We start from the raw sequence: 72,089 nt of genomic DNA on the forward strand, positions 1-72,089 counted from the left end.
AAATTCTCTCATTGTAACTAAGAGAAATACATTATATATTTATTTCAATAAAATTGTTGGTTTTGTTTCTTTCTGTTTCATAGTTTAAGGCCTAGACGTAACACTATACATTAAATTTAATTATTGGTTTCTGAATACTGTTAACTATATCATTTAATTTCTTTCCGGTTTTCTGCATCGCTGATACGTAATGTTAGGTTACGCCTTATTTTATTAATTTATCTAAATGTCATAATATTTGAAAGTCAAATTCTTTTATTAAAGTAAACTTTATTCTTCCCATCCGAAAACCCTAAATATAAGTGTAATAGATGGAGAGAGAAGGAAAGAGATGGGGTGGATGTGCGATTATGGCTGAATGCTATAGCACGTTTCTAATAAACAAACTAGTAGACAGAATCAAACACCCATATTGTCAATATCATTACAATGTTGCTGATATTCTCAAGCACGATGTTGGAACCACAAGTCAGTCGGTTAACATTCCAAATTTTGCAACTTCATTATCTAAAATAATTGCAGTTACGCGTTGCCAAATGATAATTAAAGATTACTATATCACGTTTCAAGCACAACTTCAAAAGTGCGGAAGACTTTCACAGTATTTAGATGAAAGCAACCCTTATAATTTTCATGTGATTTTTACCTATTCTGAATCTTCAAATAATATCACGTGTAAGAGCAGAACCAATTCAAACCGATGTGTATAATCCATGCAATACCTGCTTTACAATCTCCAAGCGGTGCATGGCCTGTAGAGTTTATCTCCAAGAAGAAGCGCAAGCTTTGAATTTCTAATTATTATATTTCACTAGATGTATCTTACAAAATGATAAATATGTGTTGTAGTTAAATTAGTGTTTTGGTTGCAGTTTTTATATAGCACATCAGCTCATTAACTTTTTTTCAGTGCTGAAGGCAATGGAGTAAAGCCACTTGTTCAGGGAAATATTTCAATAGGTGATCAGAATTGATTCAGTCTTAGAATTAAAACCCAAGCACCTCTGGACCTGCATTCTAAGAACCTCGCTACAACGGCTTCAAAAGCAACTGAAAATCAGCCAACAGAAACCAATCAAATTATCGTAAATCCGTTAAATTTGCAAATGACTTCACCAAAGATATGTGATTAAGTTTTTTATAAGTATGTGCTACTTTGCACGTTGCTGTTACACCGTATTGTCTGAACTTTTCCATATGATTATTACAGCAACATAATCCACGTCAAGTTGGCTCTATCATATTCTTCCGATAGGTGAGCAATGGTGATCAGGTCTGAAACAGGAATTTATACCTGAAATGCATCAGTCATTAATGCACGTGTCCCTAACTGCATTAACACAGGGTTTTTCACCTAAATAGAACACCGCAATAATTGTAATTTAAATAATTGGTCCCTTTTTTCTTACTGAGCCTTGAGTGTAAACTTTCAATTGACTAAGACTTTACAATTCCAAAATGTTTTGTCTTTATATCATTGAAATACACGGTCTAGCATGAATGCTTTCATATTTTAATAAGCAAACGGACCGTGAATTACACGTTGCTTCTTTTGTTAATGTGTATTCAATCAAAACAAGATTTGCATAGTTTTTTGTGATGTTGTTATTCCGGCCACGATGGACGTAACACGATCGTGTAACACCATCAACAAGAAAGAAACATACAAGTATGTCTCAACCTCACTTGAATACCATCAGGCTTTCAGATGACCTTGAATGGACGTCATCTAGCCTTCAGGTGACCTCAAATTCGCGGCATTTGACGTTCAGGTTACCTCAAATGGACGCCGTCGGACTTTCAAGGGACCTCAGATGGACGGCATTTGGCATTCAGGTGAGATTTACTCCTTTAGCACTACAGATAGACCACTTCGATATCCTATTGGTTAGAGAGTTTGCCTTGGATGCGGGAGGTCACGGTTACGAAGCCCAGCCCAATCATACCAAAGACTTGTAAAGATGGTACTTTTGCAGCTGCCTCGCTTGGTGCTCAGCATTAAGAGTTTAGTATTATGACTGGTCGGCTTGGTGTCAGAATAATGTGACTTGGTTGGACATGATGCTACATATCAATGCAGACATCGTAGCGATAGGACTGAAAAATTGTCAAAGTTACGTTAAAAATCCCCAAAACACGCACACAGACACCTCTACAAGTGGGATCTGATAAGGTGTAATCAATGTCATAGAATGGTAAATGTCATTTTGTAGACATATATGTCTTTCGCATCAAGCCATTGTTATATGCCTGTGATTTTCGTTCCTTCTATCTTTCTTATTACATTACATCACTATACCTATTTCGACAAATCACTTAACTATGGAGAATTTAAAAAAAAAATTCTGACTGTAAATTCAAATCCGTCCTTCTGTCCAACCACACACACAGATACACACAAACACGTACACACATAGAAACACACACACACACACGCACACACACACACACACACACACACATATATATATATATATATATATATATATATATATATATATATATATATATATATATATATATATATATATATATATATATATATATATATAGTATATTGTATATTAGTGGTTCTGTTCACCATATGGACTATTAATTTTTAATGACTAATCTGTTACCCTTTTAAATAATAATAATAATATAGTTGTTGTCGTTATGGTAACATTATTATTATTTATTTATTTATTTATTTATTTATTTATTTATTTATTTATTTATTTATTTATTATTATTATTATTATTATTATTACAATCTGATTAAAATCAGATCTCCGCTGTCGTTAGTGAAGATATGACGACGACCGCTTAGGGGTCATGTTCTGGTGACCTTTAAAGAAGATATGACGACGACCGCTTAGGGGTCATGTTCTGGTGACCTTTGAAGAGGCCAATAAAAATGCAGCTTTAAAAAATCTGAAAGTGGATCAAATCGTTCGGTACACATTCATGCTCTTCATCCACATTGCTCAGTCTCCAAACGCCAAGATATAAGACTTCATCTGATTGGCTGATAAAATTAGCGATTATGATAATATCATAAGTTACCAGAACATGACCCCTATGCAGTCGCTGTCAGATCTTCATGTATACCAGCGGCAATCTAATTTTAATCAGACTGATTATTATTATTATTATTATTATTATTATTATTATTATTTTTATTATTATTATTATTATTATGAATGCTCTCCTTATAAGATTACTGATAATTTTCCCAATAACTTAATCTTGATGACAGAGGAGGTGATACGATGTATAAACAATGCCTACCTTGAGTATCTATCTATCCGTCTGTCTACCGGCACTTCAGCCACCTTTTTACAGGATAATGTGCAGGTACGCATCTGTGCTTATTAGTAGGGGTGAACAGTGTAAAGGCAAGCTATTAAAGGTCAAAGTACGAATGTGTCAAATGTTAAACTAAGAGAAGAATAAGAAAATGCTTAAATAAACAACAAAAACAAAACAAACAAACAATAGCAATATAACAAGAATAAACCGCCGAAAGTTTATGTTAAATTTATTTTAGGTGTATTCAATAATAGACTGCGCATACCGCTGCTTTTAAAGGAAGGTATTTGATTCAATAAATGGACTATTTTTGGATATTTTTACTAGTGAACGATCCCCTGATGAAAATTTAATATTTGCAAAAACTTTCCATTACTTGATTCTTAATTAACAAAAGACTGCAGGTGTTTGCCCATTCTGGTTGAGTATCTAACATTTGATGGCAAGAGAATATTCGACAGTTTGTGTTCGTTTTGCGCAGCATGATCGGTCCAGCATTTGATGGCAAGAGAATATTCGACAGTTCGTTTTTGTACAACATGTTCGGTCATGCATTTGATGGCAAGAGAATATTCGACAGTTTATGTACGTTTTTGTACAATATGATCGGTCCAGCCTTTGATCATCTGTCTTAAATGGATCGACAAACTAGGTTTATTTTGCATATACTTTACACTAGTCTTTGATTTTAACCAATTGAGCCTCTCTACTTTGATGTTTTCTTCCCCAGTTGTTGATGTTCAACTTTGTGTTACGCACGGCAGACTAGGCTTGACATTTCTTCCTTATCGATAATTTTTGGACAATTAATTTGCAACTCCGCATGCCATTCCATAACTTTGTCTTGGTGTTAGTGTTAGTTAGTTTTACAGCAAACTACGAAAGCCAGCCTGCTATTGTAGAGGAAAACGACTTTGCTGAAGGCTGCTGTCTCTCTCTCTTCCTCTCATTCTGTTATCAAACAGTATGAGAGTCTATTGACATTCACGCGGCTGCAATTGACTCGTAACAGCGTGCTATCTGCATAAGTATTCCGTTCAGAATGTTGATAGCCTATAGGAAACCAGTTAGGAGTAAGAATTAGAACTGAGTTATATATTGGATTTCTCTTATAAAATTCAGGTACAATACTGTCATCAGCTCCAAAGGATATACCTACCGTTGAACAGCGTGATTAGTTTAATTCCTCTGCCACGGAAAATTTAATGCACTGTTGTATCGGATTGGATTCAATAGTCGTTTCACATCGTTCGTGGAGTCTTATAATTGTAAGTAACGAATGTTAGAGAATTTCATGGTCTACATAATTCAATTAACGAAAACTAAGTCTATCGTGCTTTCACTTTTTTTTTACTTTAATTTTCCTAATTGAAAGAAAGAAACTATGTTTATCATGAATACTTATGGCAGCTGGTGACAAATTAATTTTGTATATATAAAACGTTACAAATATGTTTTGGTTTATACAGTATTCAGTTTTTCTTCAAGATTAAATTTGCTTGTTGACGCAAAGTGTACTAAATAGATTGACAAATAAGTCGTCAGAAAATAAGTAATCCCCAATTTAAACAAAGAAAATCGTTAATATAACAGTAGCAACCAATACGATGGAAAAATGAGACTGAGAGAATGTAAAGATATATTATTATTATTATTATTATTATCATCATCATCATTATTATTAGTAGTAGTAGTAATATTGATATTTTATTAATATTATCAATATTATTATTATTATTATTATTATTAGTAGTAGTAGTAGTAGTAGTAGTAGTAGTAGTAATATTGATATTTTATTAATATTATCAATATTATTATTATTATTATTATTATTATCATCATTATTATTAGTAGTAGTAGTAATATTGATATTTTATTAATATTATCAATATTATTATTATTATTATTATTATTATTATTATTATTATTATTTTCTAGGTTGTAATATTGCCTGGAGGCATTGTCATTCAAATTTAGAACATTACATCTTTACTCACGAGATAAATGGGACAATGAAATTTTCAGTAGTTTAGTTTTCTTTCATCTGGAAAGAAATGTGGATTTATCTACATTTACTGTCACTATCTTGCTATCTTGAATTAATTTGTCTTCATTCTCGTAGAATTACTTAATTAGTTTAAATCTTGACGATGTAAAATTGTTCATATTGTGGTAACTGGGAAGCCTGAAACTAGGGTGTCCGCCAGATTCGATTTCAAATGAAATATCAACAATTATTCAGTTCTTCATGATTACAGAGTAAATTGTTCGGCTATGTTAGTATGACTTTTAGTCTTGTGATTTGTATGAAAAAAGAAAATAAAGTTACTTTGTTTAAGACGGCTGTATGCCAATTACATTGCTTGAGACGTTTGTATGCCTCCTGGCATGTATGTCTCGTTGGAAAATATGCTGTTGATAACTTAATAAGAACTTGTTGATTGTCACGATTTAATTTTACAGGTCAAGCGCTAAAGCAAGGCACGCGCGTGCGATTTGTGGAAAACCTGCAAAAATCCACGTTGTGTGGAGCCAGCAACTGATCATCAGAGAAGTTATGAGATTTGTTGGCAAAATATTTGATTCAGATGACTATTTGCAATACATGTTTATCTTTTTTCTCAAGAAATTTTCAGTGTACTATGGCCTGATAAAATGTATATAATAAGTATATCCTCCATGAAACATGCAATTGAGTCAGATGAAGAGGTAAAACAGAATTTGGCAACATTCCGATCATTATCTGAACGAGAAAAAAGAGACTGTGTTGATTCGTCTTTACCGCTGCAAATCTGGCAGCAGATAATTCTTACGTGAGGTCGTGATCACCATTCCTTGCCAACTGATTGGCGCCACCAGTTGGACCGTATGGTTCATCTGCAAGTTATGACGGTCGTAGTTATTGACGTTACCGAATTAGCACACACTGGGCATTGTAATAACAATATCAACAACATTTGTTTCTTTCAGATTCTAGATGCTCCACTCTTCGTTCGAAATGATTGGAACCGAAGCAAAAGCGTCATAGATATTACCGTTGGATGGGAGGTTCGGAAATAATAATTATGTAAGACTACAGATCCCCAACAAGTGAAACAGAAGAATGCAAAGTTCTTAAGACTGCTTGTCGTACGCCAGGATGAAATGTAATGGACGAACTTTTTGAGTAAGATTTTGCATTTATCTACTTTTAGTGTTTTTCACAGAAAAGGAAAGAGACTGTTTCTAGTGTAGAACAAATAGTATACTGGATACATATTTTGTAGTAAGGATACATTGATAAGGCCATCTCAAAGTGAATGGATAACCGAACCTTTTCAGCCTTCTCCTCAGCATTGATCAGCACAGCAGGCGAACCGGAAGCCGTAACTTATATGCCTGGAATTAGGAACGGAAGTAACAATCTTTCAGACTTTAAGAATTATTCCGCTTTCTACCCCAGGGAGTTTCAGTATCCACCGCTGGATACAAGCGGTATTGTTAGAATACCGCTCTACGTTCTAATTTTCATTCTAGCCGTGCTGGGTAATACTTTAGTAATTGTAACACTGATTCAAAACAAGCGAATGAGGACTGTAACCAATGTTTTCCTTCTGAACTTGTCCATCAGCGATCTTCTGTTGGCCGTATTCTGCATGCCTTTCACCATTATTCCCATGCTTTTGCACAATTTCATCTTCGGACCGGCCATCTGCGTCATGATCAGATATCTACAAGGTAATATGTTTTGTTTTAAACATCAATTATGTTAGCTTGACCTAGGACAAGATTATGCAAGCTTGTCCTAGGACAACATTTTAAAGTTCAACTCAGATTATTTCCTTGACTGACAAAAGTTTCAACTGAAACAATAGGACAGGCTAAGTCGACATTTGAAATCCTGCAGAGAATTTCTTTTTTATTATTCTGTACAGCTTATAGTCCATTTTTTAATCTAGAAACACACTCATGCCGCATAGTAGAAGAGATGGCCCGGGCCGGCCCATCAATTGTAAGATTATGTACCTTAGAACAGATGTGTTCCTTAAAGTATATTTTTATTATGTGAGCGAAAAATCACACACGCAGAACGATTCCATAATGTACATTAAGCAATAAAACAAACATGCGTTAATCGCTTCTAGCAACGGTCATGTATTGCTTAGGTATTGTTTCAAATTGTTGTTTAGCTAGTTGACGTTGTCAGTTAACCCGTCTGTTAGATAGGTGGTTGACTGATTTCGTAATGATATGGGTAACAGTCGTATGAACACAGATTGCTTTCCTTTCCTGAGCTTTCGCGATTATTTTTCAAGAATCAAAGATAAAGCATATGTTTGCATCGAATAAACTAAAAACTAAATTGTATCGTCCGGACTGTATATCGCGTATTTTTGTTTAATATAAAATAATCGGTTTAAAATAACTCTAAGTAAAATTCATTGATATCGTTATTCAAACATGTACCGTTTTCTTGTTGTTTATTTGAACTCTTTAGCGTCGGAACCATTGTGATACTCTATGTCCTTCCGTCCATCATTCCATCATTCTCAATACGGCAATAAATTCAAGTTCGTGTAATGATCAATGTAACAATGTATCTGGCTAAGTTCTTTGTTTTTTCTTAACACCTGTTTTAAAACAAGTCATCCCATGACATTTGAACGTATGAAGTCTTGTCCAGAAAAGGATCATTTGTTACAGTATTTAAGTGGCATCTTTTATGTCAATTTGCATTATTGCAGAAACTCGTTTTGCACCTTCGATTAGACATATCAAGGCAGATGTACTCCCTTCTCCCACCCTACAATTCGAGAATGATGAAGCTTGAAACAGAAATCAGCGATTTGATTCATTTTAGTACCCACCGATGTAAGCCATAACAACTGTAATATATGTTCAGTCTCGTTCTTGGTGAAAGGGCTAGGTTTACTTTACCTTCTAAAGGGCACTAAAATATGGTTTAATTTATTTTTTTGATGTAAAGACTGATCATCAGTGTAAAATACTAAAATACCGAGAAATATTCAGCTTGGTACGCGCTGTGTCTTCACAGGCATGTGTTGGCTTCATGACTTCACGGGCCAAAATCGTAATGGAACACTATAAAATCCATGTTTTGTCAGAAATGTACTCTTTCGGACGATATATAACACCGCGGCGTCTTGTCAAGTGGTAGTGAAGGTTAATCATCTCATGAAGTGGAAAAACTAAGATAGGCCGTAAATTCATATTAAAATTAGAGAATATTTTTTCTTAATTTTTCTTTAGATTGTCCTCTAGAATCACAATACCAACACAAATGTATGCAGCTCTATAACAAAACTGGCAAAGGACGAAATAGAACCGTTTGATTATGAAACAATAATGAAAACCGCTTTTAATCCATACGGTCTCTCGGCGGCGATTTTGAGAGATACATGAAAGTAAAGCCTTTGAATATAACAAACTGAGAAAGTCGTCTTCATTTTCTTATTTCAGAAATTGGTCTTGGAAATATATAAAATACTATATCTGTGACGTTCACGATTATTTTTTTTCAAAACCTATCTACCATACAATTACCGACTTGATGCCGTTTAATCAAACCGCTTTGAAACATAACCTTTTCACCGATCTTCCCGTTCGGCTTACAGCTGACATCTATCAATATGGAAGTAAGTGACTGATCGCTATACATTGAAAAATGAATCAATCCTATTTTCCACGTTCAAAACTAACTCGTCATATACGTACTTCTGAAACAGTCATCTGGCATAAATTAGTATGCAAATTCCACAACAAAATAGATTCATAACATTTTGACGTATGTTTGGATGAAAGAAAACGAGGACATAGTCTGCGAAATTATTGATCAGACTGTATCTACTATAACACCACCATTAATAATTTGTATTTGTACTGAATTTATTAGGCATGTTGTTCTACCCGAGTTGGCAATCAAGTTCAGTGTAGTTATATTTTGTTGTAATTGCTCTATTTTGTGCCTGTATATTTAATGAGTAACTGATTTATGGTTTGTGAATGGTACAATATTATTTAGAATTCAATGTTTAATATGCGTGAGAAAGAGAGGAAGGGAGCAAGAGAAAAATCATAATCCAGTCTACATGAGCTCTACTTGTGTACTTATTCTTCCGCATTCTATTTTGATTTTGATAGTATGATTAATTGGACTGAATAATTAATAACGAGCGTGTGTGTTACGACAAATATATTGTACTTATGTTTATCTCGTTTGCAAAACATACGACAGAGAGGTGCCGATATTACAGAACTAATTCAGTTTAAAAGAGAAACGCCCGGGGAATACGGGGAGAGGAGAATAGAGAAAGGAGAGCAAAGTGGAGAAAGAATGGTCATTTGAATAAAACAGACGACCACAACTTGGCAAAGGTAGAAATATTGCACCGATAGAGCCTTGGGGAAAAAAATTCTTATGTAACATGTTCATAAACCGACTTCCAAGAATGAGTTAGTTTGCCATACCTATTCGAGTGTTTGTTGTTTGATGGCCGTTGTAAATAGTGTCGTACGTGTCTGAACGAATACCATACAATTATTGAAAATTCCACCAATGCTTCCATCCTATTATTAACTTGACAACCTCATTATCAGTCCAAAACTCCGTACACTGGTCTATGCGTTTTTCTGTCCGTTTTCCCTCTTAATATGACCATATGTTCGTCCGTGCATGGGCTCATCCGTTTGTTTCTTCACTCGTCTGTCTTTCCATCCTTTTATTCGTCTTTAAGTTTATCTGTCCATTATATCCTTCAGTTAGTTCAGCCATCCGTTCACAAACTGCCCTTCTGTCTGACCACTCCTTGCTGACCCATCTCTTTGTCTTTTAATCTCTTCTTCCATCCGCCCGTTCTTCCTGCTTTTGATCTATTGTCGTTTTTATTACTTCCAGGCAAAACAAGCGTTGATTGTTTTTGTCGTCTTCAAAAATAATTTTTGTTCAGACAGAAAATATGCTGGAGTACTTTGTTATCGTGGATCTTCAAGTTAGCGATCATCGAATAAGTAAATAAAGACACTGACCTTCAAATTATTATATAAGTTTATTTTGGTGTTTTCTATTGTATATTACAATACATTTAATTTCCAGTTTAAATAAGATGACTGTGGGAAATGATCGATAAACAGACGCCATGTGGATTTCAGGTTATGCAAGAGGTGTTACTCTAATATTGTGGTCATACCCTAAACTTATTATTTTTTTACGATGGTATACACCTGTCCAAACGTTGGGAGCTTGATGCAAATGCTGCATAAATTGTAAAACAGCAGGAAAATTGGATGGCACTCCTTCCGACTCCTGTAATTTTCAACAACAGAAACTTATCTGAGTGAATTCAAGCAATGCAGGTGTATCTACTTATAACGGAGGTGGGAAAGGGTGGGTGTGGTGGGTTGGGTGGCGCAAGGAATTTCAGTAGGAATGAGCACACCAACATGAGCATGAATGTACATGTTGACCACAGATTATTTAGAAAAACCAGGTATTACAAAGAAAAGTAATAAATCGTATTCAACAAAGTTTGAAGTCAATACCTGTCAATTGACCTATCATCACTTGCCAATCATGCTTACCAATTAACCAATCAGCGAACGTAAATTCGACAGACCTACATGCATTGCTTTCGTCCGCCATTTTCCTCCCACAAGCTGCTTATGGCAATAATGAATAGATTATGATAAGTATTTTCAAATTTTGCAATGATCTGTTGATTTCTCCATCGATAAAGGTGAAAAGAAGATAGTGGGAGCCTTGTAATTCTGACAGTCGATACACAGATGGACTAAATAGAGGAATTAGATTTATCTATTTATTTCCCGAAACATAGAGGAAACTTCGATGGATAAATACCTTTTTTGTGGTCGCGTGTACGATCAGCTGAATATAGAAACAATGGATGGCAATTACAACATGTTTGTTTGCATAAACGTATGTGGAAAGCATGTCCCGTTGTTGGCTTGAAGGAAAAAAATTGAAATTGAAAAAGTTGTTGTTGTTGTGGTGGTGTTTAACCCCATATTTCAGCACACGATAGGCTATGCATGGCGGCCAGTATTAATGGTGGAGGAAGAACCCGGGAAAACCCCGGAAAGAACCACCGACCCACGAGAAGCTACTGGCGAGCTTTCTCACATACCCATGTTAGCTGAATCCTAGACTCGAACCCACGCAGACAGAGGTGAGATGGCAGTGATCCGTAACGGAGAGCGTTTTAGACCACTCGGCCACTCGGGGCCCCAAATTGAAAAAGAAAATATGTAAAAATAATCGTTTCTACAATATGGGTTGAGAACCTTCTAACTTTCAGGGTCTGATGTATATTATTTTTCACTATAAACTGTCACACTGCAGACATCGTAGCGATATGACTGAATTGTTTTTTAAAGCTACATTTAAAATTCAGATCACACACACACACACACATTTCTTGCTTCTTTGTAGATACGGTAATAATGTGATCTGAATCTTGTATCAAATCATTGAACATTGGCAGACAACCAACTGGTTAACCGATTTATTACAGTCATAGCGATTTTAAGAAGATATAGATTTTATTTGAGAACATGACATACGGTCATGTTTTGAAAAAGAGAAATTCATGGGCGCAATTTCAAAATAGTTTACTTGCCAGCAGTTCGACTATTTTCAGAAATTAAACTTGTGATGCAGAACTAGTAATTTATGATTTGTTGTTCTGGGATTTAGCGCCATTTTTCAGCACAAGACAGGCTATACATGGCGGCCAGTATAACTGGTGGAGGAAGAACCCTGGAAAACCCAGGGAAGAACCACCGACCCACGAATAGCTACTGGCAGGCTTTCCCACGTACCTACGCTAGCCGAGCCTTGGACTCGAACCCACGCAGACAGAGGTGAGATGGCAGTGATCCGGAATGGTGAGCGCTGTAGACCACTCGGTCACTCGGAGCCCCCAGTAATTTATGATATCCAATGTATATAAGATTAACACACGATAGGTGGCGCTATGCAGCAAATTATCGAAAACTTCGAATAGTGCGATACGAAAGAACCCGCGATATCCTAGGAAGCTATACTATATTAAAAGCCTAATACACCAAGAAATTCATTTTTTTCTTTTTTTTATTTGTTTTTGTTTTTTTTTTCTCTATAGTTGTAGTGTTCAGTTCAGCACGTTAAATGAGAATTGGCCAACGTTTATTCAAGTGAAGGAATTTTGAAGTTGGAACCATTTGTGAAAAGGAGAGATGTCATTCTTCATCTTGAGCATAACTGCTTACGTACATACACTGTATATATAAAGCAAATGCATGTTTGGAAATAACTGCAAATGCATGTCATTCGAAAAATAACACTTAAAACGCATTTGCTTAATGCTGTCTTGATTGTTTCTTATTTTGTCGAACATCGAAATGCAGCGTAAATAGGAAATAGCAAATTTGACTAACAGCAAAAGAATATTATTTAATTATTATTATCTTCGTGAAGCATACAAATTTGCAAGTATGTGATATGTGAATATTGTATCGCTCCATCGAAAACAAATGGTACTGTATTTATGTATAACGACATCATGTTTCCTTCATATAATTTACTTCAATGAAACCTATTTTAACACCCTAACCTCATTTGGACTATTTGGGCTATTTCTGCGAGAGAAAAAATATGCATAGGGAGTATGTCGGCGTTGTAATTTTCAGAAGAAAAAGGCCTATTTTTTCACCCTAAATTTTTCTCTCGAAACTTGAAAGTGCGATTCATTCGGATCACGTGGGTTTATTTGCCACACTACCGACCGTAGGAATCGCAGAATAACTATAAATGAAAAATAGTTTGGTACATTTGCAACTATTCTTTCAATCCTTGTTTAGTAAATAATAGAGGTGATCATATTGGCAGCTAATAAAAATTATATCCATACACTACGGGTTGATTGAGAAGTTGTGAATATCCTATCAGTAGCGCTGCTGTAATGTGCAGTAACTACCAACGCGACCAAGGAGTCTCTTTCTCTCCGTCTCTCTATGTCTCTGTCTCTATCTATGTCGCACACACACACACACGCACACACATCTAACTACATATACATATTAGCATTCATGTATGATTTCCATCAATACAGACACTTTACAATGACAATAGTTATGACGATTGACTTTTTGAATTGACCAGTTTTCTATGAAGGTAAAGAAATAAATATCTTACATGTCTGTTAACTCGTTAACCCCTGGCGCCGCGTTTATGTGGTTGGAGGGAGTAGCCTACTGTCGAGATCTGTAGTGTCAAGATAATATATTATACACTAAAGTGAGTGGTATTATAGCAAGGTAGACAGATGTAGCTGTACCATGATACCAAATAATCTGGAGGTTTAAGTTGTTCTACAAAATACCGAGGGAAAACGTAATTTTTTAAACCCGTTTCTTTTCAACCAAAATTAACCCGTGGTCGGAATCCGATTTTGTGTCCGGATTTTAAACCTTTTTGGCCTCAGATCTAAGGCAGTCCTGTCAGAACTGCACACAGACAGGTGAACCTTTGCAAAAAGTTGGTAAAGGTGGGCATTTGGAATAAAGAGTGGTCTCGATACGAAAAGGATGGGTCCGTTAAGCAAAATAATTACCAACTTTTACCCTTCTGCTCATGCGTGAGCAAAATAACCAATGGAAAACGATATTTCTAACACAACTAGGCATTAAGCTAATTGAAAATCGCTTGGAAGTCGATGTATTAGGATGTATTCAGAAACAGCCCCCAAAATGTGCTTCCTATTCGCATTTCAGGCAAAAACGACAAAACCCTCCAGAGGTTAATGAGTTAAAGACAATTTTGATCCCCTCGGCTAAGTTGGTTACAACATATGCACTACATTACTTAAATATATCGTCGGTATAAATTGATTAATTTTACCAGAAAACAATTCCCAACGATACACATGAGAACCGTCGACGCCATGTGCAAAAGGCTTTATAATAAGAAAGAAACTATTTGTGATATTGAATACACTTTTGGAATAATAAAACCAGTTACAGTCAGTTTAATTCTGAGAAATATAAATAGAAACGAGAGCGTTAATTTCTTCCCATTTCTCACTAATGCATACTCTTTAGTAGAAATACAGAACACGTCATTTGTGTTTGGATCGTTGACGCATGTCGTTTGATATTTTCCACTGCACGTGAAGCTATCATCATTTGCATGACAATATAGTGAAGACTAATACTCGTGTTGAAAAGAAAAACGTTATATGAAGTACACGTGGGTATATATATATATATATATATATATATATATATATATATATATATATATATATATATATATATATATATATATATGGAAAACTAATACTAAAAGCTGTGATAGGGCCTATTATAGTCAAAAATGAACCTGGTGCTTTTCGACGTCGATGTTTTTGTGGTATTTAAGAAAAAGCCTTCATAAAATAATGCCTTTTCTGATCTCCTGCATTAATAAGATTTTTTTTCTTGCTTGGTATACCTCATATAATATGCGTTCAACGAGAAAGTGGTTCTCTGTACAAGGAAATACAACTGCATCTCTGTTGAAATTAAGTCAGTTACTGACGGCAATGTGTACCATCCTTCGTGAGAATCTACTTTAGACCTAAAATAAGAAAATTTATCTTACAAAACCTGATTAAAATTTAATAGACTAATCAGCAATAGTCCCTTTGGGAAAAACATTATCATGATTGAACATAACGATTGTATTCTTTGAATTATACTAATTGTAAACGGTAACATGTGCCCTTGTAAGAAAATGTTTCTATCTAAATATGAGATAATCGGATCGTTTGAAATAGTAAAGAAATGAAATGTAATTACGATAACGTCTCGTGCTTAGGGCAGCTAAATGGAGAAGCCTGTGATATTTATCACGTAAAAGGCTTAGTTCGTTTCAAAATTATTTGGAATGGCGTATTACGATATGTCCCACACATAGTATAAAATATAGACTGGCATTTTACCATATGTTCCTCACATAGTGAGAAATATGGAGTGTTGCGTTACGTCCCACACATGATATGAAATATAAACTGGAGTGTTACGATATGTCCCTCATTTAGTATGAAATGATATGGATTGGTGTTTTAAGATATGTTTCACTCATATTATAAAATGATATGGAATGATGCGTTAGGATATAAAGTAATATGGCCTGGCGTGTTAAGATACGCTCAAAAATTATATGGAATGATGCGTTAGGAAATAAAATAATATGGACTGGCGTGTTAAGATACGCTCAAAAATAATACGGAATAATGGGTTAGGATATGAAATAATATTGACTGACGTGTTAAGATACGCTTAAACATAGAATAAAATGATATAATATGATATGATATGAGATAGTATATATATATATATATATATATATATATATATATATATATATATATATATATATATATATATATATATATATATATATATATATATAGAGAGAGAGAGAGAGAGAGAGAGAGAGAGAGAGGCGTCGTGGAACATTTAAACGCAGCAATAGATGGACAGGGACCATCAATATCATTTACTTTTTTAGACGTGGGTGGGTGAAAAATTAAAAATATTGACCGTTTTGATTACATTCGAAATGTCCGCAAATTGTGGAAAGTATTCTTCTAAATTACTTGCATTGCCTGACTGAAAAGATATGGAAAACCAAGATGGATCTCCAACATGTAACTTCCGACCTTCTCAGTTGTACGAGGTTATAGAGTTCTGACTTGATTAATAAGAGTTATTTACAGAGTTCATATCACACTGCTCAGCATGACTTCATCTATTTGACATTACTAATATTTAGTTAAGTAGGACTATCTATGTAAGTGTCTGCTTGCTGAACGTTTACAAGATTACCAGGCATATAATTTCCAAGTTGTTTTGAGCCAAAGCAAGGGCCAGAAAAAGTCCAAATTTTGCTTCATTTGTGGTACCAGGCCAGTGGATACTTGCAAGGCCAGGTTGCTTCTTTCTAATCTTTCTTGTTTAATAAGTTACATATCTTACAACATCGATTTTTTTTTGTCTTGGTAAAATTCTACATTAAAGTATTTCAGTTTATTTAGATGAATCACAAACTAAATTGCTTTGTGGAATATTTCATCCACGGTTAATTATTCATGGACAGTTTTATATGTCTGAGAAATGTATGTACGTTTTAAACCATAAACACAATAAAACACAGAATTTTATTTAATGATTATCACTTTGGTACTATTTTCCATGTTTAACGTGAACATTCCTTATTTTTCACTTACATAATCTGTTTTCATCCATTAGCACACTGGCATTAAAGAGATAAAAGTTGAAACCAAGAAGGCTTAAGTTCAAAGTCATGGATGGAAGTATAGGATACTGTCCGGGATTAGTTAGTTATTTAGGAGCCGAAGTTTGGCATCTTTCCAAACATGCATACTCTAGGCACATATATAAAGATTTTCAACGTAATGGGCAAAGATCATGTTATATTTTTTATTTGGATCACAGGCATTCGGCAGTCATTGATACGACATAATCCGTTATTATTAAAGCTGCGTTTCCTCCCAGCTAAATGTTTAAGTGATGTGACTAAAGCTTCCCAAATCTGCACAATTTCTCAAGTTCAGATAATATTATTTTGTCAGAAGACGAAACGGGGTGGAGGCAGCGTTGCTAAATGAAAATGATTTCATTAAACTCTTTGACGTATAAGTTTTGAAACTAAAATTGACTTTTTCCCTAGATTGTTAATATGCATCAGAGAAATGGTTGTTGTGGCTACTTGATTGGATCATAACGCAGCAGGCTTTTGCAACAACCATAAATCGACTTGTTGTGATGCTGTTTTAGCAAGAGCGCGCATCTACACATAACATTGCCAGTCCTCAAGCTGATTATGTGCACCATTGTGTATAGCACGATTATTTCTGTTATCTGGTTTGTTTAATTCGTTATACACTTTCGTGACGAACAACGTATTGGAAATCAGCTGAGTTCATCTATACATGGTTTCTCATCTGCTCAACAGCATGTTGCTCTACTAGGATTCGCGTATCCTTACGCGTCTACACTTTTGTAAAATAGCTTTATAATTCTTCGTTACAAAGTTTTCTTTTGCAATAGAATGCAGGTCTAAAACAATCAACAAATAAGCTTTCTGAAATTAAAGCGGTGGAGTAAGCCCTGTACTGTTCTGAAACAACTTTTCTTATTTGATTAAACTTGTGGTAAACGTAATTTGTAAGCGTCATCTATGCAATTGTATTAAAATCAAAACTGACGTATGGAAGAAACGTCACGCTTTCATAAAACGTATTGACGTCAACACTGACGTATGGAAGAAAGGTCACGGTTTCATAAAACGTGTTGACGTCAACACTGCCATATTGAAAGAACGTCACGCTTTTATAAAACGTTTCGATGTCAACACTCACGTATGGAAGAAACGTCACACTTTCATTAAGGTATTGACGTTAACACTGCCGTAATGAACAAACGTCACGCTTTCATAAAACGTATTGCCATCAATACTGCATGTGGAATGAAAGTGTAGCTTTGATAAAACTTATTGAGAAACACTATTGCCTTATATAGTATAGGTGAAATAAATGGATAAAAGATAAAAATATAATATGTAAGCAAAAGTAATCTTAGGCCTATATCTTTATTTCAGTTACTAGAATTTGTTACTATACATAATTTTTTGTCTATAAATGAAGCACGCGTCATATGATATAGTCGCGTTCTGGGTAGAATAAGAGAGAATACGGACATTCATAAAAGAAATATCATATGTATGAATGCTTTGCAGACATAAATAGAGGCTCGTTTGAAGGCGTCTACAAACATTTCAAATGTTTCATGAATTTAAACACTATAGCTGATACAAAACCTGCTTTGTATATACTTTCTCAGTCAAAGTACATACAAAATATCATGAAATTTAAATTTCTATTTCGACGCCGAATTGTCAGGTAAACCCATCAACCAATTTCTATTACTTTATACTTTCTTGGCGGGATCAATAGGCAAAGCCCTCTGTGGTTCTATCCTTCAATTTCCGCATGACATCGCACTGGTCTAAATGAAGTTGAAATAGGATAACATTATCTGAAAGGGACATCTTTGTAAAAGACACTATGTAATATGTGATCTAATTTTAATATTGCATATTTTACACCTTCGCAGCCAAGTTACATAGATTACAGTGACGCGAAAACACCAGAAATGACTGCATCACTGAGGGTAACGCAGAATGTATGATAACATCCGTTCAACCCATTAGAAGTTTGTAAATGAAAATAAAATTTAATGAAGACTGTAAAGAATAAAGTACAATGTACTTTTAAGATTGTTCATAAACTATGTTAAGCTGATAAATAATTAAAATAAAATCTGTCACTAGTTAATCAGATGCAACAAAGTTTGAAATTCAATTTTCCAAAACAAGTGTGTGTGAAATCTAGATTTTCTCTGCAAAAGTTAGCAGTTAGCCAAGTCCTGCCCATTATCAGGCACGTATCGCGCACTCAGATAAGAGGGATACAAAATTCTTATCTGATACTTTATGTTTTCACACTATTCGACCTTACTTACATCCTTTCTCATTGGCATTTATGAGTCTGTCATTCATTTAATACTTACAGATGGGAACATTTTGCGACTGATGCGATCCTTATGGTAGAAAATAATGCCAGATTGGGTGCAAGAGCTAGTGATACCAGCTGGCGTATTCTAAATTTGTTAAATGATTTGCAAAATTGGCAATGAAGTTTTGGATTAATAGCCATCCTTGCTGATCATTGGGTTGGCACTTTCCTAGTTCGAATTTATTTTTACCTTTATCTTTGACATGTAAATGGTCCTCCAAACAATTAACGGCAGGGCTTCCTTGAAAAGTGTCCATAACGCAGACACCTAGCTGTGATACAATCAGAAGTCTTCCCCAAAAAAACACAATTTGCTGTCAAAAGAGACAAAACACACACAGGCGTTTTCTTTCTAGCACTTTATCGCAGCAATAAATTGTAGATATCCAGATAGATTGAGAATCACGTGCACGTTTAAGTTTAAGAGAATAGAAGGGGTGTTTTGGTTGTTTTTCTTTTTAATGAACTATCAGCCAGAAAAGAACACTCCCTGAAGGATTATATATATATATATATATATATATATATATATATATATATATATATATATATATATATATATATATATATATTACGTTGTGACGACGTGATCATTAAATATAGACAGAATGTATAATCGATGATTCTAAGTACTTGAGGTCTGAGATTGGGTGCAATGGTAGAGTTACCTGTTTAATTCGGTCAATTGCAAATGAAATTCTCTATTATTATTATTATTATTATTATTATTAAAACTGATGCCTTTAAGGCCATTGCATTGCACAGGGATAACTGTGACGTTACAATATTCCTAAAATATTCTATATTTTAGTGTTTAGGGTCAAGATACGTCATACTGCTCTTGAAACGTGTGAAATATTTCACCTTATTCTTTAAATAGCATATTTGTTTAAGATTTCGTGACCATTACTATACATAGTATAGTAATTATGTAGTTAGATAATTGTCTTATTACTTCTTAAACGCACTCATTAATAAATTTGATTTCTGTTTCTGTGTTTTCTAAATAAATCCCCAACAGCTATCCACCTCTTTAACATGTGCTTTGGGCCTGATTAAAACCACTGACGTGCAAAATTAATAACATTGTAACAGCGGCGAGTACAATATTAATTAAAATTTCCACCAACTCTCTGAAGTTACAAATGTCTTGAAGATATCTTCATTTCAAATGCTTCCAGTCATTATTATTGAATATTGACTCCCTATTCTATATTCATCGTGAATGTTGACTCCCTTGTCTACATTCTTTGAGAGAATGATCGTAATCCTTTACTATTTTCTAAAATGGCTTCATTGAATCTTTAGCTTTGGGAAGTAATAGTCAAAACGTCCTTATAAAAAATATAACCACTTAAAAAGTCTATCGTGGCATGCACTGTAACTAGGAAGACCGTATGGTTAGGTCCAGGTCAGTTTCAATTGCTTGTCCTGGTAGGGTCAATTTTAAATGACTCGTCCTGCCAGTGAGACACAAAAAGAATCGATCCATGTATGGTAGTCAGAGTTCGAGACGCTACTGGCGTTACCAGAAATTATGACATTGCCTCACATACACCACATATATGTAAATTAAGACAATGGCGGCACCTCTTAAAAGTAATCTTAATCAATTTCTCACTGTATGTAACGTTAGCAATAAAAGCAATGGCCAACTAAGTAAAGACAAATAACAGACGCTGTCATTTTTGGTAAACTCGGGCCCGCATAATATATTAAGGGTCGGTTAAAACTCCAGGTGACGTGTACGGTTGCAAAGAGGAGATGGGGTTTGTTTAGATCCACAACAAAAGTGAAATTCCTAATTTTGCCAACTGTTCTGTCAGATGAAGGATAATTTACATACATAATGTTACTGATGCAATGCTTTTTAAATTAAGACTGCTAAAACGCAGCTATAATGGCGTAGACCTCCGTAAACCTACGCATGATAGTGAGCTCTTCTTAATGTACCGACTACTATTTCAGAAGCAAAGCTTTTCTTTTCCATTGTGGTTATTAGCTAAGAAAAGTATAATTCTATCTGCATTTTCTCCATGTTTCTTTCTCAAGATTCTTTTAATCTAGTCCAACCATTCTGAGCCAAAATTTCTCAATTTCAGTTAAATTTTCTAAAGATATACTCGACTGTATTTTGTACTCGGTTCGTATTTCTAATCTTCAACCTAAAATTTCTTTCTGGCTTTGTAAGGTATAAAAGTAGCATTTGAAAAAAACAGCTTAGAAAGAATTGAAACACATCCATGATTTCAGACATAGCCATCAAACGCGTTGATTGTTCATTTTTCTTGTAAAACGTCATCATTGATCTATTATAGTTGTGGGCATTGCCCGTGTGCAAATCATGACGTAATCGATATATTTTCAATAATAGCCTCAGGAGATGGAATTGAATCAGGGGATAAAATTGTCAATATCCAAATTCAGCATAAAAATTAACCACATGGTACAAAGGCTTGATCCAGGAACTTACTTTAACAGCATGGTACAATCCCTTGATCCAGGAACTGACTTTAACAACATGGTACAATGCCTTGATCCCGCAATTGACTTTAACAACATGGTGCAATGCCTTAATCTAGAAACTGACTTTAACAACATGGTACAATAGCTTGATCCATGAACTGGCTTTAGCAACATGGTACAATAGCTTGATCCAGGAGCTGACTTTAACAATTTGGTGCAATGCCTTGATCCAGGAACTGACTTTAACACTATGGTACAATAGCTTGATCCAGGAACTGGCTCTAGCAGCATGGTACAATAGCTTGATCCAGAAACTGACTTTTACTGCATGCTATTACGACTTGATCCAGGAACTGACTTTAACATCACGATACAATGCCTTCACTCAGGAACTAACTTTAACATCACGATACAATGCCTTGACCCATGACCAGACTTTAACAGAATGGTAGAATGGTTTGATCCAGGATTTGTCTACTTATTGTATATAGACGACCATTGGATATGATGAAGATACAAAAATATGCATACTATTGAAGATTATCCACATACAAGCCTAAACAAAGTTCAGAAAGGAAATTAGCAAACGGGTTCAAACGTTTTAAAATTTAGAAACTATGTGTATGCAGTTTTGCCGATTACCTGGAATTCACAAAGAGGCTTTGTCTTCACACTCGTCTTATTCCTGTTTTGGCGAAGACCCAATATTTTCAACCGTACACGAAATATTCTTGCACATATTAGATATATCAGGTACAAAAATGTCAGAAAGCCTTGAACTTAGTAAAAGTTGTGGTAAACTCTGATTGCGGAGTAGATCGGAAGGGTACGCAGATCAATAGTACGAGCTAAACTTACCCACGGCTCAATTGTGTACGGATCAGCCTGTGAATCGGACCTCCAGATGTTTGGCTTGATCTGATTAAAAATCACGTACTTAGATTCTGGCCTACAAAGATACGGCATGTAATGTTTGCAAAGAATAGCCATTCATATTGGGCAAAGACAAGGTATATATATGTAATGTTTGTAAAGACTGATTATTTATCTAGTACAAAAACACGGTATGTACTGTTTGTAAAGACTGATTATTTGTCTAGTACAAAGACACGGTATGTACTGTCTGTAAAGACTGATTATTTATCTAGTACAAAGACACGGTATGTAATGTTTGTAAAGACTGACTATTTATCTAGGACAAAGACACGGTATGTAATGTTTGTAAAGGCTGACTATTTATCTAGGACAAAGACACGGTATGTAAAGTTAATACAGAATAACCATTCATATTGAACAACGACAAGAAATGTAATGTTTGTAAAGACAGACTATAGATCAACGATAAAGACTCAGTATGGAATGTTTGTATATACTGATCATTCATCTAGGGAAAATTGTTACTAACTGAATAGTAGGTTTCTTTGTTCAATGTTTATAAATGAATAATAACATTAGCAAACGATTAAGCTATATACCATCAAATTGTTCAATAATGCACATCGTATTAAAGTTTGTATTCGGTATTTATTTCAATGGACATTACAGTAGTTTTACAATATCAGTTGGCTACCAAGTTAATCACATATACTCTTATGATTTTTATCATGCATTCAAATGTTTCAAATTTGATTTAGATTCTCATAGTTCAGTGAAAACAAAGTATGCTAAGGCTTCTGATATCAAATACGTTTGGCTGCAGTGTGACCTCATTGATATATGTGCTTCACGGTTACCCTGGATAACGTTGTAGTTGTAGCTTAAAGCACATACATATATCCCCTAGATTAAAGATCTCCTCTGCTAATATTTTTTAATTATTTGTTCTGGAAACATCCTCTAAACCCTTGCCATTCATGACATTCAGGAGTTTATCCAGAAATATCGTTACGGTAAAGAATAAAATAAGTAGGTTACTTGTGTGTTTAACTGAACCCCATGTGAGGGACTAAGGGGATAAGCAGCCGGAAGCTCCTGCTTTTAAAGCGTTTTAAGGTCATTCTTTTAAATATTACTATTAGAAACATTCTGGTTGCTTCGCGCTCATTTTAACCCCACACAATCCGTACCAGGCCTACCCCTTATCCCTGCCATACATAGTCACCATCTGCCCGTGACAACGCCATATCGGATATAAAGGATAGAGATGGGAGTTTACTTACTGTAGTGCTTAAAGTCAACGCTGCTATCAGGAGGGAATAAATGTCTTCAACCATCTTATTAGTGTGTTCATTCAACCATCTTATTAGTGTGTTCACAGCTCTCATATCCTGCCAATAATTAGTGTAGAATATGAAAATCAACATACCAGAAGACATGTCTCCAATTAGTGTAGAATATGAAAATCAACTTACCAAAAGACATATCTCTAATTAGTGTTGAATATGAAAATCAACTTACCAAACGACATTTCTCTAATTATTTTAGAATATGAAAATCAACTTACACAATGACATAACTATAATTAGTGTAGAATATGAAAATCAAGTTACCAAAAGACATATCACCAATTAGTGTAGAATATGAAAATCTACTTACCAAAAGACATGTTTCCAATTAGTGTAGAATATGAAAATCAACTTACCAAAAGACATGTCTCTAATTAGTGTAGAATATGATAATCAACTTTCACAATGACATAAATATAATTAGTGTAGAATATGAAAATAAACTTACCAAAAGACATTTCTCTAATTAGCGTAGAATATGAAAAGCAACTTACCAAAAGACATATCTCTAATAAGTGTAGAATATAAAAATCAACTTACTTACCAAGAAATTTCTCAAAAATTAGCGTAGAACATGATAATCAAGTTACCAAATGACATGTCAAAAATTAGTATAGAATATGAAAATCAACTTATCAAATGACATTTCTCTCATTAGTATACAATATGAAAATCAACTTACCAAAAGACATATCTCTAATTAGTGTAGAATATGAAAATCAACTTACCAAAAGACATATCTCTAATTAGTGTAGAATATGAAAATAAAGTTATTAAAATACATTTCTCCAATTAGTGTAGAACATGTAAATCAACTTACAAAAAGACATTTCTCTAATAAGTGTCGAAAATGAAAATCTACTTACCAGAAGACATTTCTCTAATTAGTGTAGAATATGAAAATCAACTTACCAAAATATATATCTCTAATTAGTATAGAATATGAAAATCAAGTTACCAAAAGACATATCACCAATTAGTGTAGAATATGAAAATCTACTTACCAAAAGACATGTTTCCAATTAGTGTAGAATATGAAAATCAACTTACCAAAAGACATGTCTCTAATTAGTGTAGAATATGATAATCAACTAAAATAATGACATAAATATAATTAGTGTAGAATATGAATATCAAGTTACCAAAAGACATATCACCAATTAATGTAGAATATGAAAAACAACTTACCAAATGACATGACTAGAATTAGTGTAGAATATGAAAATCTACTTACCAAAAGACATTTCTCTAATTAGTGTAGAATATGAAAATCAACTTACCAAAAGACATTTCTCTAATTAGTGTAGAATATGAAAATCTACTTACCAAAAGACATTTCTCTAATTAGTGTAGAATATGAAAATCTACTTACCGAAAGACATTTCTCTAATTAGTTTAGAATATGAAAATCAACTTACCAAAAGACATTTCTCTAATTAGTGTAGAATATGAAAATCTACTTACCAAAAGACATGTTTCCAATTAGTGTAGAATATGAAAATCAACTTACCAAAAGACATGTCTCTAATTAGTGTAGAATATGATAATCAACTAAAACAATGACATAAATATAATTAGTGTAGAATATGAATATCAAGTTACCAAAAGACATATCACCAATTAATGTAGAATATGAAAAACAACTTACCAAATGACATGACTAGAATTAGTGTAGAATATGAAAATCTACTTACCAAAAGACATTTCTCTAATTAGTGTAGAATATGAAAATCAACTTACCAAAAGACATTTCTCTAATTAGTGTAGAATATGAAAATCTACTTACCAAAAGACATTTCTCTAATTAGTGTAGAATATGAAAATCTACTTACCGAAAGACATTTCTCTAATTAGTTTAGAATATGAAAATCTACTTACCAAAAGACATTTCTCTAATTAGTGTAGAATATGAAAATCTACTTACCAAAAGACATGTTTCCAATTAGTGTAGAATATGAAAATCAACTTAACAAAAGACATGTCTCTAATTAGTGTAGAATATGATAATCAACTAAAACAATGACATAAATATAATTAGTGTTGAATATGAATATCAAGTTACCAAAAGACATATCACCAATTAATGTAGAATATGAAAAACAACTTACCAAATGACATGACTAGAATTAGTGTAGAATATGAAAATCTACTTACCAAAAGACATTTCTCTAATTAGTGTAGAATATGAAAATCAACTTACCAAAAGACATTTCTCTAATTAGTGTAGAATATGAAAATCTACTTACCAAAAGACATTTCTCTAATTAGTGTAGAATATGAAAATCTACTTACCAAAAGACATTTCTCTAATTAGTTTAGAATATGAAAATCTACTTACCAAAAGACATTTCTCTAATTAGTGTAGAATATGAAAATCTACTTACCAAAAGACATGTTTCCAATTAGTGTAGAATATGAAAATCAACTTAACAAAAGACATGTCTCTAATTAGTGTAGAATATGATAATCAACTAAAACAATGACATAAATATAATTAGTGTAGAATATGAATATCAAGTTACTAAAAGACATATCACCAATTAATGTAGAATATGAAAAACAACTTACCAAATGACATGACTAGAATTAGTGTAGAATATGAAAATCTACTTACCAAAAGACATTTCTCTAATTAGTGTAGAATATGAAAATCAACTTACCAAAAGACATTTCTCTAATTAGTGTAGAATATGAAAATCTACTTACCAAAAGACATTTCTCTAATTAGTGTAGAATATGAAAATCTACTTACCAAAAGACATTTCTCTAATTAGTGTAGAATATGAAAATCTACTTACCAAAAGACGTTTCTCTAATTAGTGTAGAATATGAAAATCTACTTACCAAAAGATATGTCTCTAATTAGTGTAGAATATGAAAATCAACTTACCAAAAGACATTTCTCTAATTAGTGTAGAATATGAAAATCAACTTACCAAAATACATATTTCTAATTAGTGTATAATATGAAAAACAAGTTGCCAAAAGACATTTCGCTAATTAGTATATAATATGAAAATCAACTTATCAAAAGGCATGTCTCTAATTAGTGTAGAATATGATAATCAACTTACACAATGACATAAATATAATTAGTGTATAATATGAAAATCAACTTACCAAAAGACATGTCTCCAATTAGTGTAGAATATTAAAATCAACTTACCAAAAGACATTTCTCCAATTAGTGTAGAAGATGAAAATCTACTTACCAAAAGACATTTCTCTAATTAGTGTAGAATATGAAAATCTACTTACCAAAAGACATTTCTCCAATTAGTGTAGAATATTAAAATCTACTTGCCAAAAGACATTTCTCCAATTAGTGTAGAATATGAAAATCTACTTACCAAAAGACATTTCTCCAATTAGTGTAGAATATTAAAATCTACTTACCAAATGACATTTCTCCAATTAGTGTAGAATATTAAAATCTACTTGCCAAAAGACATTTCTCCAATTAGTGTAGAATATGAAAATCTACTTACCAAAAGACATTTCTCTAATTAGTGTAGAATATTAAAATCTACTTACCAAAAGACATTTCTCTAATTAGTGTAGAATATGAAAATCTACTTACCAAAAGACATTTCTCCAATTAGTGTAGAATATTAAAATCTACTTACCAAATGACATTTCTCTAATTAGTGTAGAATATGAAAATCTACTTACCAAAAGACATTTCTCCAATTAGTGTAGAATATTAAAATCTACTTACCAAAAGACATTTCTCTAATTAGTGTAGAATATGAAAATCTACTTACCAAAAGACATTTCTCCAATTAGTGTAGAATATTAAAATCTACTTACCAAATGACATTTCTCCAATTAGTGTAGAATATTAAAATCTACTTGCCAAAAGACATTTCTCCAATTAGTGTAGAATATGAAAATCTACTTACCAAAAGACATTTCTCTAATTAGTGTAGAAGATGAAAATCTACTTACCAAATGACATTTCTCCAATTAGTGTAGAATATGAAAATCTACTTACCAAATGACATTTCTCCAATTAGTGTAGAATATGAAAATCTACTTACCAAAAGACATTTCTCCAATTAGTGTAGAATATGAAAATCTACTTACCAAAAGACATTTCTCCAATTAGTGTAGAATATTAAAATCTACTTGCCAAAAGACATTTCTCCAATTAGTGTAGAATATGAAAATCTACTTACCAAAATACATATTTCTAATTAGTGTATAATATGAAAAACAAGTTGCCAAAAGACATTTCGCTAATTAGTATATAATATGAAAATCAACTTATCAAAAGGCATGTCTCTAATTAGTGTAGAATATGATAATCAACTTACACAATGACATAAATATAATTAGTGTATAATATTAAAATCTACTTACCAAAAGACATTTCTCCAATTAGTGTAGAATATGAAAATCTACTTACCAAAAGACGTTTCTCTAATTAGTGTAGAAGATGAAAATCTACTTACCAAAAGACATGTCTCCAATTAGTGTAGAATATTAAAATCTACTTACCAAAAGACATTTCTCCAATTAGTGTAGAAGATGAAAATCTACTTACCAAATGAAATGTCTTCAATTTGTGAAGAACGTGCAAATCAACTAACCAAAAGGCATGGAAATGTTAACCTGAGTAATTTAAATGTATCCAAGTGCCTTCCTAACAATTAATCTGTGTATTAATCAAAGCTTAAATGTGATGACCGTGTCAGGAACACAGGCAGTAACGCTAGAAATATACATGGGCATAAATTATTCCGGACAGATTTTTTAAAACCAATATGCATATTTGCAATAAATTCAATAGCAGCCAGCGTCTTTCACAAAAATATGCTGTTTGCCTGAATTTCACCAACATAACTTTAGTCGGCTTAAAACTTATTTGTGGAACCAAGCAATCTGTTTAAATAATATTTATATCTAATTTTAAATTGACAATGAAATATTTTATTTTTTAACTTAAATTGTGAGACACATTGGCGTAGTTAGAACCTTGTCACTTTTAACGCCTGACCGTTTTGTTTGTTTATTGTGTTTAATACGATATACGTGATTATACTGTATCGTAAATATTTTTTTCCTGCCTTTAGAAACGTCTCTAGGTGAAGGTCAATTATACAGAGAAATAGCTTGCTATATGACGCAAAATTCATTTTATGTACTCAGTGTGCAGTACTAGATTTACATCAATGAAAATGAGCGACAGATAATTTTTCGTATATCCGTCTATCAATGATTGCTTGATTGCAAAGGTATATTTCGAACAGTTCCTCCGACTTAACAAAGAGCTGTTTCTATGTAACCATTTAACCACGTTGATCGTGCATTATTAAGTTCTTTGGAACATTTGAATCATTAACTTATAAAATGCCAAAAGACGTTTTTGGCGCACGCGCACAAAATAATTTCCAGAGACATCACGGTGGTTTTGCAGTTTTGACGATGATTATAAGAATCAACCTAATTTAAAACGAGAATTTTTCATTTCAACTCCAGTGTCATTCACTCTCAAACATCCTCTAGCGGGCACTCATATGTATCAGCTTTGCAATCACAAAATAAATCATGTTAATGACGGAAAAAAGAAAAGAAAAACAAAAGACAATTTTTTCAAGGGCTAATAACCTGTCAGATTGGAAAAATTTAAGTCAGGATTATAAGTATAGAAATTCTAATAAAGTTTGGTTTGCACTGGTAAATAGATCATGAAATATGCAATAAATGAATTATATGCATTTTTCCCAACTACCAAAAACACTATCGATCTAAGCTTACCAACAATAAAGGCCGCGAACAGACTCTTTGATTATTTTTTATGTTAAGGTGAGCAATAGAGCTTTATATCTCTAGAATTGTTTTCAAGAAATGAGAGCATGGAGTGCTGTAAAAAAAAATCCGTAGCTGGAACAAATGTGAGTCATAATTTAATGAATAAAAAAAAATTACTTGTAAATATCGTACCGTCGGGAAAGTCAAAGTTAAATAGTATACTCCGTAGCGCGTGGAGATTTTAGTCATTGGTAGATGCACATTGAAGTGTTGTATATAAAAATAACCCACCATTTTGAATCTGAAAATCTCTTTCACATATCGTAACATATACATGGCATACAGTTAATTTATTTAGTGAATATATTTTATGCATTTGCATCACTTCGTATCATCATAAATCGATGTGCAGATGCGGACGGAAGTGTTCAGGTGTTATGCATCTTTTGTTTCTAAGATTAGAGCTGAGCAAAGTTTGTTGAACTTATGACTTCTAACTGGGATCCCTGGTTTCTATGTAATTGTTTTCTCTAAAACTGAAATCAATGAGTTTACAAATCTAACCAAACATTTTTGTCAATAAATCATCTAAGTAACCTGATCGATATTGATATTGTTTCATATAATGACGACAACAATGTCCAATACTGATCGGTATTGATATTGTTACTAACAATGAAGAAAGCAATGCCCAATACTGATTGCTATTGGTATTGTTTCTAATAATTATGACAACGATGTCAACTAACGATCAATAATGACATTGTTTCTAATAATGAAGACAACAATGTCCAATATTGATCGATATTAATATTGTTTCTAATAAGGGTGACTACAATGTCCAACACTGATTTGCATTACTCTAAATCAAGGATCCTTTACAGAAGCTAGATTGCCAACATGGCGTCATACAAACAAATATGGAAGCTAGTTTGCCTCCAAGGCTTCTTACAAACAACATCTAAATTTAAAAGCTATTTTGTCCCCCCCCCCCGGCCTATTACAAAACATATTTCGAAGCTACTTTGTCCCCCAAGGCTATTACAAACAAAATCTGGAAGCTAGTTTGTCTCCATGGCTATTACAAATAAACTCTGCATGTTAGTATGTCTCCATGGCTATTACAAACAAAATCTGGGACCTAGTATGTCTCCATGGCTATTAAAAATAAACTCTGGAAGCTAGTGTGTCTACATGGATATTACAAAATCTGGAAGCTAGTATGATTCCATTGTTATTACAAATAAACTCTGGAAGCTATTATGTCTCCATGGCTATTACAAACATCCTCTGGAAGCTGTTATGTCTCCATGGCTATTACAAATAAACTCTGGAAGCTAGTGTGTCTACATAGCTATTACAAAAAACTCTAGAAGCTAGTATGTCTCCATGGCTATTACAAATAAACTCTGGAAGCTAGTATGTTGACATGGCCTTTATAAATAAACTCTGGAACTAGTATGTCTCTATGACTATTACAAATACATTCTCGAAGCTAGTATGTCCCCATGGCTATCACAAATAAACTCTGGAAGTTAGTATGTCTCCTTGACTATAACAAATAAATTTTGGACGCTAGTATGTCTCCATGGCTCTTACAAATAAACTCTGGAAGCTAGCATGTCTTCATGGCTATTACAAATAAACTCTGGATGCTAGTATGTCTCCATGGCTATTACAAAAATACTCTGGAAGCTAGTATGTCTCCATGGCTCTTACAAATACACTCAGAAAGCTAGTATGTCTCCACGGCTATTACAAATAAACTCTGGAAGCTAGTATGTCTCCATGGCTATTACAAATAATCTATGGAAGCTAGTATGTCTCAATGGCTATTACAAATACACTCTAGAAGCTAGTATGTCTCCATGGCTATTATAAATAAAGACTGGAAGCTAGTATGTCTCCATGGCTATTACAAATAAACTCTGGAAGATATTAAGTCACCATGGCTATTACAAATAAACTCTGGAAGCTAGTATGTCTCCATGGCTATTACAAATAAACGTTGGAAGTTAGTATGTCTCCATGGCCTCTTACAAACAAACTCTGGAAGCTAGTATGTCTTTATGGCTATTACAAATAAACTCTGGAAGATATTAAGTCACCATGGCTATTACAAATAAACTCTGGAAGCTAGTATGTCTCCATGGCTATTGCAAATAAACTCTGGAAGCTGGTTTGTCTCCATGGCTATTATAAATAAGCACTGGAAGCTAGTATGTCTCCATGGCTATTACATATAAGCTCTGGAAGCTAGTATGTCTGCATGACTATTACAAACTAAGTCTGGTAGCTAGTATGTTTCCAAGGTTATCACAAATAAACTCTGGAAGCCAGTATGTCTCCTTGGCGATACCAAACAAATTTAGGAAGCTAGTATGTCTCCATGGCTATTACAAATAAACGTTGGAAGGTAGTGTGTCTCCATGGCCTCTTACAAACAAACTCTGGAAGCTAGTATGTCTCCATGGCTATTGCAAATAAACTCTGGAAGCTAGTATGTCTCCATGGCTATTACATATAAACTCTGGAAGCTAGTATGTCTCCATGACTATTACAAACTAAGTCTGGTAGCTAGTATTTTTCCAAGGCTATCACAAATAAACTCTGGAAGCTAGTGTGTCTCCTTGGCGATATCAAACAAATTTAGGAAGCTAGTATGTCTCCATGGCTATTACAAATAAACTCGGAAAGATAGTATGTCTCCAAGGCCTCTTAGAAATAAACTCTGGAAGTTAGTATGTCTCTATGGCTATCACAAATAAACTCTGGAAGCTAGTATGTCTCCATGGCTATTACAAACAAACTCTGGAAGCTAGTATGTCTCCATGGCTATTAAATATAAACTCTGGAAGCTAGTATGTCTCCATGACTATTACAAACTAAGTCTGGTAGCTAGTATGTTTCCAAGGCTATCACAAATAAACTCTGGAAGCTAGCATGTCTCCTTGGCGATACCAAACAAATTTAGGAAGCTAGTATGTCTCCATGGCTATTACAAATAAACTCGGAAAGATAGTATGTCTCCATGGCCTCTTGGAAATAAATTCTGGAAGCTAGTATGTCTCTATGGCTATCACAAATAAACTCTGGAAGCTAGTATGTCTTCATGGCTATTACAGTCAAAATCTGGAAGCTAGTATGTCTCCATGGCTATTACAAACAAACTCTGTAAACTTTGTATTTCTCCATGGCTATTACAAACAAACTCTGGAAGCTAGTTTGTCCCCAATGTCTCTGAGCCTTTATATAGAGGATCTCAAAAGGATAATGATTTAATATTGAATGTATGAAACGAGTTGAAGAATATCCAGCTTTTGCGACCCTTGGCGAGCAAAAACAGGACATTACTCAACAAGTTTCATAAATTCATTGTTAAATCATTAACAATTTGTGATTCTTTTTAACACATAGTTTTTATTTCAGTGAAAATTATTTATATAGAAAGAAGAATGAATGATTTCGTTCATTCTGACAGATAGTGCACCTTTCATTTATTGTGCATAAAATATAATCCCAAATAAAGTTAAACTAGTCAAAGTAGATTCTACATCTTTTACAAACTATAAATTAAATAAAGAGCTTCCATCAGAACAAACTGAATATTTTAAAACAACAAAATAATTTTTCAAAACGGAATGATTATTGTCATGTGATGTCACATTGTTTGATACGGTACACAGTAGGTGTAAAATACATGTTTACCCTGAAATGTCACTTTCAGAACAAAGACATCACATTGTTGCGATTTTCATGTGAAATAGGATTACTGGATGATGAAATTCCCATATTTATTGTAATGAATTTGTGACCGGATATTTGCAGTATTTGATTCGGAACAATAGACTGTACCAGTACGGAAGACAAATTTCTTTTCTAATCGGATTTGCATTTCATATACTGCGTAACTATGCTGTGGTTGGATAAAATTATGTTAGTTGGGAGACCCATTCATGTCCCCATTCTTCTGTGAACAGAGGTGAGCTGTTTTACTTCTGTAAGTTAACAAGCTATCAAATGAGGAATACCTTTAGTTTTACTTCTTATTGTTGTTCTTGTTTGTAGTTTTACGCCATGTTTCTCAATATAATACTGTTATACACGACATTACAAACTCCTCTTGGGGTAACATATCCATATTCAGACAGCCGTGATAATTTTTCCTCAATTTCCTTCCGCGAGTAGAGTTGAAAAATATCCGCCAATATCTTCATTCAAAACAAAACATCCCAGAGGGCGGGGTTAAAAAAGTTTTCCCCACGATCGCAGCCAATCAGAAAAGAGAATACTAAACAATAATTTCATGGGCTATTTTAGACCAATAAGAATAACATAAAGTGATATGTTCACATGTTATAATATCAAAGTATGAAACTGCACACACAATAGACAAAGTGTACCGACTATGTGATAATATATGATAGCAGATTTTTATGTTCACATCGAAAATACCTGTATCTTTATATTTTAAATTATTGCTTTGTTTAGCACAATAGATTGGTGAATCTATATTAGATTCTAAACTCTAATTAGCCTTATAAAATATGAAAATTATAACGATCCTAATCAATCACAGCGGATCGCATGCTGAAACAAATCAACTATACAATATTTAAGTGAATCAAAAATTCTTTTTCCAATAGCTTGTCTATTGTTAGGGTCTCAAAATGTACGGAAAACATATCAAACTTTGAGTATTAATGTAGATGCGGATGTTAGATTATTTAACATGTGCCCGGAAATGTCACTAGATTATTTAATATGTGCCGTACAATATCACTAGATTATTTAATATGTGCCTGTAAATATCACTAGATTATTAACCATGTGCCTGGAAATATCACTAGGTTATTTAAGTGCCTGGAAATATTACAAGATTATATAACATGTGCCTGGAAATATAACTTCTTTTCTTCCCATTTTGACAGAATGATGCAACGCCTCCGTTGTGCCTCTAAGTGTGTGTGTGTGTGTGTGTGTGTGTGTGTGTGTGTGTGTGTGTGCGATTTGGATTTTTAACGTAGCTTTAACATTTTTCCGTTATATCGCAACGATGTCTGCAGTGTGGCAGTTTATAGTGATGACTAGCACTGGGACATTATGCCGTAGACACGTAAGATTATGTCCCACCCAGTCGCATTATCCTGATAACAGACCGACCAGTCCTTACACTAACCTCTTAAAGCTGAGCGCCGTGCGAGGCAGCTGTTGCTACAATTTTTTATAAGTCTTTGATATGATCTAAATATTTCAATGCAAGTACATACAATTCTACTCTCGAAGACATTAATTAATATACTTCCGGTTTTCGAAGACATGTTGTTTGAGATTCTACTTCGTCAATATTTGATCATTCACAAAAGAGTCTGCTGCTAAAAAAGATGTATATATTGAGAAAAAAACAGGTATATAGAAACCCCATACTATAGAAGTGTCATCTATCAACACACAGGTCTATAGAAATCCTATACTACAGTAGTGTGATTCTGTCAACAGACTAGTCTATATAACGTCCATAATAATCCATCGCCATCTATCAAAATACAGGTGTATATAAATCCCAAACTACAGAAGTGCCATCTATCAACAAAGAGGTGTGTAGAAACCGCATGCTGCTAAATTGCCATTTATCAAAAGACAGGTGTATATAAATTTTATACTAAACTTGTATCATCTATCAACATATCGGTAAATAGAACTGACATATTACACTAGTGCCATATATTAATATACAGGTGTGTAGAAATGACATAGTACACTAGTACCATCTATTAACAGATATGTGTGTAGAAATCCCACCTATCAAGAATCAGTTGTGATGTCTGAGGTTAGGTTATGAAAAATAATCGTCGATATATGTTTGCTTTGTAAATGTATTCGTTTGTTTTTGGCGATATCGAGGTTAGTGGACTCAGGAAGTGGATGCGTGATGATTAATCCTAATAATAACCAATTAACAAGATGTAAACCAGAGGGTGCTGCGATTCATTTTCGCATGTTACAAGACAGCCGGTATAAAACTTTACTAAAACTGTAATGACTTAAAATCCATGCGAGATGCGGACTGCTATGTGTGTTTAATAATTTAGTCAGTCTTGTAAATGTCCTACAGATTCGCTTTTTAAGACACAGAATAAGTACAAATCTGATGACTATATTTATATTTACCCTCGTTATTAATTTCCCGCGGATCACATCAAAATGTGATTAGTCGATGGATTATTGTTATTAACGCGTGTTTGTCTGAAACGTATTGCACATTTGCAAGGGATGTAGTTTGGATCCAGTCACAATGTACTAAAGTATATTTGACAGATAATTGATATAAGTTTATCCCCCCACTAATTGAAATGCACACAGATGCATCAGGAAGTTCCTACATGAGTTTTTCTTTCAAAGAAAATATATCTCTAAAGACTTTATTTTCTTTGGTTGTTATCTTCTCAGTAGTCGAGAAAGATAAAAGTTGCCTTTGCAGTCAAGGATTATATTTCTCAGGTTACTTTTTCATTTAATCTGTTAAAATTAAAGGCAAAATCAAGCATCGCTGACAGAGTTATATTGCGCAATTAGATGGTACATTGCCATAGATTTTAAAGATAGTATTTTTTCATATTCCATTTTGAAATTGGAAAATGTCATACAATTTCTAAATGAAAATCGATGGATGATATGTTTCAAGTTTAAGTATCGTGGTAGACGTAATGGAATACCTATGTACTGGACCTTTCTCTAACGTCTGATATGACAAAGTTGGACCTTTCTCTAACGTCTGATATGACAAAGTTGGACCTTTCTCTAACGTCTGATATGACAAAGTTGGACCTTTCTCTAACGTCTGATATGACAAAGTTGGACCTTTCTCTAACGTCTGATATGACAAAGTTAGATCTTTCTTTAACGTCTGATATGACAAAGTTGGACCTTTCTCTAACGTCTGATATGACAAAGTTGGACCTTTCTCTAACGTCTGATATGACAAAGTTGGACCTTTCTCTAACGTCTGATATGACAAAGTTGGACCTTTCTCTAACGTCTGATATGACAAAGTTAGATCTTTTTCTAGTGTCTGACAAAGTTAAACCTTCTATTGTCTGACAAAGTTAGACCTTTCTCTAGTGTATGAAAACGTTGGACCTTTCTCTAGTGTATGACAAAGTTGAATCTTTCACTAGTATCTGAAAAAGTTTGACCTTTCTCTAACGTCTGATATGACAAAGTTAGATCTTTCTCTAGTGTCTGACAAAGTTAAACCTTCTTCTAGTGTCTGACAAAGTTAAACCTTTCTCTAGTGTATGACAAAGTTGGACCTTTCTCTAGTGTATGACAAAGTTGAATCTTTCACTAGTATCTGAAAAAGTTTCACCTTTCTCTAGTGTCTGATACGAACAAGTTAGACCTTCCTCTAACGTCTGATTTGACACAGTTGGACCTTTCTCTACTGTCTGAAAAATTTGGCCTTCCTCTAGCGTCTGATTTTGGATTTTTATCTTACGTCTAATTTGACAAAGTTGGACCTTTCTCTAACATCTGATATGACAAAGTTTAACCTTTCTCTAGTGCCTGACAAGGTTAGATCTTTCTCTAGTGTCTAATAGAAAACGTTAGACCTTTTTCTAACGTCTGATTTGACAAAATTGGATCTTTCTCTAGTGTCTGCTTTGACAATTTTGGACCTTTCTCTACTGTCTGACAAATGCTGGCCTTCCTTTAACTTCTGATTTGATAAAGTTGGACCTTTATCTAACGTCTAATTTGACAAAGTTGGACCTTTCTATAGTGTCTGATTTGACAAAGTTGGACCTTTCTCTGACGTCTGATATCACAAAGTTGAACGTTTGTCCAGTGTCTGGCAAAGTTGGACCTTCTTTAACGTCTGAAACGACAATGTTGGAGTTTTCTCTAACGTTTGATAACAAATTTAGATCTTTCCCTAACGTCTGATATGATAAAGTTTGACGTTTCTCTAGGGTGTCACATGACAAAGTTGGAAGTTTTTCTAGTGTCTGATATGACAAATTTGGACATTTCTCTAGCGTATGATATGACAAAGGTGGACCTTTCTCATGTGTCTGATACGCCAAATTTAAACCTTTCTGTAGTTTCTGATTTGACAAAGTTCGACCTTTCTCTAGTGTCTGCGATGAGAAAGTTGCATATTTCTCTAGTGTTTGATGTGACAAAGTTTCACATTTCTCTAGTGTCTGATACAACAAATTTAGACCTTTCTCTGGTGTCTGCTACGCCAAATTTAGACCTTTCTGTAGTGTTTTATCTGACAAAGTTGGACTTCTCTCTAGTGTCTGACAAAGTTGGACCTTTCTCTAGTGTCTGAGATGACAAAGTTAGACCTTTCTCTAGTGTCTGAGATGACAACGGTGGACTTTCTCCAGCGTCGGACATGACAAGATTGGACCTTTCTTTAGTGTCTGACATAATTTGGCCCTTTTCTAGCGTCTGATATGACAAAGTTGGACCTTTCTTTAGTGTCTGACAAAGTTGGCTCTGTCTCTAACGTCTGAGATGACAAAATTGGACCTTTATCTAACGTCTGACAATGTTGGACCTTTCTCTAGCGTCTGATATGACAAGGTTGGACCTTTTTCTAGTGTTTGATCCGATACAGTTGGACCTTTCTCTAGTGTCTTACAAAGTTGGACCTTTTTCTAATGTCTGAGATGACAAAGTTGGACCTTTCTCGACCGTCTGATATGACAAAGTTTGACCTTTCTCTAGTGTCTGATATGACAATGTTGGACCTTTCTCTAGTGTCTGATATGACAATGTTGGACCTTTCTCTAGTGTCTGATATGACAAAGTTTACCTTTCTCTATTGTGATAAGATAAACTTTGACGTTTCGTAACCCTTGCAGAGAGATCATCATCGTGTGTGTGTGTGTGTTTGGGGGGGGGGTGATAATTGTATTTCTACTTGTCTGTATCTAGGTGTGCATATAATTATGAATGTCTATTTTATGGTTACATGTATGTCAGACACTGTAGTGCGATTTTTATTTGTACATATGCGTTACATTTATTGTTGTAATATTCTTACATTGCGGACTACATGAAGCAAATTATTATCCTTAGAAAATAAGTAGGTATTATTATTATTATTATGTTGTTGTTGTTGTTGTTTTTGATGTTGGTGGTGATGTTTGGATGTTATCATTGCGTTTTCCGATTGTTGACAAAACTCGCTGACTCCGATGTGCATATGCAGTACCTCATGCACTACAGAAAAGTTTTTTTTTTATTATCATGTCGTCTGGAAAGTTAAATTCATGCCTGATATTTTTGGAAGACATGCGGACAATTTTGTATGTTATCAAGTGTTGACTACTTGGAAATAACCTGAGAATTATTATTATAGCAAAACAAAATATCTGAAACAATGTTATGTACATCTGCTTACAAGGTATAAAGTTGTATGATGAGAGATTGAAGTTTCATCTTTAACGTGAGGTTAACAGATTTTTCCGTGAACTAGGCTCCCTTTTCCGCGTACTAAGGACCATTTTCCGTGTAATAGGCACCCTTTCCATAAACTATACACCCTTTCCGTGAACTAGGCACCCTTTCCGTAAACTATGTTCCCTTTCGTATGGATATTTAATCAAACAAATTATGTATTAAGTGGTCGAATGTATTCACTTCAACAGGAATTGGTAGTGGTAAAGCATCGTGCCAATAACTTCTAAAGGAGCATAAACAAACTCTGTAATTCAGGAATGCAAATATAAATTAATGTATTTCCTTTTCTTTATAAACTCTCATTTGTATTAGTGTTACGTTTGTTGATGAATAGAAGTAACAAGTTCATAAATGTTGTTTCATTTCTATTTAACATCACAATGATTGCAATTATTTCTCTTAATTCAGTTACTCAGAACATATGCTCACGTAATGCAAATAAATTTGTCTAAAGTATTGTAAAATGTGTCGATGTGACTAAGTGTCTATAATGTTGACAGCTGGTTCTTGGAAGTCGACTTGACTAAGTGTCTTTAATGTTGACAGCTGGTTCTTGGAAGTCGACGTGACTAAGTGTCTATAATGTTGACATCTGGTTCTTGAAAGTCGACGTGACTAAGTGTCTATATTGTTGACAGCTAGTTCTTGGAAGTCGACGTGACTAAGTGTATATAATGTTGACTGTTGGTTCTTGGAAGTCGATGTGACTAAGTGTCTATAATGTTGACAGCTAGTTCTTAGAAGTCGACGTGATTAAGTATTTATAATGTTGACAGCTGGTTCTTGGAAGTCGATGTGACTAAGTTTCTATAATTTTGACAGCTGGTTCTTGGAAGTCGATGTGACTAAGTGTCTATAATGTTGACAGCTGGTTCTTGGAAGTCGACGTGACTAGTGTCTGTAATGTTGACAGCTGGTTCTTGGAAGTCAACGTGACTAATTGTCTATAATGTTGACAGCTAGTTCTTGGAAGTCGACGTGACTAAATGTGCATAATGTTGACTGTTGGTTCTTGGACGTCGATGTGACTAAGTGTCAATAATGTTGACAGCTAGTTCTTAGAAGTCGACGTGATTAAGTGTATATAATGTTGACAGCTGGTTCTTGGAAATCGATGTGACTAAGTGTCTATAATGATGACAGCTGGTTCTTGGAAGTCGATGTGACTAAGTGTCTGTAATGTTGACAGCTGGTTCTTGGAAGTCGATATGACTACGTGTCTATAATGCTGACAGGTAGTTCTTGGAAATCGATGTGACTAAGCCTCTACAATGTTGACGCTGGTTTTTGAAAGTCATAGTCATATAGTTATCTAAAACACTCAACAAAGTTACTGATAATACGCTTTACTAATGGAAAAGGGTTAACGTACAGTATACTAATTGTAGTTTCTAGGTCAATGTACCGTTGTTTAAATACAAAACAAGAATGCAACAAGGGCTACATACACTTAATATAGTATTCTTATTTCAAGGCAAACTGTAGCTTCATAGTTACTGTAACCAAATAGTAACTGAAATTGAAATTAGAAATAGGATATTTTGTCTATTTCGAACTCAGTGCTTATATAAAGGTCAGCCAATGCGATCCACATCTTCATTAATTCATACATAAGACAACCGACGTTTTCCACTTCTTTGTCAACTCTTGCTATAGTCAATCAATGTAATGTGAACTCATATCAATACTATCCTTCTAAAGCTGATTCCATCTAATAATGTATATGTAGCATTATATCTTACATCAGGTCCATAATTTATGTCTCTAAACAAAATTAATTTCCATGTTTGTCTACTGGATAAAGGCATACGTCCCTTGCTCATTAGCGTGTGCCATCATTTCTAATCGTTCAATCCGACTAAAGAAGATTTCGAGCAATAAATGCTGTATCAACTAACTTCAATCGCCTGCTGTGAAGTAACTAACACATGAAACATATGAAGCCCTAATCAGCATAATATCAGTCATAGTGTGGAAAGATATTCAATATTGATGCGAAATAACCTATGCCTTCACTGAATTACCCACGTATAGACCATAGCTATATTTCCATTCATATAGTGATATGTTTAATTCAAATTTTCATATTTCTTCATAATTATTTCCACAATTTCATTTTATGTTTGAAACGAACAGTTCTGCTTCATGGTACAAAGCCCTCTTCCTATGTGTAATCCAGAAATTAATACGTAAACAAACTAAAGTTATTTTTCGGATTGAAAGTGACATCTCGGCTACAGTCAGTCTGGAAATATAGGTGGTCCTTGCATCAATATTGATTGTACATTATCCTCGAAACTAGTCTAAAAGCTGTCAAACACGAAAAATTTACTTCTATAAAATGTTAACTAGAGGTTGATGCTGTCTAAAATATGCCTTCAATTAAGGAAAGGGATCCAAATAAATTTTCTCCTCTATTTGAAGGCATGTTGAACAAATGTATTGGACAAGTGTTTATACTTACTTTTCCCAATTGGTACTAGTAATCTTTATAGAAACACCACTAGGTAATACCAATAGGTTAGATGCTCGCGACAGAAGGTAAATAACTTTTAATATGTTTTCGGTCATATTATGATGTGTAAGAAGATTTTTTTTTAGAATAATAATGGCAGTAATTATAGGTTACTGCATTTGAATGGGAATATGTGAACATGTTTTTGGGATGGAAATACTGAAAGAAATTGGGAAAACAGTATATCCATACAACAAAACGAGTTCGTATTTTCCCATGCAAATGCAGTAACCTTTTTATTATATGCTCATTGTCTTTTTCTACCATAGGCTTAATTAAATAAACAAAATACACTACAAGAAGCAAAAATAACTGAATGTATGCCGCATTCAAAACTAAATACACAACATATTCACCATTACACACCAACAACATTATTAATGCGCACATAACTCCGCCAAGATAAATTTGTACTTATATTCGCGCGCTAGACATAACTTTAGAAAGAAAATGGCGTTTTGGTCTGCTTAAAATTGAAATTTGGAGTGATATTATGAATGAATGCACATTGCAACAACTTTTCCATTTGATCTGAAATGAATAGATTTTGGTGGTTTCTTTTTAATTCTACACAATTTTGTGAATATGGACTGGATTTATCGGTGTCAATTCTACATTAAATGCGTCGGATTGAAGCAGAGAGGGAGAATCGTGTTGACATCTGCAAGTGTGTTTCTGTTCTGTCATTGAATGTTTGAAATCATAATGTGGGGAAAATATGAAGTCTTTCAATTGTAATTATCAAATAGACGCTATGGAATTTAATGTTTATTTCATTTTGAGTGCAGTAAGGAGGATGTAATTGCACATGGAATATAGTCGAAATTACAGTAGAATTTCGAAATGTGTAATCATGCTTGAGAATCCATGACATGGCTAATGTAATTTGGATACGCAAAACTAAGAACGTACATTTTAAGGAAATTCAGGATGTAAAACTGTAAGTATATTTTTGTCATTCTTATTACTAGCTAAATAAAACAGTTTATGCCTTGTCACTTGCAAACTGTTTATAAGGACCATGTCTGGCGTCTATTGCGAGCCTAAATCCGAACCATTGTATCAAAAACGTTAAGCGGAATGTGCCAATGCAGCTGGTATGTGGCAGTCCACGAAGCATCTCGTTTAGTTCATTCAGAAAAAAGAATTAATCAACCAAAACGTAAAGCATCTACTAAGAGAGTGTACATGATTTGTTCACAAAGTAGATCTTAATACACTATTGGGCACACGTGAGCTCAATATAAAGTTGAGCGCCAGTGTAATATCGTAAAATACTGAACGATTCTGACAATGTAAAGTTGACGGAGTAAAAATGAGCATATAATAATATAATATGTACAGTAAACCAGCATATACTTTAATCCAGTATGTACATGTATCCAGCGTAGTAGGGTAGTCCAGTATGTACGGTAAACCAGTACATACAATTTTCCAGTATGTACAGTTATCCAGTAGATACGGCTATACAGTATACCAGTGCATGCATGTACAGAAATGAACAAATAAGCTTATCAGAAGAAAATTTCCGTTCCCAATGTTCTCCTCAACCATTTCGCTTCCTACAGTATTGATGTAATCTGATACATGGCAAAGATTATTGGGACAATTACAATGACGAAACAGACACAGGGATTTTATACTAAGTTCAGGAAAGTTAATTTGTGCAAACCTTGTATCCTGGGTATGGGTGGGGACCATTTCCACGAAAGGACAAAGACTATGATCAACACATTCTGAAAAGTTTTCTTGTCTTGGTATTAATTTACACAGGGTAATAAACAGTTGCAATGAGGAAGCAATACCTTTTGTAGCTTACAACTTTGTAAAGATGAAATAGTGTTTGGTTTTTTTTTAAATATTTGACTACAGACTACCAGTGTCTTTGATTATATAATTTACATGATACATAGAATTATCATTCAATAATTTAACACACAAATGTGAAAGAGCCATTGCACTGTCCGAGACACAGTGATACACGTCATGCAAAATAAGACATCTGATCTGTATATTATATTATTTCAGATTGCTATCTCCAAACTTACACTTATTGCAAAGTTTCTGTTTTGAATCGCAACTGATTATTAAATATTGTCCGATTTGTACGGTTAATAGATTTCGATGTTTCTTAGTTATTATTTTTTGTTGAATTGAATATATTTCTATTTTAATCTGCATGATTTAATTTCAGTTTGGTTGTATTGTCTTTAAGAGTATTGATTTCATTAGCATGTTGTCGTGTCTGTTTGATCTGTATTATTCATATTAAAATTGAAAGTTATTAGAGATACGGTTTGAGTTTGTTGCATTTCTTTTGACGACATAAGAAAATATATAGAAAGGAAAAGCCACTCAATCGCTGTTTTATTTATATTTGTACTTGCGAATTAAATATGATTACCATAGAGACCGTTGATTAATAACAATTGCCTTGCGTGGCTAATGCTACGAAGAAACCATCTCTAGGCATTTCTTATATATTTAACTGATATCTTATCCTTTTTAAAAATATTCCTTGTTCTAATCTTTGATGATGAATGAAAGGTTTGTTTGTTTCCTTTGTTCTAAACTTATCTCATATACGTCAAAGTAAAGACAACCAATATAACGAACACCATATATAAAGAACACCATATATAACGAACACAATATATAATGAACTCACACATAGAATTGTTGCACTGATACAAATCTCGGACTAAAGTTCGAAACGCTACATGAATGTTATTTTCGAACACATTATGTTTATCACACTTTATTGAGGTGAAAGTGTCTTTGGATTTTATTATCAATTTTAAATTTTGGTAATTAAGAAACCGCAGGCACTATATTTATGATATGCAACTTCATCGTTGTAAAACAAGCATGTGTATGTAATCAGATCCTGCCTTTGGTGAAAGTATATGACTTAACATTAAACACCAAAAAAACTATAAAACTTCATTTCTTTGTCTCTGGACATTATTGGAATTCACGCTATGACGTATTGGTAATGGTCGCCAGACAAACATGCACAATTAGTCAGCAAACTATGTATTATAGGCCCTTCCACTGTGCATATGTAATTCAGCCTAAAATCAGTAAAGAGATATATGGATGTAATCCAGTATCATTACTCCTTTAGAAGTTATTGGCACGATGCTCTACCAAACGTTCTTCTGTGTGGCAGCTCTGGCAGTAGATAAAACGTAAGCTAACTGTCTTTTTTGTTCCTTAACTGAAATATCTATTTCAGCTTCACACAAACTAACTGCCTTATTCTTTTGCTTTCAGGGGTGTCGGTGTCAGTAAGTTGCTTCACCCTAGTAGCCATATCACTGGAGAGGTACTTTGCTATTTGCCGTCCGCTAGAGTCCAGAAAATGGCAGACTCTGTCCCATTCGTACAAAACGATAGCAGTCTGCTGGTTCCTGGCCTTTCTATTTTCCATACCAATAGCAATTTTTACGAAGTTTCGATTGCTGCCGCATGGAAATGCACAATGCCGTGAGATCTGGGACAATTTCGGGCTCCATAAAGCCTACACGTTGTTCCTCGACATGATTCTACTAGTTCTACCTGTAATTATAATGTCTCTCTCCTACGGGACAATTGCATACACACTGTCGCGAGGATTGAAGATGGAGAAGCAGGAAATGGGTGAGTTGATCTTTCTTTCTTTTCCCGTACCTACCAAATATAGCAAAGAGTTTCACTGGCTTCCAAATAATCCAGCATAAATTTTCCCGATCCTGATTTTTGCAATCTTTTCTAATCATCGTCAACAAGTGAATACTATCAGAACGTTAAAAATTTGTTTTCATGAAGGATCATACATTTCTTTTAACGACAAACTTTTTCGTTTTTTGTTACATCAAGATGATTGTCATCTCTTTGATGAAAATTCTGAATGGATCTGTCATTTATGTTACATTAAACTGGAAATTAAATAGTAATTAAAATTTCACTGAAATTTCAAAAATAAATGTTTTTACTGAAATATATTAGTATGTTTATTCTAAACAAAAGGTCTTGAAAAAGTGGTTCATTGTGTTAAAAGACTGTTTTCAGCATGGTCGTCCTCTTTTGAGGTCGAAAACGTTTGTTTTATTTGCTCTCAGACTTTACGAGAACTTATCTATACGACTACCAATTTGTAAAATGTTCTCCGTAATGGAGGATAACTCTTATTAAAAAGTGATCACTCTTCGTCTGAATGAGTGCACAATGTATAATGCATATTTTCTAATGTATTGCATGTGGGTGAATCTCTGAGTATACACATGTACACAGCATGTATCGACCTGACAAAAGCCTTTGACACAGTTTGCCGTGGAGGCCTTTGGAGGATCATGGCAAAATGTGGTTGTACAGAAAAATTCACCTGGTTGGTTCAGCATTTCCATGATGGCATGCTCGTTTGTGTCCTGATCGAAAGTAAATAAGCTAAGCCAATCCAGTCACAACAAGTCAATGAAGGTTGTGTGTTGGCCCCAACCCTCTTCAGTATTGTTTTCTGATATGCGTGCTGGTGCCTACAGTGACCATGACAATGCGATCGATATGAGATACTGGACCGACGGCAAAATCTTCACTCTGACGATACTGCAGGAAAAGACGAAGTGGCAGGAAATGACTGTTCGTGATCTTCTATTTTCTGACGACTATTCCTGAGTCTGGCATGCAGCAACAGAGTATGGGCATTTCTCTTCAATTTGTGACAATTTTCGGCTCATAATCAGTGTCAGTAAGTCAACGGAAATGCACCAACATGCACCAGGAAAGCTGTACGTAGAGCCTAACGTCACAGCAAATGGTCAAACCATCCTGGCATTGGAACAGTTTACCTATTTCGACAGCGCGCTGTCACGTGGATGCACATCAATGATGAAACCGACGCCAGAATTGCTACAGCAAATGTGTCCTTTAGCAGACTACGCGCAAAGGTGTTGGAACGCAGATGGATCGGTCTACAAATGAAACAAAGTCCACAAAACTATTATTTTGCCGCCCTTGCTTCATGCATGAAAACGTGGACGGTGTACAGAGGCCACGCCAAGAAGCCCAACCATTCCACAATGGCTAACCGAGGAGAGTAATGTTGATAAGATTACAGGACAGGGTCCCAGACACTGAGGTTCATACACGGGCAGGTATTACAAACATCCACAATCTGCTGAATAAATCATAGATAGGATTGGAAAGCTACGTTACCAGAATTTCTGAAGCCCAATTATCAAAGATCTTCGGTGAGATGAAGGAGGAAAAGCAATATCAGGGAGAAACGCTTCAAAGATTCCCTCAAGTCATCTTTGAAACACTTCAATTTTAACTAGTAAGATCTTAAAGCGAATCTCTCCACCTGGCACAGCCTCAGTCACAACTGTAGCACTTAGTCTATTGATTAAGAAAACGCAGGCGGCATCGTCTTGTATGTGTACCACAGACAGTCCAGAGCACCAATTGGTCTTCTCAATGACTCACGTCCTCAAGGAAACCAAATCAGTTTGTCATCTTTGATTTCGCAGAATTTACAAGATCACACCACCGGTGTGTATTTCTATATATTGTTACATGATTCTGTGTGCGTTCAATATCACTCCGCCATTTGTAAAACAAAACTTTAAAATTGAGATAAATTACATTTGGACTGTCTAGGGTATCACCTTACAAGTCCAGTTGCTATAAAGTACATAATTGTTTCATCAAAGGAAACCAATTTGAGAAACTTGGTACCTGTAGGCTGCTTTATCTACAGTTACTTCCATAACGTAAACGTACATGCGTACGGGTCGCCAGCAATCTTGTGTCATCTTGTGTTAAGACCGTGGAAACGTACATGGTTTTGTGTGTGTGTGTGTGTGTGTGTGTGTGTGTGTGTGTGTGTTATATGAATTTTTAACGTAGCTTTAAAAAATGTTCAGTCATATCGCTACGATGTCTGCAGTGTGGCAGTTTATAGTGATGTCTAGCACTGGGGCATCATGTGGCAAACATGTAGCATGATGTCCCACCCAGTCACATTATTCTGACACCATGCCGACCAGTCCTAAGACTAACCTCGTATTGCTGAGCGCCAAGCGAGGAAGCTGTTATTACCATTTTTTTAAGTCTTTGGTATGACTCGGCCGGAGATTGAACCCACGTCCTCCCGCATCTGAGGCGGAAGCTGTAACCACTAGGCCACCGGAGCGGTCACGTACATGGTTTTAAAATATTGCTTGTTCTTAAAAACGTCAACACAGTAAATATAAACTTGATTGAGGTAATTTGTACAACTCTCCTTAATTTGGCAAAAAAATGTATACAGGATGCATTTTTCATGTAGATCTTGCAACAACAGATTTTCTTTTTAGTCGATTGATCCATTGTCATTGCTTGTTAAGGTTGATTTCTCAACAGCAACTACTTTTTGGGTGTATATACCCCTAAGTTACACTTAAAACCGTGGTAACATTATCTGTCTATCTATCTATCTATATATCTATATATCTATCTATATATCTATCTATCTATCTAGGTGTCTATCTATCTAGCTAAGTGTCTATCTATCTGTCTGACTGTCTATCTATCTATCTATCTGGCTAGCTATGTGTATATCTATCCGTCTGACTATCGATATATAAATTACATAATGGATGATAATAAGAACTTATAAATACAAAAGAATGGTGCAAAATAAGTACGTTGACTTAATCCTCAGACAGAAGAAAATGCGTTTGCACTGTATGACCGATATCCAATATCAGATCTAAAAGCTAAATGTTTCCCCTTAATTTATCATAACATAAATCTGATTTCCACAAGACGCCTCTGTGCCAAACAAAATAATGAATACGAAAATAAAAACAATGTGACTAGCTTCACATTTCGTATGATCTAAAGCATCTTTTGAATTTTACCCCTTTTTACCGAGTGACCTTATTCCAGCAATAAATGGCGGGGCGGAGGGGGGTATGGTGCGATGTGACATACATTAACATGGAGCGTAAGGCAGAGTAACTGGGAAAGCCATCTCGAGGTCTGAGGAATCCTTGTTCATGTCAATGATACAAACGATCACAAACACAAACAATATATGTAGAATATGTGTTTGCATATAGTTCTGTTAAAAAAGAAATCAAAATCACATAATCTAATGGTGACATGTGAATAAAATGGTTAGAGAACTATACATGTTGAACTAACCACGTTGTGGCAGATTAGATGCTTTAGTTTAGCAATAATACCTTGTTAAAAAGTCGACCCCTGGTGGCATTTTTTAACTGCTTGAAACACAGAATGATTTTTTTAGCTTGCCTTTCAAAAGACAAACACATTTAGGATTGACAATAAAACCAAATGTAATATATTTAATGCTTTGTGTCGACTTGAGCTTGCATGTTGTCAGTTATGTAAAGAGCGATGCCAGGCAAAATCTTTCAAAAGTACCCGATGAATGTTGTCGATGTTGGGTAAATCCTCTTCTGTTTTCATGCGCTTGATTTGCAAATATGTGAAGGGTTGTCTGTTTCTTTTTTTCTTTTTCTTCTATTCTTTGCTTTTTAAAGAAGTCGTAACATCAAATGCACGAGTGGCTGCGTTAAACAGTGGCAGCATTAACTGCACGAGTATCTGCATTAAGTAGTGACAGCATTAACTGCACGAGTGTCTGCATTAAGTAGTGACAGTATTAAATGCACGAGTGTCTACGGTAAGTAGTGACAGTATTAAATGCACGAGTGTCTACGGTAAGTAGTGGCAGCATTAAATGCACGAGTGTCTACGGTAAGTAGTGACAGTATTAAATGCACGAGTGTCTACGGTAAGTAGTGACAGTATTAAATGCACGAGTGTCTACGGTAAGTAGTGACAGTATTAAATGCACGAGTGTCTACGGTAAGTAGTGGCAGCATTAAATGCACGAGTGTCTACGGTAAGTAGTGGCAGCATTAAATGCACGAGTGTCTACGGTAAGTAGTGGCAGCATTAAATGCACGAGTTCTATGGATTAGGAGTGGCAGCGTTAAATGTACGTTTGTCTTCGTTATATATGTGTTCTTTCATGTTATACTTTGTACAAAGCTTGGCTAAACAGGATTCACCCATATTTTGTATTGCTGTTCGCCTTGATACCGGCTGTAACTTTTGACGCGCCTTCCACATTTTCCTCTCCTTCTGAATTTCATAAAAAAATCAGCCTTAGAGCTTTCAATTTTCATTTTAACCTATAAATCAATAACGCAAATCAATAAATCAATAGCACAAATTTATAAATCAATAACACAAATTTATGAATCAATAACGCAAATCAATAAATCAATAGCACAAATTTATAAATCAATAACACAAATCTATAAATTAATAACACATTTATACAAGTGACTGAAACACAATACTTCCTATTAGGTACTTTTGAGAAAATCTAAATAAAATGGGTGTGGACCCAGTTTCGTTTCCTTATTTACAATATTATTTTCTAAATTTCGAATTAATGAAAATAAAACATTTTCTTATAATAAATAATAACTATTTATTCTTAATTTCATATTACGTTTATATATTAAATGTGATTATACCTCAATACTTTTCAACGTTTTATGTTGTTAGTTTTGTTTGGCTCATGCAAAAAAATGTGTACTTCGGATGCCACGGTCACGCCACAGATGTTTACATGCGGTGCATTAATGCAACTATGTTAATGAGGAATGTGGCGTGACCGTTTCATCCGAAGCACAAGTGAGTTCTTTTTTACTTTAAAGGAAATTATTGGGTGAGAAAAAGAATCTGCGTTGGTGTTTGGGACGTGACAAGGAAATCCCAGTCGTGGATTTACCAATCAATGTCTTCCCGCTCGGCAAGCCTCGTGGGGATACAAATAATGCAACCCCTTGACTGGGGTTTCCTTGTCTCTGTCTAAACTCCAACATAGATTCTGGATGTATATGTACATAGCTTATATGTTTGGTTCAATAGTGATTACAAAAAGTGAAATATCTACCATCTACGTTTAACAAGTACCGCAGCTACGTTAAAGATATGCACACAAACACTAACGTTAAAAAAACAAAGACAACCCGAAAGATATAAAGATATTGCCTCTCTCTCTCTCTCTCTCTCTCTCTCTCTCAATATGGTTCAGGTTGTCTTTGGTGTTATATAGATAACATCAGCAACAACAATACAGCAACCATAATGGCAACAGCAGCAGCACCAACAATATTATGAATAGTTATAACAACAACATTAATAATAACAACAAAAACAACAACATCAATACTAGCACTACTATTACTACTACTACTACTACTACTACTACTAATAATAATAATAATAATAATAATAATAATAATAATAATAATAATAATAATACTATTTATATTAATAATATTAACAATAAAAATAAGACAGTCAGGAACAGTGCAACAATAGCAGCAACATAATTACAGCAATAATATCATCAACAATAAAATAACATATTTCCTGAAATAGTTTCTGTCATCAATTCGAATGATTATTTCTAATAGGGACGAATTATTTTTAATTATGAAGTAAACATATTACTCCAGTCCTTTTAAATCTAAAAATATTATACGGTAAGAATAAGCCATATACAATTTCACACTAGCGTGTTGTCCTCGCGTTACGCAAAACAGTCTGAAATGTTGACTTCTATCCTTCATTGACCACGTTGCATTATAGCGCTATTAAATGAAGTGATATTGATTTGAGACATGCATTTCAATCCCCATCCTCTCACCCATCCAACAACCCCTGAAATATAGCCTAAATAATAAATTATTGTATAGGTAACTTCTAAATGGGATCTATGTCCGAATGATTTGTTTTGAACAAAGTGTACCTGTCCTACAAAAATGGTTGCAAAGTTTGTAATTTCTCACTCTACATGTGTTATCATTTGCAAACCACAACACCATGTTAAGGAAAAAAGTCCGTATTCAATATTGCTGAAAAGGGGTGTTGTTAAAGAAAAGTCCGTATTCAATATTGCAGAAGAGGGGTGTTGTTTGTTAAATCTGACGAGTATTTTCCAATATGTCAGTTGCTAATGCAATAATATTTCAGAGCAATAATTTAGCAATTTGTTTCATTTCATGACAATACCTGTTCCAATTGTTCACACTCACCAAGAACACCTGATTTTGTCCCTGTCCCAACCAATCACACTTGTCAATCAAACCTGCTTTTTTGATGTCCCATTTCTTCGCACTCCCCAACTACACCTGTTTTTGTCCCTGTCCTAATCCTTCAAACTTAACAACCACACCTATTTTTGTCTCTGTCCCAATGCTCAAACGTAACAACCACACCTTATTTTGTCCCTGTCCCAATCCCTCACACTTAACAACCACACCTGTTTTTTTTCTGTAAGTGTCATTATCTGATTCAAATTCTTACACGATATATTTTTCCGCTGTAATTTCTGTATAGTATTATGCACATACATTTAGAAATTACAGAGAAAATGAACCAAAACAAAGTGTTGCTGATTACGGTTATTGTTCCAGTCTAAATGATCTTTAGAGATACGAGCATATAAAGGGCTTCACAGACAGAGATCCTGCAACGAAATCTATCAAACGTATTTGTTCTATCCAACTTAAAAGAATGTTTCATATATTAGATTTCATTTTGCCCTGAAATATTTCTTTAAGCATCATAAACTTTTGATAGGTATAGCAACCGTTTTAAAAGTGTTAAAGAGCACAACTCAGTTACCTGTTTATTTCGCAATAGCCCTGATATTATAAGGGAGGGAGTGCGTATACAGTGTTAACAGACTTATTTTCATTCAAAATCAAATATGGTAGAAAAGAAGAATTTCTGTACTATTGCGAATTTAACGTATAACTACGGAAATGCGTTATATGTATGTCATGGGTGCTACCATAAGGAAGGAATGTAACTTTATGTGTTTGCTTTATTTCACATACATGAACTGTTAACCCTTGTTTTTCAGAAGTCGTAAATGGCCAGAATGGGACAAATAACACGGGAAGCTTTGGTAGAAGTTCTCTGCGGGACGGATTCGGGAGGACAATAGCGCCATCTGAAGACATGGATATGAGCCGAGCCTCAAAAAGTTCCAAACGTCGTTTTGATTATCATCGTGGCATTCGTCAGAGCAATAGCGAGAAAAGTAGAGCTGCGAAGAAAAGGGTGATAAGGATGTTATTTGTCATCGTGCTCGAATTTTTCCTTTTTTGGACCCCTCTATTTGTAATTCAAACCTGGAAAACCTTTGCTGAAAATCATGCGATAAAACACATTTCACCGGTCTCGTTGACAATTGTCTTTCTGTTGTCATATGTATCTTCGTGTTGCAACCCAATTACTTACTGTTTCATGAACAAAAAATTCAGACAGGGATTCATCTCTGTGTTCCGCTGCTGTAAGTGCGTGAAGGCCACCAAAGGGCGCAGTGATCTCCCTTCTTACTCCTGTCATTACAGCTCCTCTCGAACGGCTATTAGTCAAATATCTGCCTACGAGAAGGTCAACGAATCTGATGAAATGTAAGAAATCAGACATGGCTGTTTATATCGGATTATGGCATGTGTAACGAGCCCAATCATTGCCACGAACTATTTCATTTTCAAACTAATGAATTCAGCCAGAAAAATAAGAAAGAGATTGCTTATCGAACAGCCATAATTTTGTCTACCGTGCAATACATTTGGCTAGTAATAACCAAATATGAATCGTTCGTATTTGTCGTAATTTGAAGACTTGGGATTTAAAAACAAATTCTTCTTCTATCTTATGAGAGATCTATTGTGTTCTAATGTTTTTACAGTTGTGATATGATACCTTGTATTTCATATCGGAAGACTGAGTTTTAAGCAGGCGTAATTTACTTCATATGGCAAAAGCTTGTTGAGCTTAAAGGTCAGTGACGTATAAGTATTGTGTTAGTGTTACTTCCAATTTTGTTTACTTTTAACTTATGTTGCTTGTTTTGCATAACTTTGAAAGTTGATACCTAAGTTATATTCATCACATCTTATACATTGCTGCTGGATGCTAAGATTATCGACTCTTGAAAGTATTATAGTGTGGTTGCAATATTTATTTTAGACACAAGACAGCCTCAAAAATCATTTGCTTGCTAAATGACGAATTAGAAATTTGTCAACATTGTCTATGAGACACTCGGGATATATGAGTACAGTTTTTACTTGTGAAGTGGAAATAGCCACTCGTGTCAACACAGTATTTCCACTTCAGTGAGTAAATACTTTTTGATGTCCAATTAAAAATGAGTTTTCATATATATATATATATATATATATATATATATATATATATATATATATATATATATATATATATATATATATATATATATGTGTGTGTGTGTGTGTGTGTGTGTGTGTGTGTGTGTTGGCATATTGCCATCGATTTGCATGGAATGTTGTAAAGCAGCGAGTAAAAAGAACTTCGAAGATGTACAATAGTTTAACAACAGCGAGTATTTTTTACAAATCTAGGTCGTGCATATACTGCGTTGTGTATTTGGTCAAACTAATATCTGTTTACATATAAAAATGAAGATAGTTTTGTTTTCGTTACCAAACTGCATGCGCTGGACTCAGTCAGTGAGCATTGTTGGAGTGTGATTGCTGTATAAACAATACCGAACTGTCGTATCCGACAAACATCAGAGGATAACAATACGGAGAAGGTCGTATTCGTCAGACGTTAGAGGATAACAATACCGAGCGTCGTATTCGTCAGACCTTAGAAGATAACAGGCTTTCAGTCCAATTCGTTATCAGGCTTTTCACTAAAATTTTGATTGTCACTTAATTTCGGTTTTGCAAACAACAGTCATCTCTCCACGATTGCTCCTTTGTTTCAGGGGTGATAATGAGTGTGATGAGAATTAAAATCGATACTTAAGCATTTTATTGCCATTTTCTCTCAAGAGGTTTTCTTCAAAAGAATATTCCGGTTTTTTATAGTGTAGGAGGTATACGATACTGTATAGAAGACATTGAATATATACTAAGAATAGGTCACGTAAGCTCAATAGCAAATAGTTTGCAAGATACATGTGAAAAATTATTTTTGTGTTAAAGTTAATACTCGAATTCAATAATTTGTGTTTTGGAGTTCGTTTTGGGTATCTGATGACACTATGTTTTTGATTACATAAATATTTACCAGAGGGTGTACGGGCTTGATATATTTTAAGATATTTTTCATCCTAATGGAGGGGGAGGGAGAAGAGAAAGAAAAGAGAGACGTAAAGAGAAGAAGAAGAAGAAGAAGAAGAAGAAGAATGAAATAGTTATAGATATGGAAACACGAGTTTCAATAACGTACGAAAGGGCATATATATGTTCTAAATGAGAAAATATAGTAGTTCCAGAAGTGATATCGCTAGTGTGCTTATAAAAGTTATACCGCCACTCTGGAGATATCAATTTTCTCCTTCTTATATATTTCAATATCTCGTTTTGAAATACACGATAAACTGTGTTTTAATTATCACCAAATAAGTATCGTGTGTGTATAAATGAATGTAATTTGTCAAATGTTTTACTGTTGCGTCGGGTATGTATAAATGAATGTAATTTGTCAGATGCTTTACTGTTGCGTCGGGTATGTATAATTGCGCACGGCTGACTTGCAGTGTAAAAACTGACATCAATTGATGTGGCATGTTAGATACTATTCTAAGAGACAGCTTAAATTTGCCTGAATTGAATGTCACCCGACTTATTATCACGAAACTACTTAAAATGGTTATTCCAGAGCAATATAATATATATATTCTTGTTTTCTTTCAACGTTTTCTTTCCGAAAAAAAGAAAGATACAAGACAAACATGCATATCAGGAAACAAAAATATAATAAAGTTCAATATATATTTGTCAGGAGTATGTATGTGTGTATAACATTTACAAGGCTTTGCGTCATCATTACTCGATACATTGAACTGATGGAAATTAAATATTGAATCATACTTTATATGCGTGTCAAACAGATATTGAAACTCATAAAGAAGATAACGTAGACCAAGAAGTTGCTATTGTTGGTTTTAACGCAATTTTTCAGTACAATATACGCTATACCCACTTTGGCCTAGCCCGAGACTCGAACCCACACAGACGTAGGTGAGATGGCAGTGATCCGTAACGGTAAATTTAGACCACTCGGCCATTCGGGGCCCCTAGACCAAGAAGAAAAACAGAAAAAGTATTTGAACTTGGTTTTCTACAAAATTTATATTTCCTATTTTGAAAGAAGAGTAAAGAACATTTTATGAATTATCGTTTCATTCGTGACTATCTACTGCTACTGTACAAATATGTCTATATTTTATACAAAATAGGAATGTTTTCTTAACCTTCCATAATTGGTGTGTCAGGAACCAAGCATACGATTCCATTATATGATTCTAAAAGTAAAAGGAAGCAATGTACATGTTCACATTGACAAGCACCTGATAGATCTTAGTATTTCTTGTTACAATAAGTAAATGAATACATTAACTCTTCCAACGAAAGCACGGAAAGCTTTTGTTATCAAATCAATAACTTTCTTCCAGTATTCTCTTCAAAGATAGTAAAACTACAACTGGTCGAGTTGATTTCGATCCCATGTAAGCTCCACTATTTCTCTGCGAAAAGGAGTTTACTAATGATCGCTTCATTCAGTGCTGCTGCCGGATCATAAAAGTTAATTTAGATGCCATAACACACAAAGAAAGCCGAAAGAAATTACGAGAATAGATCCTTTGATCATAGATTTCGTTTCTTTTTGGGCCATGCGCAGGGGCATTTCCATAAACTCCAATGTTTTGCAAGATGCATAATTGTAACGAGATAAACCAGAACTCCACTGAGTGAATAATATCAAAATTAGCATTGATTTATATGATAAAAAAGCAAGCAACCGTAAGAAAATAGAATCATCTAATTTAGACAATTGCATGTGGTTTTCTTGAGATGGTACTCGCATTAAATATATGATTGAAGTCTTCTGATATAAATTTTTTTATAAAAACACTTCTGGCTAGATGTAGTTGGGTTGTTCTTTTGTTTTATAAACAATTTGTTATTTTAGAAAGCAAATTTAGCAATCCTGATATGATTCTTGAAGCTCATGAACGTAATTAGGAATATACAAACCGAGTACGTTCAGATTGCATACAGTTAATGTTGACGTAATGAACCACTCATTTATCAGTATTAACAATTAATTCTACGAAAAAAAACTGCACAAGTACATCGTTAGTTTTCTTTGTGCTAAAGAGACACATACCCACATAAAACATACCAGCCCATCATAACGTTTAATTTCTACAATAATGGGATAACATAGATACATTTATTTTTCTCTTATGAAATATTAGTTTATCAAAAAAGTCAAAAGAAATTAATACCTCTACAAGAATAGTTTGATATTTAAACTAATCTCTATGTTTCCAGAGATAATAGGTTTTATCTATCTTGGATGTTTTAAAAATTCAAAGTTTGCTCTATATAGTTCTTACAGTAGAAGAGATCATGCTATATATTGTACAGACAGACGCAAGCAATACCAACCTTTTATGTCATTGATAAAAACTTAAATCTACTTGATAATATTTCCATCTGGAAGATGGACGAAGTAAATCTAAAAGCCCCTATGCTTTCATGTTCCGAGTATTTTTGTGCAAGCGTACTCTTCATAGGTAGGAATGGGAAAGTTGGAAAGATGGCATCGGTTGTGTTGTAGCAGTTTCGGACTTGGACCATCCAACAATCTGTGGTCGCCACCTTTTAGATTGATTCACGGATGGTCATAAACTATGCCTACATTTGAGGGCAAACCACAATGTTCATATTGCGGTGTACTGATTTATCTATCATTACATAAAGACGTAACGTCATTACTATTTTGCGCTGTGAAATACGAGTGTGCAAGCATTCGGAGAGAGTGTCATTTCCTTGTTTAGTATAAAATCCAAAAACTAGATTTTACACTCATCACATTCAAATAAAGAATTGTATACTCCACTTCATTTGTATTGTTTATTTTCATTTATATTGATAAAAATAAATGTTAATTGTAGACGATGCGAAACATTTCTCTGACAGAAAATGAAATATTTCATAGTATTCCTTCTGTTAGATCATGATTAGGGAGGTTTTACAGATATCATGCATATCTAACTGGTTCTATTTGTTACCAGTTATTTTATTTACTTTATATCAACGTTGTTTAGTTTATGCTACGCTAATGACTAGCTGATAGGTTTTGCTAAATCCTTATTGTCACCGCAAAAGATTAAAATTATCAAGTGCCCGATGCAGGTCTTGTTTTCTTATTTTACCCTGGATCGACCGGTTTGTGTGACAAATCTTTCCTTTCTAAGCGTATTTAAATAAATAAGTAAACAAACAAAAATAAATAAACAAAAAAATAAAATAAATAACAAGTAAATAAATAAATGTAGTAAAAATTCATGTCTGCAGAGCTAGTGAGTGAGTAATTTCTTTGTTATAAGCCCGTCTTTCCGCACGGTCGTATTTTGAACTGACCTTGTCTGACCGGCTGTCCATCAACTTATACTTTTCATCCCGATCACTTCAGGCACATACCATCAGGCTTTGTGTAAGCAACTGTTCTGTTTTGAGGTCAAGGAATACTGATAAAGTTCAGTTTTACTGAGAGAAAACAACAATTGTTCCTCAAAAATGTCCGGTCTTGACTGTGTGGACGATTGTGGACGATTTTGTCATGAAGCGTATAAGCAGTTATGTATTGCACTGGGGGTCAAATGGGTTTATAAAGGGAAAATGACGGGAAAATGTATAAGGTCAAGCAAAGTTTAGGGTAAAAAAAATATGGGGTGAATGGGAATTTAACATGGGAATGAGACATGGGGGAACAATGGGAAGTGAACAAGTGAATATTGACTCGAGGGACAATGGGAATTTAAAGGGGCAATATCACATGGGGGAAAAAAGAGAATTTAACTTGGGTGACGTAACGGTACATGATGCTAGTGAAAATGACAAGTGTTGCAAGTGACTGACCTAAAAAAAAGAGTGAAAGTGGAATATATGGACAATGGGACTTCCATACAAAAAGAGTGAATATTGAATCGAGGGACAATGTGAATTTAACATGAGAATGTCACTTGAGACTCAAATTGGAATTGAACATGGAAATACCACTTGGGGAACAATGCGAATTTATCATGGGTGATGTGGTGTGGTTTTATTGCGACCATAGTGATTATAGGGAGAGAAAGGGGTTTATGGAGATAATTAAAAAAAACATACACAAACACACACTTATAAAACAATAAGACAAAAAATAAATTTTGACGATAGTAGAAAATTATATCTTTTCTAGGCAAGTGAGAAATAGATAAACGACTTTATCTATTTATAACCACAATTTACTGGTAAATGCTATGGAAAAACCAAGTATCTGTTTTTAAACATAAAATCTGTAGGGAAATATATATATATATATATATATATATATATATATATATATATATATATATATATATATATATATATATATAGCTATAACTTGTTTTAAATTCTATGGAGAGTATAAAATGGTGACTATACCATGTAAGGGATTAGAATGAAAGCTACATAGAAATGATTTTCTTCGCCTTTGACGATTTTCGTCGCCTTTGACGATTTTCGTCGCCTTTGACGATACAGAAACTACGTATATGTGATATAGCTTATATACTAAGATTTAAACATATAAAATTGTGGAAAAGTCAAAATGAAGAGTCGTTTAATTACAACTTTTAGCTTCTACTTAAGGCCTATAAACTACAGAGATGAACAACGAAGGATGCGATTAAAGATGATAATGAAGAAACGAAAAGAGATGAAAGGAGACACTGTCGATTAAAATGTGTCAGACATTGTGTACAGGTTGAGAAGATAAGGAGGAAAGAAAGAGGAAGAATAAAAATGATTCCAGGGAAAAGCATCATTCAAAGCGTTTAGTACCTTTCTTGCTGAAGGTGTGGTCTTTCATTGGTGGAAAAAACGGATGTCACGTAATGTTCATGACCGAAAGAAGTTCATTCACGTTAATATTCGATGCGGTTCAATAATCGTTTATAATTTTATAATTTTACAAATTACGTCAAAACACGATTACTTACTTCATATGTAATTTTTATATCATCCAACAAAAAGTGTTTTGAAATTAAATTACCACATGGTGTATGTATTGAAACTATTCGACGCTTTGTTCTGGTAATAGATTCAAGACCGGAAAAAGTGTTGCGTGCTTTATCCTAGGCCACTGGGCTTGAATCTGTGTTCAATTCATATCAAGATGTAGGTTTGTGCTTTTGTCTTTTGATTCAAGGTTTTCTCATTTTACATCTCATTAGCAAGCTTCATTATATACTAATCTTGTTGCACCAGTCAGGAATCCAGGTTGCAAATACTGTGTATTTCGAGTTACATTTTCTCAAATAATATGCGATTTTGTAAAGCACTTTACCATATTGCAGTATATGTCGCATACTAGACGTTTATATAACTTCTAAAGATTTTGTTTTTCAAGTTGACATTTGAGTCTGCACATTACATTAACTCTTGACCATTCATTTTTTCAATAGTCTATTTGCCTGTGCCATGCACAGTCGCCAGACAGAACACCTCCAAGATATGTATGTGATTTAACTTGCTCAATTCTGTGGTTGTGCGTAAAATTTGCTAGATGGAACTCGTTGTCTTAGAAATTGTTAGCAATATAGTTTCAAAAGGGTTAAAAGATACAAGCCAAGTATTTCCCCAATTTGGAGATATTTTCAAGTTAGAGTTGATGTTTTGAGTAATTATAACTAGTTTACCCATGATTACAAAGAGACCCGAATCATCGACAGTTACAAATCTATTGGAGAGTATATCATGTACAACATAAGTTTCAAAACAATAAGGGACCTAACAAAGATCATTGGGGCACGCCAGCTCTAATACACATACACTCTTAAAACAGAAACACCATTCGTTGTCTTCTGTTCTATGATAACTATTTAACATTGTTTAATAGGCTTTCTGCGATTCCGGCAGCATTTAACTTATGGATGATCTATCTATGTCACACACAATCAAAGGGATTACTTATATCACAAAATATATCTCTAATTTCACTACCGGAATATACTGCATGGAATACGCGTATCATAGACATGTGTTAATTGAATAACTGTAGAATAATCCGGAATAAAGCCAGACTGGAAGGGTGTACAAATATTATTTTGAGATATCAAGTGAATCAAGACAGTTGTAAAAACCATTCTTCCGGAAACTTTGCCAATCGTATTGAGACGAGATACTGGCATGTAGTCAGGGACAATCTTCCTTAAAATTGCACGATTGGACGAAGATCTGCTTCTTTGCAAGATTCTGAAAACGTGGCTTCTCTAAGAGACTGATGAAGAGGGGATCGATGTGGATGTGAGAGTTCATTAGACAGCACATACAGAATACAGTTATTTACATCACTGGGAGTAGACGAGAAAGGCTTTAGAGAACATTTCTGAACATTATCTGGTGGTCGTCCGATTGAACTAAACTTTACATCCGTATATAAAGGTATCTATGGATGATTAGCAATTGACTCATCTGCTAAATTTACTTCATGATATAAAAATTATTAAGTACTTCAGATTTCAGAGATAATCGAACCGTTGTGTTGAAGGTCTGTAAAAGAATGTGTACTTTGAAGGCTAACGAAAATCTCAAGGGCTTACCACCAATCAATTGAAGGTAAAGTGATGTACTTCAGATTGTCAATACGTAACTCTTTGGCTTCTAGAGATTGTTTTGTTTCACCAGGAACGAAATTTAATCTAATGAGTAATTTAGTTAGACTGAGATACTTTTTGATACGATATCCAATGTTCGATTCCTGACCCTTTGAATGCCATTGTGATTGATGGAGATTCAGTCTTTTTAACTTTAACAGATCTGTTAAACATAGATTGATCAGATATCGAGACAACTTAGTCACTGATATTTTGTTTCATAAATTGTCAACATTGTCACATTGCAAGTAATCCCAATCAGTATTTAAAGCTTTATATCCAAAACAGTATAGTCGCCTTGGTCGTCTATCTATATATGTCTTAGAAACGCTTTTTTGTCTTCTGTTATGGAATATTCCATAAGTAGAGCTACGGTACCTAATATATTGATCCCCGGTCTCTCTGAGAACTAAACTTTCATTGCTCGTTATGAAAGCTTATCAAATTGTCATTTCCTTTTTTACCCTGATATTTAGCATATTGAAGTTATAGTTGCCTGTTACAATCATATCTCTAATCACCGTATGAACAATAATATATATATATATATATATATATATATATATATATATATATATATATATATATATATATATATATATATATATATATATATATATATATATATATATATATATATATATATAAAGAGAGAGATAGACAAACACACGGACAGAGATGGACAGAGCGAAAGTTCTATCATTTAAATATGCGAATGCTTTGCTCTCGGAGGTTCATAGAATAACCCTAATAGAACTAAAGTGCTTTTGACTGTGAGAAATTTCCATCCATCCAGAAAGTGCTCTAAATCGTTAATTCAAAATGCCGTTGCCTTTTGGAAATATATCGATTATTTTACATGCATTATGACACAACCATGAGTGTTTCCTATGCGTTCTTTCCCGATTTTTGGCAAGATTGCTAAGAAAAAGACATCAGAAGAGATTAATGGATTGTTGCCAGTTTCATTAAAAGGCAATATGTCGAACTCACAAAATTCTGCATACAACTTACCTAATTCGGACAAACTACTTTAAACATTTTAGTGCTTAAATGGAAATGATGTCAAACGTCAAGTAAATTGCAAGACAAAACTAGCCATCAAAATTTGTCATATAAGAATCTACCAAAGGCGACTGCTGAGTTTTGCAAGCAGCCTAAGAAGTCCAGAACGTAATAATGACTAAGGGAGCTATCAGTCTCTTGAGAGATGCATATCAAGCGGTACGCTGTCAAACGCAAATTGCACCCATCAGTCATACACTAAAAGGATAAATAATCCTATTTTTAACTATACCAAAGGTTTAATGGGTCTGTTGAGGAAAATATGGGAAATTATTTTTCTTTAAAAGAAAGCCATGTACAAAGTACGAAACTGTAGAGCTGTATAAAAAATATAAAAACAAATTGCTTCTCGTTTCCCCTTAGAGGTAAAGACATGTACACATGACGCTATGACCGACAAACCTAATATGGGTATATGACGAAAAAAGATCTATGACGTCATATTGTGTTGCGCATCAGGGTGCTCGTTAACAAATATGCGATTTGTCTTTTAAGCTCAAAGCTAAAGCATGCATACAAATAATGTAAATGTATGGTATTCTAATTTATGAAATATCGTGATTACTATCGACCAATTATCTGTTCGACAATCAGTACAGCTAATATTAGACTTAAAAATGGAACCATAATAAACATTCAGTTCAGTTAGGTAGATCAAAGTTATAAAATACCTTCACAAAAGAGTTAGATGGATTTTTGTTACTAACTACAGACCATCGTCTGGTAATAAACTAAAGACCATCGTCTGGTACGAAATTCACCAATAAAATTGAGGTTCGATCTTAACATTTGGTCTTAAATCCATCAATTTGACTGGTTACCATTTAAGTGATACTTGAAATGAGAAAAAATAGCCTAAGTCTAGACTTAATTTGGGCCCAGACAAATTTTCAAGTGCATAAACGAGAGTAATGAGGTAGTCATACAAGTATAACTGTCTTGATTGACAGGTTTTAAACTGTATTTCTTTGATTACATGTCTCTCAAATTTAGCACGTGCTTTCAATCACATATTGTACACATCCTTTGAACACTCCGAATCAAATATTTCTTCTTTAATTTTGTGTGCAAAACATTTGTTGATGGTTTATACCACTCGTAGTTTTTGGTATCATTTGCAAAACACATCATATGGACAAATCTGCAATTCCATCAAAAATTTGTCTCCGTCAACATCTACTAATATCTGTAATTTTCCTCTCGTAAAATGTATAAAATGTGTCATACAAACTTTTGTCCACAGAAAATTGCTGATGGATTCATTAACGCATAGTTCTTACATCATCAACAAGCACACGCATTATAACAAACTTTTATATCTGTGAAGTGTCGAATTTTGAATTGCAGCGAACGTTTAAGTTTAATACGTTGAGCATTAAAATCATATCGCATTTAAGCCAGAAAAGTCTTTGTGAAGGGTCACTTCGACCTTTGTTCGTTCATCTCCCCCCCCCCCCATGTCAGTGTAAACTTCAAAGGGACAGCATTCGGACTAGGTGAAATTGACCGGGGTATCTTAACACGGTCCTTCGAAAGTAAACATTCGTTGTTGTTCTCGGGTTTAACGCAATTTTTCAGCACAAGATAGGCTATACATGGCGGCCAGTATAACTGGTGGAGGAAGAACCCTGGAAAACCCAGGGAAGAACCACCGACCCACGAGAAGCTACTGGCAGGCTTTCCCACGTACTCACGCTAGCTGAGCCTTGGACTCGAACCCACGCAGGCAGAGGTGAGATGGCAGTGATCCAGAACGGTGAGCGCTTTAAACCACTCGGCCACTCGGGGCCCCAGTAAACATTTGAACTACCACCCCTAACCTGTTGGTAGGAACCTATGTCCACTTATATTTTGTTCAAAGGGAAATTGTCACGCACTGTCGTTCACAGATTCTGAATTGTCTAAACCTGATGAAAGGAATTATTTCTTTGGGGAAAAAAGGGACAGCTGCCTACGATTGGACAGAATAAATTTGGGCTTACACTTTAGAGCAATCAGACTTTAAAGTGACCACCTTAGTCGAAATTCTTTAGTCTGAAAATTTCCTAAAAGAGGAAACTTAGTCTCGATGCCGTGGAATGCATGAAGAGATAAGTGCTTTCCTCGTGAAACAAGAAAGGGACCAGGTGGTCGTCTTGTAAAAAGAAAGACATGTTTAGTGCTAGGACGCACATGTTATGAAAGAGAACAGCAATAAGCTTTCTGAGAGAAAGACGAGACAGTCTGGTGTCAGTAGTCCAGGAAAGAAGGACGAGGTCAGAATAATGTGACCAGGAAGTCCATGAAGGGGCAAAGCATAGAGCTAAAGAAGGATGAACTAGGAGACGTTGATATACGGTCCAGACAGGAAGATGATGTAAATCGGTCGTGGACATTGCGCTCTTTTAACCTCTCGTTATGATGATGAAATAAATCCAAATTAGACACATCTGTTAAATTCTACTGATATAATTTAACTTGAAGTGGAATTGCCGTTATTAATTTGTTCTGATTAAATTTGTTATTTTCTTGTCAAAAGGGGTCACGTATTACTTTATTTCTTCCCAGTATTCTGGCTCAGTTCTCTGTTGAAATTCCATTCTTCGTTCACTCCCGCCGGGCTATAATATCGAGGGAGGTCATCTTCCAGATAACGCCAGCCAAATTCAATTAACCACCCCTCTTACTAAGAAAGCGACGTTACAAAATCCCATTAAGACATACTCCACCAATCTCTCCAGGCGAATCATTTTCCATCCCAACGATGCGTGTAAATTTTTTTCACCTGTTTTACGTGGAAACTTTCACTTGTTTCACGTGCAAACACAATTTATTGATTATGAGGACATATCATAAAAAAATGAAAACGAAATCTCGGATCGTTTATTTTATGCACGTTTTCTGAATAAAATATTGATTGACAGATCAGATACTTCTTTTGATTATATGTGTCAATCATGTTTTACACGCCTCTTAGATATAGCATGAAAACTATTGATATCCACACTCTTAGACCATTTATGCACTTATCTGGCATGAAAATTCAAGTGTGACATTGAAGTGACGTTGACAAGGATTGAGTCAATAGTCATAATTTGGAATATGCTGAAAACCCCACCATACAAACCATGTCAAGATGAGATGATACAGTTTGAATCTTTATAAAAAAAAAAAAAAAAAAAAAAAAAAATTCTAGTTTAGGATGCTAACCTAATGCTAATCTGTTCTAAAAGATACAAACGCCCACGATATGAATGGGAGTATGAATGGGTTGCATAGACAAAGTCTAAATTACTACATCACATTTTGACGGACTTACGTCAGTTCTCCTACTCCGAAAGGCAATATCCGTGTTAAACTTCTATAGGCCCTTCAAAAATATATAAGTTTTAATTTAAACTTTGATTATGCTTGGTTGATGAAAGAAGAAAAAAGTGACCTAGTGATGCAAAATATAGATAAACTGTGTACTTTTCTAACAATATTCTTTCAGATTAAATATATATTCTGGATGTAAATCACTGATCCGGATTTTGAAAGTAATTTGCTTTAATTTAAAATCTATGATGCCCTTACTTGTCAATCGCGCCTTTCGTCAGTTAACTTACTTCCTGTTTTTACACTGTCAGATCTGCCAATCTGAGTCAAGTGTAACTTTCACCATCTTCCTTTTGCTCATGTGGTGACTTGAAACGTTCATGTGCCGACTAGAAAATTGCATCTTGTTTGTGGTGAGTATAAAATGACTAGAAAATGTAATATGGTGACTAGAAATCTATCCATCAATTCCTTTTTGACTGTAGCAATTTTCTATCTTCAAGTAAAGAGCAAAGAAATCGAAATGATTTTAAACATGAACAAACCAATTCTCTCTCTCTCTCTCTCTCTCTCTCTCTCTCTCTCTCTCACACACACACACACACACACACACACACACACACACACACACACACAAACACATACATACATACACACACGTGCGCGCATTCGCGCGTGTTGCTGTATTTATTTGTTCTTTTGATTCCTCAGAACATTGGTTGCATGTTACTGAGTGGAACCGGTATAAAGTGTAAGAGAATGCATATCAAATCCCATGGCGTAGTATTTGACGATAAATTACATTAAAGTTCATAACATAATTATCTTCCCTGTTACATTCCCGAGTATTTGATTATATTCCTTATTACATTCCCGAGTGATTGATTATCTTCCCTGTTACATTCCCGAGTATTTGATTATATTCCTTATTACATTCCCGAGTGATTGATTATCTTCCCTGTTACATTCCCGAGTATTTGATTATATTCCTTATTACATTCCCGAGTGATTGATTATCTTCCCTGTTACATTCCCGAGTATTTGATTATATTCCTTATTACATTCCCGAGTGATTGATTATCTTCCCTGTTACATTCCCGAGTATTTGATTATATTCCTTATTACATTCCCGAGTGATTGATTATCTTCCCTGTTACATTCCCGAGTATTTGATTATATTCCTTATTACATTCCCGAGTGATTGACTATCTTCCCTTTTACATTCCCGAGTAATTGATTATATTCCTTATTACATTCCCGAGTGATTGATTTTCTTCCCTGTTACATTCCCGAGTGATTGAAAACCTTAATGTTTGCAGCAATGATTTACATGATCTGGGGATCTTAAAACTCTGAACTAGAGCCAATCAAAGGTGACCTTGTAAATGTAAAAAAAAAATTTGATAGGCTGACACAAAGTTTCATACTCAGACTCAAGCTCAAAGGTTTCGTGATCACCGGGTTATATTGTTTTTATTTGATTTTTTTATTTATGCATAAGACCTATTGAATAATACACTATTGTAAAATATTTTATCTTTACTGTAACATTTGTATATACAGTTGTAATGATTTCAGATTGCGGAAGATTCAGTTATTAATTATTTCAATTTAGTTTTAAAAAGGGATGCTTAAATTAGTATTAAAAAACCTCAAATTTTGCTATGCTTTATCTTCATTTTAAGATTTGAGCTTTCTCCGAACAGCAATGTTTACGAAACGCTACGTTGAATTTCATGTTATCATATGAACGTTCCGTCAGGTTTCAAGTCTAGTTTTTAACAAGATCAATTTATTTCTGATAGCTTTATCAGATTGACTTGTATATTGTCTTCTCATGTTTGTAACATAACCCAATAAATTTATAGAATGGACACTGCTCAAAAATGTTAACCAGTCCAGTATTAGGATATATGTTCTTCAAAAAGAAGCTGTGATTTGGAAACGAAAAGTTTCATAATATATGATAAATCGCTACAATCAGGCCGAAATAAAACCTTTGTTTTATTATACAATACAAATAACAATTTAACTTGGTAAACATGGTTGGGAGAGGGGGAAACTAGTCTAGCATACATATTAGTGATAGGGACAGGCGTTGGTTATTTAACATACATATAAGAGATTACACCGAATATCAACGATTATTGGTGATAAAGTGTAAGCAATATATGACGTAGTAATATTTTTGAAGCAGCTACAGTGGCACTGGACATAACACTTGAGAGAAATGTTGATGTAATATTGAAACCCACTGTTTTATAGTACACCTTAAATACACCGTAATACACCATAATACACCGTAAATCGTTTCAATCCGGCCGAAGAGCACTTTTGTTTTATTGTACAATACAAATTACAATTAAACATGTTACACATGTTTGGGGGATCATCTTGGTGACTGGCACTGGCACTGGACACAAGGTTCCCGTGGTTCCCGTTGGATGAGAATTTCAGGGAGGAATTGGGAAGCACCGTAAATCGTTTCAATCCGGCCGAAGAGCACTTTTGTTTTATTGTACAATACAAATTACAATTAAACATGTTACACATGTTTGGGGGATCATCTTTAGAATTGGACCTGTTATAGTACATAAATTACAATTAAACATGGTTAGTATGTGACCTGTTACAATACAAATTACAGTTAAACATGGTTACTATGTTACCTGTTACAATACAAATTACAGTTAAACATGGTATGTGACCTGGTACAATACAAGTTACACTTAAAGATGGTAAACATTATTGGTAAGTAACAGTATGTTCTTTCATTCAAGGGACTTTTGCAAGTTAAAATTTTCCACTTGAAAATGTATCCCACTTCACTTATCAGATGTTGTTGTTGTTGTTCTAGGGTTTGACGCCATTTTTAGCACAAGATAGGATATGCATGGAGGCCAGTATAACTGGTGGAGAAAGAAGACGGGAAAACTCAGGGAAAAACCACCGACCCGTGAGAAGCTGCTGGCAGGCTTTCCCACGTACCCACGCTAGCCGAGCCTTGGACTCGAACCAACGCAGACTGATGTGAGATGGCAGTGATCTGGAACAGTGAGCGCTTTAGACCACTAAGCCACTCGGCCACTCGGAGCCCCGTATATATATATATATATATATATATATATATATATATATATATATATATATATATATATATATATATATATATATATATAGTTTTGATGACCCAGTTTCTTTTCACAGTCTTAAATCAACAAAAAGGGGAGTTAAATTGCATTCTGATGCACTTAAAGCGTTACTTTGCTGTCAGTGCTCTTTATGCATAGTGGTTTGGTTCATGCTATTATTAAGTTCTTTCCTGCAAATGGGTTCATTTAGTATCTGGTTGACCATTTTGGAAAATTTCCTTTAGAAATCAGCACAACACATTTCTGTCTGAGAAGAAGAATTCCAGTTATCTCCCTTATGTCCTTTCCGGCACGACAATTTAAAAATTCGACCGTTAATTTAGATAACCTAATTCAAAGTCGTCAACCTTGGTGTCAACTATCCAAGAAATAACTTTGCGTATTGAATTATTCAATGCCCAATCGGAAGGACCACCGGAAAAGCGCACAGAAATCGTTAATTTTATCAAAGACCAGAATATTGACGTCTTTTTCCTGGCAGAAACATGGCTAAAAGCATCAGGCGATGAGCCCAAGTGTGCGGATGTAACACCCACTGGTTACTCCATCAAGTCGTTCTCCCGTAACTCTCGCGGAGGTGGAATTGCTGTCATCACAAAGAACTCCATGATCAAACGTCTTAACCACACCACAACATTCAATTTCGACCACACATCGTTCGAACTAGTCCAAACCGCACTCACACTGGAGCAAAGGTCAGTCCATTTTTTCTGCCTATACCGCCCTCCTCCTAGTAGAAAAAAAGCTGACTGAATCTCTCTTTTTGGAGCAGTTTCCGAATCTCCCGGAGTATGGAAATTCGATAGGTGGCAACCTGATCATTCTTGGAGATTTCAACTTTCACTTTGACTGTCCCGGAAACCCAAACACATCAACAGTCATAGATTCCATTAATGTTTTCAACCTCAAACAGTCAGTTAACCAACCCACCCATAAACATGGTCACATTTTAGACTGGATTCTTCACAGACCTTATGATAACATTCTACGGTCCTCCCTGGTATTCCACGAACTTGCATCAGATCACCTCTGCATTATATGCCATCTTGACGTATCAGTCCCTAACCCTCCACCTTTATCTGCTAGTAAGAAAAACCTCTGTATGATAAATAGAACTAAACTAATGCATGACATCCAAGAAAACCTAACAACTTCCTTACCTCCTACAGCAGAACAACTCGATAACTTCCTGCGTTCATTGCTTGACAAACAGAGTTCTCCATGGTATAGCAGTGTTAGGAACCAGCTTCACACTGCTAAAAGAGACCGCCGTAAAGCTGAAAGGCTTTGGCTTTCTACCAAACTCACTATTCATAATCAAATCTATGAAGCCGCTAAGAACAATTCACAAATATAGTCCATGCAACGAAATCAGCCAGCTACACTACTAAGATCATAGAAAGTTCCAACTGCAAAGAGCTCTTCGAGATTACTAACAAGCTAATGTCAAGGAACAAATCTACACCACTTCCATCTACCTTCTCTCCAGTCGACCTTTCGGACATGTTTGCAAATTTCTTCCGTGACAAAGTACAAACCATTCGATATAAGCTTGACACTACAATTTCAATTGACTCGTCGTCACCATACAGTTGGGATACATAATTTGAGCGGCAACCATTAGCAGCATTTAAACCTGTCTCTATGGATTTCGTACGTACAATCCTGATGAAGAGTGCACCAAAGTCAGGTGAACTTGATCCAATTCCAACATCACTGCTGCTTGAGTGCTTAGATCCAGTATTGCCTTCACTAACTGATGTTATTAATACATCTCTCTCATCTAGGGAATTCTCATCATTTTTCAAAACTGCCATTGTAAAGCCTCTGCTGAAGAAACCAACACTAGACTATAATGATTTAAAGAACTACCGCCCAGTTTCTAATCTCCCATTCATATCAATAATCTTAGAAAAGGTTGTTCTATCCCAGCTTGTATCTCATCTGAATTCAAACAGTCTTTTTAGCAATGTAACTCTTTTTAGCTCCATTCGCAAATATCTTTCAGCTGATGCCGCTAAAACACTTGTGCGTTCATTAGTACTTTCAAGACTGGACTATTGTAACTCAATTATGTCTGGTTCATCTCAATATCTACTCCAAAAACTTCAAAAACTTCAAAACACAGCTGCTCGGATCATACTTAGAGTACCACGATCACAACACACCTCTCCGCTGCTCTGTACCCTACACTGACTATCCATTCGATCCAGAATCAAACACAAAATTTGTTCTCTGTGCTACTTTTCACTGACGGACTCTAGTCCAACATACCCATCCGACCTCACCCATGTGTACACACCAGCAAGATACTTGTTCTAGTTGTTGTTCTAGGGTTTAACGTCATTTTTCAGCACAAGATAGGCTATACATGGCGGCCAGTATAACTAGTGGAGGAAGAACCCTGGAAAACCCAGTGAAGAACCGCTGACCCACGAGAAGCTATTGGCAGGCTTTCCCACGTACCCACGCTAGCCGAGCCTTGGACTCGAATCCACGCAGACAGAGGTGAGATGGCAGTTATCCGGAACGGTGAGCGCTTTAGACCACTCGGCCACTCAGGGCCACTACCAGCAAGATACTTACGCTCCTCTTCTGGCAATCGTATACTCATTATTCCCCACTATGAAAACAAAGTCATATGGACAGCGTTCTTTTGCATACCAGGGCCCAGCAACGTGGAATGAATTGCCCACTGAACTTAGACACAAAGACACAGTAATCACATGAAAGAGTGCTCTCCATACTCACTTATTTCGATTGCAATAACAAACTTAAAGAACTAATAATGTCTCCTACTTTAAATATTCTCAGCATTTTTTTTTTCTTCTATGTTTTCTAATTTCATGGTGTTTCTAATCATATCAATATATATGTTTTTATCTTATAGGTTTTGTGTAATGTTGTAAAGAGCTTAGAGCTTCAAAAGATTAGGCGCTATACAAAGTCTTCATTATTATTATTATTATTATTATTATTATTTGAGCCCGTCACTCAGTCAAGCGTAATTAATGCCTCTTGGAGCTTAATCAAGGCATGTTTAAGCCTAGCAAGGCCTCTTTACGCCTAATCAAGTCTTCTATAAGCTTAACAAGGCCTCTGGATCAGAATTTTCTAAATTTTATATTGGATATTTTTCAAGCATCATCACGTGTAATCAAGTCAGATATTTATTTACATGTGTCAGAAAATACACAGAAAAAAGGTGGTACTCATTGAAATATTTTTGCTGCTTCACTTACTTATACCAAATAAATTTGAATTTCTTCTCGCCAAAAATGATACCACTAAAAACAAATTTAAAATTATTTTGGCTACTTTGTGTGCCACAAGGGCAAATAATGTCATATGAATACTTCCAACGCAATTCTAAGCATGTGTATCCTGAAGAAAAGCAATTTATCCAAGAATTTGCAGGTTGGAGTAAATCAAGCA

At 34.6% G+C, this 72,089-nt stretch overlaps 1 protein-coding gene across 2 annotated transcripts; it reads left to right on the forward strand.

Moving 5' to 3' along the window:
* Positions 1 to 4,198: 4,198 nt before the first annotated feature.
* Positions 4,199 to 57,647, forward strand: LOC149798078 (cholecystokinin receptor type A-like). 2 transcript variants are annotated; one of them, XM_089963158.1, is made up of 4 exons: positions 4,199 to 4,559; positions 6,262 to 7,008; positions 44,640 to 45,005; positions 52,306 to 57,647. In XM_089963158.1, the coding sequence occupies exons 2-4, from the start codon at positions 6,591 to 6,593 to the stop codon at positions 52,863 to 52,865; spliced, it is 1,344 nt and encodes a 447-aa protein (XP_089819284.1). In that variant the 5' UTR covers positions 4,199 to 4,559; positions 6,262 to 6,590; the 3' UTR covers positions 52,866 to 57,647. The 2 variants fall into 2 exon arrangements, with proteins under 2 accessions (XP_089819284.1, XP_089819285.1); XM_089963159.1 differs by lacking the exon at positions 4,199 to 4,559 and having other exon boundaries at positions 6,128 to 7,008.
* The last annotated feature ends 14,442 nt before the right edge of the window (positions 57,648 to 72,089 follow it).

The sequence above is a fragment of the Sinohyriopsis cumingii genome, chromosome 6, assembly GCF_028554795.1.
Source record: "Sinohyriopsis cumingii isolate HCF-2022 chromosome 6, ASM2855479v2, whole genome shotgun sequence".
Lineage (NCBI taxonomy): Eukaryota > Metazoa > Mollusca > Bivalvia > Unionida > Unionidae > Sinohyriopsis > Sinohyriopsis cumingii.

What these genes read in the sequence shown, in the direction of transcription:
- LOC149798078 (XM_089963158.1), top strand. Translation starts at nt 6,591, where the DNA reads ATGGATAACCGAACCTTTTCAGCCTTCTCCTCAGCATTGATCAGCACA. An exon ending in CATGATCAGATATCTACAAG is followed by an intron (nt 7,009 to 44,639) that starts GTAATATGTTTT and finishes TTTTGCTTTCAG; the next exon opens with GGGTGTCGGTGTCAGTAAGT. An exon ending in GATGGAGAAGCAGGAAATGG is followed by an intron (nt 45,006 to 52,305) that starts GTGAGTTGATCT and finishes CTTGTTTTTCAG; the next exon opens with AAGTCGTAAATGGCCAGAAT.